Raw genomic sequence first — 72,089 nt, 5'->3', positions numbered from 1 at the left:
GATTCTAATGAAACTAGACTACTAAAATATGTTGCTACTGCTCAACTCCCACAACTTTCCTTAGAAACCGCAAACTCCCTGGGTTTTGAAATACAACACAAGAGGTATGTGCCGCTTTAAGAAGCATGGCTAGGGTTAGAGATCAAAACTCCACTAGAGTGTCCAGTGGAGTTTTGGTCTCTGACACTGAGTGAATCCGAGAGGTTATTTGTGAGTACTATGAGGGGTTTCATATAGAAGAAAGACAAGAGGATAATGCCAAAAGGAACCAAGCTCTCGTTCTAGAGTCAATTTCTTTCAAGCCATTATGTAGGGATGATCTGGACTTTTTGGATGTACCATTTTCTTGGGAATAGGTCAAACCGCTGTTAAGAACTTGCCCTCGGAAAAAGCAGTTGGAGTGGACAAGATCCCAATAAAGTTCTATAAAGTTTTCTCTTTGCAAATAGAGCAGGATTTGCTGTTCACATTTTTGCAAATCCAGAAGGGACTGCCAGCTCCAAACTCTTGGTCTATGGTTAATGTAGCTGCATTTGTTTAAAAAAAAAGGCAAACCAAAAAAAAGCCACGGTCATATATGCTAATAACTGGCATCAATAGTGACACAACGATATTTTCTAAAGTGCTTGCTTCATGTTTGAGCCTAGTTACAGGATAGATTGTCTCTCCAAAACAACATGGATTTATAGGCGGGAAGGAAACCATGGACCACATTGGTCGTGTCATAATTCCTTTTGATGCTTCGGCTGTATCCGAGAGTCAATTTTAATTAATTTTATTTCACAATTTGGAACTCCAAAGAGGTCCACATGTACACTCATCATCTACACAAAATAATAAGAATAGAAATGAAATCCATCAACAGATATAGTATACTAACTCTCTTGAATGCTATACATAAAATCAGAAAAAAATGTAAACAAGGTTATCTTTAAAATACAATATAATCAAGTCTCTACCCATCACTAAGATACCATACAATTTTTACATGAAGGAAATGACAATCACAGAGAAAACTACAGTTTGATCACTTTAGTTCTCAACCCCCTCTAACAAATTACACATATGGAATCCAGTGTGTAACATTGTGATATGAAAACCCACAACAAAAGAGCAATTTAATACCAAAAGCAAATAGCTTCGGGGGGGGGGGGGGGGGCAGAACAGGTCGCCCCAGCCTGTGAGATGTAATAGTGCATTAAGAATGTGGCATCTGTTACGTCCACCAAAAAAGTGATAAGATCAATAAAGATTTAAAAAAGACTTGAAAAATGTAAAATCCTAAAACAAAATATTTCATTCGGAGGTTTAAACATAAATTTCAAGACCTCACCTGGTGAATGTATATTAACATTCTCAAAATGTGGTTTCAGCCACTTTTTCCTTAACTCAACTAAGGTGGGACAAACAAATAGCACATACTTAAAATTCTGTATCCCCAGCTGACAAAGATCACAAATATTCAAGGATCCATCCCACATAGAAGTTAAATCTTTAAGGGGCAATTCATTAGATCTCAACAAAATGAGGTCTATGTGGTAAGTTCCATGATAAATAAGGTTGAGGGTAATTGAAAATCAGTGAATTAGTTAACGGCCTGAGCCTCCTCTTTTTGCGACAGAACTCCATATCCAATAAAAAAGCTTTTACCCCTTATACCCTGTTTTAGGCTCTTTTTAAAAGATAAAGGGGGTGAGAATAAAAACGGGTGAACATCTAACTGAAGCAATTGCAAAGCAAGGTTCAAATTTCTAAAAAACTGAGATTTTATCTCTTAACGTACCAAATATTTATTTTTATGCTAAGAATCTTAAGGTAGAATCTGCACTCTGAGCTAAGCAGAAGGCCCTTCGAATTACCGCAGCTAGGCCCTGTGTATAAATACTCTTAATGCCAAATTCAAGCCCAAAGGCTGACACAGATACCGAATTATTACAGTAGACCAAGCTTCTTAAAATTCACCCTTCTATCTTGTTTAGAAATTCCCATTTTGAGATTTCAGTTCCATCTATGGCATACAGGAGGGTGGGCAGGATTTTTGCTTAATAAACAAATAGTAAATGAGAAAAGTGCCGCCAGCCCACTGGATTATAAAAGGCTAATATATCATGTGCCTGAGACAGAGCCTTGCTGATATTATTACATATATTGTCTTGATCACTAAGAGAACAGGATAAGGTTTTTCCCAAAAAACAGTAGGATTTCACCCGCTCCAATCTCTGCTGACCCACTGACCATGCAAACTTAATTTTTTTACGATTTATTCCCTAAGAAGCATACCAATTGACACTTTAACACATTGATTTTTAAGTGATGCTGCTTAGAGTAGTAATTTAAGGCAGCCGGCTGCCTGCTGCGACCTTTCTGGGTAAGATCAAGCACTACTATGCCATCAGCATAGAGAAGGCAAGAAATCGAATTGCCTCCAATTTTAGGCGCAAAGCCTTGGATATTCCCTAATACAGAGGGTAGATCATGAATATATATGGAAAAGAGAAGGGGTGCCAACAGACAGCCCTGTTTTAGAACATTTTTTGTAACAAATTCTGCGGACTGACCCTGCTCTCCACCTAGAAGTACTTTACACCATGTAGAAGAGTGCAGGGCTATAATTAAGTGTAACAAATTTGTAGGAACACCCAAGTTAGATAATGTCTTCCATAAACTCTTACGGTCCCCCCTGTCAAAAGCTGTTGAGAAGTCTATAAAAGGGACATATACCACACCACCTCTAACCTAAACATACTTTTCATTTATGGTTTGCATTAAAAGGATATTGTCTAAGATATTGTGATCCTTCCTAAAACCTGCCTGTTCGAAAGGGAGGATCTAATTTTCTTCAACCCAAGATGTTAAATGCACAACTATGCTTTTAGCAAAGATCTTACCAACAGCATCCAGCAGGGCTATTTGCCGATAATTTATGGTTAAAGATTTATCACCATTTAAAAAAAAAAAAGGGACTATGATACTCCCTATCTAGGACGCCGGGATTATACCATTTGAGTAACAGGAGTGGAATACCGGGTTAAGATTCCTTGTCCAGAGTGAGGGCTCTTTTTTAATTACTGCCATTGGAACCTCGTCTGGGCCCATTGCTCCCAAGGCCCTCATCGACCTTATAAACCCCTTAATCTCGGTAACTGAAGGGGCACCAAAGGCAGCAGGCTCCAACTAACTACCAATCGTAAGGTCCAATTCACCTGACTCAACTTCCTCATTTTCCGCATACAGGGAGAGAATATAGGGCCACATGCAGCAACCCGTTTGCGAGTCGCAAACAGCGAAATTCGCTGTTTGCGAGTCGCAAACGTGGGTTTGGCATGCAGAAATGCATATTGTGAGTCGTTACCGACTCGCAATATGCATTTGCGACTCGCAAATAGGAAGGGGTGTTCCCTTCCTATTTGCGAGTCGCTGTGGGATGCAATACCATTTGCGACCGCGTACGCGGTCGCAAATGGCATCGCAGTTACCATCCACTTCAAGTGGATGGTAACCCACTCGCAAATTGGAAGGGGTCCCATGGGACCCCTTCCAGTTTGTGACTGGACCCCAAAATATTTTTTCAGGGCAGGGAGTGGTCCAAGGGACCACTCCCTGCCCTGAAAAAATACCGAAACAAAAGGTTTCGTTTTTTTTGCAGTGCAGCTCATTTTCCTGTCAGGAAAACGGGCTACACTTCAAAAAAAAAAAACTGCTTTATTTAAAAGCAGGTCGCGAACATGGAGGTCTGCTGACGTCAGCAGGCCTCCATGTTAGCGAGTGCCTATACTCGCAATGGGGCCGCAATTTGCGACCCACCTCATGAATATTCATGAGGTGGGTCATTGCGACCCCATTGCGAGTCGCAGTCGGTGTCTGAGACACCGTACTGCATAGCAAATTGCGACTTGCAATTTGCGAGTCGGATGGACTCGCAAATTGCAAGTCGCAATTTTGCTTTTTGCTACATCTGGCCCATAGTCCCTCCATTCTGCCTCAGCTATCGGGTGGCTTAGGGAGTTTTACGTGACCCGCAGCCTTCAGAAATGAGTGACCAAAATTTACGAGTATTTTTAACCCTGGCCACTTCCCTCAAGGCTATCCATCGCTGGTCTACCTCTTCCTTCCTTCTTCCCAACTTCATCCGTACTCTTCTTCTCTTAAGTAGGGAAATTCTTCTACTCATCTCCTCAGATTCCCACTCATGCTGCAACCTAACCAGTCTATTGATTTCCCTATTCAACATGAGAAGGGGAATCCTTAATTTCTTTTGTGGAGGTTTAATGTGTTTGAACTGGTCTCTCTGAGTTCTGTTTCCCATGAAGTCAGAAAAGCATTTTAGTGCTTCTTCATTCCAATCATCAATCTTTCTCATGGCCATTTCAAGAGTTTCTTTCACAAATAAGGTTTTCAAAGGTGACCAATGGATTCTACATGTTTTCCCATTGAAATTAATGTTATTGCCCTTACAATTCCATATCTCTATTGAGGACATTTGGAGTTTTAGCATAAGGCTCAAGATCTTATGGTCAATAAATGGGGTATCGATGATTTTCATGTCCTCTCCTACTTGTGCTAGGGAGTAGGAGGCCAAAAAATAATCAATGATGGAATTACTCAGGTGAGAATATTGGGTAAAAGCTGCTGGGGAGTCCGAGTGAAATCGACCATTCAAAATTATACAACTGAGTTCCCTCAAACCTTTTAATAAAATATACCCCCTTTTATCCATCTTAATTCTTGGAGGAAATAAAATAGGAGGAATGTTGAGCACAGGTTCCCTCTCTTTATCACAGAAATTGGGAAGAGACAACTTAGAGATTTTGCAATTTAAGTCCCCCGATATCAATACTTCATACACTATTTCGTGTGAGCTTAAACAAAAAGAGGAAATACAATTCAGCATATGCAGTAACATCGCATTATGCTCCTTGTCGGGGGGGGTGTAAGCATTTACCACTAAGATAGGCATTTTCCTACCATCCTCCAAAATTGGATTAACTCTAATTATCTGATAAGAATTTTGTGAGACGGAAATATTTTCTAACTCCCATTTGTACATATCACTTAAAAGCATAGCTGTACCCCCCCCCCCTTTTTGCATGCTCCTTCCTGGACGGATGTGCCTTGTGACAAAGGACCGTGTACCCCCCGCAAGAGAAATTAGTTACACTCCAGGTCTCTTGGATACACATTAGATCCACTTGAAGAGAGCAGATGTGATCTAATTTGCCTGTGTGATTCTCTAATCCCGCAGCATTCCAAGAGACCACATGAAGTTTATGGTTAAAAACCATGTTGTAGTGATTTTCCCTTTGTCCGAGTACTGTTTAAAGCCCCCACGAACCAACTCCAGTTATCCTGTTTAGGACTCCAAGGAGAAGACGGGACATTTTCAATGAGCTTCACCACTCTTCCTCCTTGGAAGAGAGAGACCGTAACATTTTTCCGGGAGGAAGCGGAAGCTCTTGCCAAAGAAAGAGATCACTTCCGTTCACACGAGGAGCAGTGGGGGACTACGTTCTAAACAAATGAGAATCCTTTCTCCTAACTGGAACCACGTCTGTGCCTCTACGTTGCAATTGTTCACAATTGACTAAAATCAAGTTTACAATTGTTTTAGAATAAAACCAGACTTTTGTCTTTACAGAATCGAGGCCCTGCATCAGGAATACATGAGAGATATCACTACTTTCAGTTAGTTTTAACTCAGGTATCTCTATAAAGCAAGATATTAAAAGAGAGCAGTTTAGAAGTTAATTCAATTCAAATAAAACACAAAACTCAAGACATAGGCCCTCATTACAACCCTGGCAGTTGGCGCAGAAGTGGCAGTCTTACCACCAACAGGCTGGCGGTAAAAAAATCGGAATTATGGCCATGGCGGTAGGTCATCCGCCACTTCTTCGATCCGACCGCTAGGGCGGAGACGACCGCTTGGCTGGAGACTTGGGTCTCCAGCCCTGGCGGCCGTCACAAGACCGCCGGCGGTATCACGACCCGGCTGACCGCCATGGATTTCATGGGGTTGGGAACCGCCATGAATTCCATGGTGGTAAGCACTATCAGTGCCAGGGAATTCCTTTCCTGGAACTGATAGGGGTCTCCCGCGCCCCCAACCCTACCCCAGCTTCCTCCCCCCACCCCCCCGCCCCCCTGCCACCCCCCAAAGGTGGCAGGAACCCCCTCCCCCTACCCCCAACATCGCAACCCAGACACACACCGAACACGCATGCATACACCACCAACACACATACCCACACACATATCACCAAACATGCCAACAGCCACACACACAGTCATACACTCACACCCACATACAGACATACACGCACACATCCATTCAGACATACAGACAGACAGACAAGCACACATTTCCAAACACAACCCACCCTCGCATGCATACACACACTGACACACCCCCTCCCATACTCACACGCACACTCCCATGCAAGCCCACAACATACAACAACCGCCCACCCCCTCTCCTAACGGACGATTAACTTACCTGGTCCGTTGATCCTCCGGGAGGGGACGGGATCCATGGGGGCTGCTCCGCAGCCAGCACCCCGTCAACAGAACACCGCCACGCTGAATCACGGAACGTGATTCTGTGGGCAGTGTTCTGTTGAAAGGGCGGTGGAGGTGGAGCATCCTCTGCTTTCCAGTCGACCGCCAGTATGGCTGCTGGCAGCTCTCTATCCGGAAAAAGACGGAGGGCTGCCAGCAGTCATAATTCGACGAGCGAAAAAACGCCTGCACTGGCGGTCTTCAGCACGGCGGTCCCTCGGCGGTCTTGCAAAAAGACCGCTGAGGTTGTAATGACCACCATAATGTCGTCTCACATTGGCAGGAAGGGTTCTCCATCTCACAAGTAACATCTCCACCACCCAAGGTGTCAGAAATTAAGTGCAAGGTCACAGAGTTTGTTTTCGTATTACAACACAAATCGGCATGTGTATTTAGGGAAGATAAAACCCTCTTTACAATAGGTAGAGCACCTGGATTGTCCAAAGGAGGGTCCCAAAAGGATACTAAATCAAGTTCTTCCCTAGACTGGGAAGATCCTACGTCTTCCGAATCTTCCAAGTCTTTAGACCTATCCTTACTTTGGGACTTTATTTTTGTCTTCCTTAGGAGAGGGGATTACTGTAGGTGTCTGGACGTCGAACTTTACCTTCCTTGGTTTTCTTTTGGAACTTCGACATTTAGCTTTTCTTCCCAGCTTTTTCCCTTTTAAAGACTTTCCCATATTCCTTTTGTTGTCTACTTGCTTAATATATTCATTCCCCTTGTTCTCAGCAATCTAGCAGATGGGAGGTGTCTTAGACTACGGTAAAAAGATGGGGAACGGGACCACTGGGGAAGTTAACTTTAACTCCTGGTTTACTGGCACCAAGATATTCGACTCAGGAGGTGAGGATGAAAATACATTTTCCAAAGAATAGTCAAAACTTTCTGAGTTAGAAGTTTCCTCGCATATCACAGGTTTAAGAGACACGCCTGGGTTATTAGACTGATCAGAATATTTAGTTGAGTTCACATTCAAACTTGCATCCAAGGAACACAACGGTATACTGGGACCGCTACACCCCGGTTTATGGAAGACTTCGTTTGTAAGCGTCGGGACTTTCTCTATCAGGGTTGGACCATCCTTCTTTTGACCGGTCAGAGCTTTCAATATAGCCAAGAGAGTATCTTGAGAATGATCAAAGCTGTTTATTGATTTTTCTGAAAGCGCTAAGGTAGAAGATAGTATTCTCTCTAGGCTTTAATAGACTTCGAAATTACTGTATGTTGATCCAAAGGTACACTTGGGGAATTTCTAGGAAACAAAAAATCAGAGGTCAGTGAGGAAAATACTGGGAACAAAGTAGGATCCGAAGGTGTACTGCTAATAAGCCTTAGACCTAGAGAATCCTCTCTTCCATCAAAGGTGTCACACACCACTCCTTTCACCTCAATGTCCAGCAAGGTAAAATACCCTACATCGGGGGGGGTCCCATATTAAAAGGAGGAAGGTTAATGTTCTCCAAATCCCCCCCAACGATAGGTGAATTACTGATAGAGGGAGTTAGAGCCACACCCTTTCCAGGGTTATCAAGAGCATTAGAGTTTGCATAAACTTCCTCTTTGGGTGGTAGCTCATCAAGTAGCTCCTTTTGAAAAAAGGGAAGAATAGTGTAACAGTTTTCTGTATTCAAGTGAGAAATGCTCTTGTTTCTTAGGGGATTCGATTTAGTCTTTTTACATGCCCAGTTGAGGAAAGCTCTACCCATTCGGAGACATTTAGACGTCATATCCAGGGGAAAAATCACCTTGGAGAACTGGCCAACAGCTCTTTTCGCTCTCAAACCCTATTTTCAGGTCTCTGAGGCTCTTTGTCTACTTTATTAACTCTTGTTCAGCGTCTTAATTTCCCAACTTGCCCCTTAATTTCCCCACTTGGGTGGTTTTATGTACCTGAGAAGACCCGAGTAATCCAGACTGGACCAAATAGACTAGAGTAGGAGCACTAAATTAAAGTAATATGAGCTAAAGGTCATTTGAACAGGCGGAACTACAAACAAAAGGCACTCCCAATAATTTTTGTTGTCAGACCGGGCACTCCCAATAAGTTAGTTTGTCTTTGTAGTCTTTTAGCAACAATATTAACCTTTTTTATTCTCTACTTTTCAACGTTTTACCTTAACTGTCTCTCCTGGTGGGAGCTCCTAGTGGGATCACAGCATCGCCCAAAAGTTCTCACCAGTCCACATCAGTGTTTCTGCTAGCCGTGTGTCTGATATGAGCAAAAGGTGAAGTGTGGCTGTGCTGCGCTTGGCTGAGCTATGAAGGGGGGGTTCTCTGTGCCCAAGGCCTAGGAACCCATTTCCCAGCGGCCACAACTCAACTAGCTGCCACCAGACTCCAGCCAGGTCACCAGTCACCAGCCGTCCTGGGCGGCATCGCTCCTTAGCCCACAGCACCTCACTGCACCTCCAGGCCTGCCCCTAGCCGCTATGACTATCGCCATCAGTACCGGCAGACTCTGCTGCTCTGCAGCTCTTCCACGGCTCTTCCGCGGCTCCGGCTCCAGTTATCTCCCGAATGGCGGAGCCCCAGACTCGAACACCCATTTGGGTAGAGAGCTAGGGGGGAAAACGTGGGATCGTAGGATCATACGGGAGTTCAAAAATACCACGGCCACACGCAGCCACTGAGACTGCTGATACGATCTGCTGAGAGATCCCGCAAGAGCTTCCATCGCTTCCACGTCACTGTGTGACTTACTGCCTCACTGACTCCCCTGACTACCGAGAGTCCTATGTCCTTGATTTTATGAGAGACGGAAAAAGTGTTTGATAGGGTTTCTTGAAAATATCTATGGACACTTATGGGTCATTTTGGAATTGGCTCTGGATTTCTTAAAGCAGTAAGATCACTACATCACAATCCCACTGCCAGACTCCAGTATATGGGTGCTCAGTCAAGGGAAATTCAGATATAAAGAGGGAATAGACAGGGTTGTCCATGTTCTCCCCTGCTTTTTGCACTATATATAAACCCCCTAATATGGAGATTAAGTTTGAAGACCCCTATATTACTGATGAATTGCCATGGCTGGGAAATTAAAAGTCTCACCTATGCAGATGACGTGGCCATTGTTATACCTAACCCCAGGATGGCTATAACTGAGATCAAAAAGGAGGCTCAGTCCTTTGGGAGCCTTTCTGGGTATCTGCTAAATCAAAGTAAAACCCAGGTAGTTCTTAATAGATTTGTGCAGTATGAGGATGAAATAGTATTCGAGAAAGCTGTGTATCTAGGGGTCACTAGAGGAGAAGAGCTGGTTTGTTGGTTGAAACCAACCTAGCCCCCATGATGGGTAAAGCAAATAAAGACCTGTACAGAATAGATAAGTTACATTTATCTATAGTAGGATGCTATAACGTCATCAAGATGATCTTTTTGCCAAAAGTATCATATTTGTTTCGGGAATTCAATAACCATTGGCTCATGGCATTAGATCACAAGGTCACATGGTTTATCTAGGCATATTCAAAGATGAGAAGGGCTTTTAAATATTTACTCTCCCTAGAGATAGAGGGGGCTAGGCACTGCTAGACTTCACACTCTATTGTTGGGCGGCAGCCTGCCAATATATGTGTATACTATTCAGTGAGCAAATGAGGGATGAAGGGGTGGGCAGGATTTCTTCCATCTTTGAATTAATATTGAGGAAAGCTAGTGTTTTTTTTCTTCTGTGTCAGATAGAATCTAGCTATTTCAAGAAAGTACAGTTCAAGACTTCACAGAGCTTTTAATGTATGGACATCACTTCAGAAAATGTTAGGGTTAGGGCGGGTTAACTACTATACATTATGATATAAAAAGCTACTACAATTGTCAATTGGACCTGTTTACTATATACAGACCCCAATGAAAGACAGGCCCTCTGTTGGAAATGGCCCTCTCTTCATGGTCACTTCTAAACTTTATGCCTTCTGACTCCTACTTTTTGCTGGAATTTTACTTGTTGGCCTTAGGACTCTGTGCACTTTACCACTACTAACTGGTGCTAAAGTGTTTGTGATCCCTCCCTAAAACATGATTTGATTGTTATATATCTGATTGGCAAATTTAATTTACATGTAAGTTCCTTGTAAAGTGGTATTCCATATACCTAGGGACTGAAATTAAATGCTACCAGTGGCCCTGGTGCACTCATCGTTGCACCCTCTTAAGTAGCACTTTAAAACATGTTCCAGGCATGCCATTGCAGCCTGAATAAAGTATTCCACTGCCATGTCGACTTTGCATTTAAAACCTATTGCTAACCCTTAAACTCCCCTTTTATTACATATGTCACCAATAAAGTAGGCCCTAGGTAGCTGATAGGGCAGGGTGCTGTGTAATTCAAAGACAGATTTTTCACTACTGTGACGCCAAACCATCCCATAGGATAACACCGGTGATTCCTTATTATATTTAATAAGCTGTATTTCCTAGACCAGAGATGGTAGATATGTTATTTTTGGTGTCTATGCATGTGTAATGATAAAACCTCTTTAAATGTAAAGTAAGATTTATCATTACAAGTTTAAAATGTCACTTTTATAAAGTTGTCATTTTCCTGCCCTTAGCCCTCTGCTGTAGCCTGCCTTAGGTCACATGACCTGGTATAACTGACCATTGAGACTTTGTGAATTCACCCCAGACAATCACAAAATAGTGGGATCAGCAGAGCCTAAATGGGGCATTAACTGGCTTGTTGAAGGGAGGGTGGAACTAAACACTTGCACCTGAAAAGTCTGGCTCTGACACCATAATAGCCTTAATGATCCTGTATTGTCAGTGAAGCCAGCTACGAGCCAGGGCAGGGGAGGAAGGAAACACCTCAAACTTCAAAGACCTCTTCTGGAACCTTCTCCCAACTAATAGGAGCGGGGCAGCAGGGTATAAAAATAGGGCTCCCAGACCCACTCTTCAGTTCACTGCTGGACCTGCAGAAGGACTCTCAGAGGACCTTCTGCTACTGTTACCTGCTGTGCACTCTGTCAGACTGCTGCTGTACCTGGAAGATCTGATTTCCTTCAGACGCAAGCCCTGATGTGCAGCCCTGCATCTTCCCCTTCACCCAGGACTTCCAGAAGTGATGGCAAGGGCTAGTATGGATGGCCCCCTGTTCAGAGCCAAAGGGACATAACAGGCTCCCACCATCTTGAACCCACACCTGGACCCAGCCTGAGTGAGTTTCGAACCTCCATCCACTTCTGTACCCTTGGCTGTGGTGCTAAAGGTACGCAGGTGGCCATTTATAAAGCTGAGTACTGTCTATTTTGAACCTTAGACTTCAAAAAAACCCTGACTCTGGTTTTACTAATTGGATTTTGGTGGTTTTGGTGTCAAATAATTTCTTAACAGTTACTCTATTTTCCTAAATTGGTTTGGGATTTTAATTGTGATGTGCTTTCACTGTATTTCTGGTTGTGTATTACTTAAATATTTAATACATTGCCTCTAAGTTTAGCCTCACAGCTTTTTGTGCCAAGATACCCAAGGTTAAGTACAGGTTAAATGAGTGACTTTTTGTGGTTCACTGTGCAATGGACTTTGGCTGTTGCTTGACCAGGATTTATACCCAGTCAACCAACCACCCAATTTCTCACAATAGTGTTCATCAGTGTGGATCATGACTTGTGTTTGTGCAGTACGATACAGTGATTTGTGTTACACAGAAATCCCAGATAACTAATTTTTCATCAAAACTGACCTCTTTTTAAATTCTACTGTCAGAAATTGTGTCTTTAGTTGGCAGAGGTTTGCACTCTGTCCAAGTAGGGACCACAGTCCTAATCAGGGCAAGTAAGATACACACTAAGGCCGTCATTACAACCTTGTGGTCTTTTAAAAAGACCGCCGAGGATGCGGGAGCCAGAATACCGCCAGTGCCGGTGGTATTCCTGGCTCCTTATTATGACTTTTCCGAGGGGCCAGCGGACGGTAACAGTGTTACCGTCCGCTGGCCCAGCGGAAACGTCACATCAACATTGCTGCTGGCTCGTAATAGAGCCGGCGGCAATGCTGATGTGCAGCGGGTGGTGAAATGCGCGACGGGGCTATGCCTGGGGGCCCCTGCACTGACCATGCCTAGTGCATGGGCAGTGCAGGGGCCCCCAGGGGCACCCCAAGTCCCCCTTACTGCCAGCCTTTCCATGGCAGTGTTTACCACCGTGGCCAGGCTGGCGGTTGGGGATTATGACCGCCAGGTGGAAGCCTGGCGCTATGTTGGAGGGGCCGGCGGTATGGCCGTGGCTATTCTGCCACGGTCATAATAGTTGCCGAAACAATGCCAGCCTGTTGACGGTGTTACCGCCAGCTTACCGCCAGCCCCGGGGTCGTAATGAGGCCCTAAATGTTTACCTGTGCTCACCCTCTGGTAGCAAATTATTTGCTTACACACAGTAACACAGTGAAAACACCACAAAAGGAATTCACACCAGTTTAGCTCAATAACTAATATTTATCTGAATCAAACAACACCAAAAATGACAAAAATCCAACATACACAAGTCAAGTAATGAATTTTAAAAAATTTAATCAAAATGTAGTGCTCAGAAGACAATAGCTCCATCTGGTGCTATCTTGTCACCCCTGGATCGGGGCAGATCTAAAACTGCAGTCCGACCGTGATGAAGCATGTTCCGGGTACCGGAGTCATGCAGACCCACTAACAGTACCTTTGTTGTGTCGATGCTCATTGACAGTGTGTTGATCCAGAGGAGGGGATGCACATGCTTCCATGTGATGAGCTGTTTCCCAATAGGGCAGAGTTGTTGAGGCATGGATGTCCAGAAGCGATGAGTACTGGTTCCAATGCATTGGTGTTGCTTCTGCCATGCTGGGACTGCATTGTAAGACAAGGTCATTGCATCATATAGTCGGCAAGCAGTGTCCATGGCTTCAGTACAGGCAGCAACAAAGTGGCATTTCTGCAGTGGGATGCATTGGTTCCAGGTGATAAACCAGTGTTGTTGTATCGGTTATTGTGCTGCAGAACCACACTCACCTCCAAGGGCCCATGGCTTGAATAGGCACCACTTGGCAGAGCAGGACTCACAGCAGAGGAGCCCAGATGCTGGTAGAAAGATGTAGGTGAAGACTTTGATATCCCTGAGACTTCAGAAACAGGAGGCAAGCTCACTCAGCCCTTTAGAGAAACTTTATATTGTAAGATTTATCAAGTTAGATTCAATCCTCTCACTCCCAGGTAAGACTTAGCAGGCAGCAGGCCAACAGAGCAGAGCAAACAGCAAAGTGGCAGTCCCTTCTGACAGCGCTGCGCTCTTTCTTCCTTGTAGAATGTCCTCAGTCCAGAAGTATTCTGAGTATATGATGTCAGAGGCCCATTACTTATATGCAAAATGGCCTTTGATGTAGGGGTAACTCCCCAAACATTTTGTGAAGTACACAGGGTTCCCTTTCAGCCAACTTTACCAAAAGGTGTATTCTTAAATTGTGAGTCCAGAGACACCAAACCCCATATTTCTATAGTTTCCCAAATATACATTACACTTAAAAGATGTTTCAAGATAATGTTAGCCTTAGGGAGAGATAGTCCTTGCAATAGTGAAAATCAAATTTAAGAGTTTTTCACTGACTGGACATTTTAAACTTAAAAGTACATGTCGAACGTTTTAAATATAGTGCCTCCTGCCCTTGGGGCTCACTAGGGTCTACCTTAGGTGTGCCTTACATGCAATATAAAAGGGGAACTTTAGGCCTGCCAAGTAGGTACACTTGCTAGGTCGATGTGGCAGTTAAAACTGCAACACAGGCTCTGCAATAACAGGCCTCAGACATGTTTGAAAGCCTACTGTAATGGGTGGCACAACCAGTGCTGCAGGATCATTTATAGCATTTGACTTACAGGCCATGGGCACACATAGTGAATTTCACTAGGGACATACCAGTAAATCAAATATGCTAGTCATAGAGATTCCAGTGTTACCATGTTTTAGACACAGAGCACATGCACTTTAACAGTTGATAGCAGTGGTAAAGTGCTGAGAGTACCACTGCTAACAAAAACAGGGTCAGAAAAAGAGTGGGAAAGCAAAAAGTCCGGGGATAGCCCTGTAAAAAGGGTAATTTCTAACATCTCATTTTTTTCTCTCAATTGGTCATTTTTTTGAATTTTACTCCTGCTTCATCTTCATCACTTTGGGAGATTTGTGTTTGTTGTTGTACATGAAAGACCTTGTCAGAATGGAACTAGATCTTAACCGCCTGGCGTCCTACACTAGGAAGGAGTTGAAGAGGTTCTGCAAGAGGAGGAGGCTGCCTGTAAAGAGAGGATCTACTAATATGGACCTAAGGCTAGCCCTACAAGCATTTGAGTTCAAACAGGTGGAGCAACAACAGAGGGCCCTGGAGAGGACTCTGAGGAGGAGGAGAACCCCTTTGGAATTCTTAAGAATGCAAAGCCCTGGTACCTCTTAAATAAACCCAAACTAGAGACCGAAAATGTCAGTGGCTCCGTGAAGGAGGCAGAGGAAAGAAAAAATAATTTGGTAGAGGCTCCAGAGAAGAGAAGGAGTCCAGAGAGAGGGAGTCCCCTGCTGTATCCCTCTCTCTGGACTCCTTCTCTTCTCTAGAGCCTGAAGGATGCATTGTCTGCTCACACACCTTGTCTCCTGGGGATTTAAAGGACAGAGTGAGAGGGACCTGAGGATGCAGCTGGCCCTACTGGCTGCAGAGGAGTGAAGAGCTAAGACTGCTAAAGCCTTAGCAGAGGAGAGAAAGGCAGAGGCTCGGAGAAAGATAGGATGGCCATGGAGGAGAAGAGAATTGCCCATGAGCTCAGTCTCAAGGATCTGGACTTGAAGGTCAAACAGCTGTCAGAGTCCAGCAGAAATTGTGGCAGTGAATCAGCAGTATCCAATGGAGAATTGAGAGTCTACATACCCAAGGATCTGGGGCCAGATTTTAAGGTGGGGGATGACATAGGCAGGTGGTTTGAGGCATATGAGGTAGCTCTAGAAGTACAGAGAATTTCTGAGGAGAATTGGGGATCTAAACTTTGAAGGAATATTCCTGGTAAAGGGAAGGATACTTTACTGGCCCTAGAGAAGGTGGGGTAGGCTAAGGTATTTAACAGTGAAAGAGACCCTTGTCAAGAAATATTGATTCCACCCTGAAGAGTCCAAGTTGAGGTTCAGGGACAGGTGGAAGCTGTATCACCAGTCCTTGGGGGATTTTGTAGAATATTTTTCTAAGGCACTGGCTGGTTGGGTAAAGAGTAGCAAGGTAAACACTTTTGAAGAGCTGTACAATTTGATTGCCAGGTTGCACTTCTTCAGTCACTGTTTTCCAGCCAACACCAAGATGACTACAAGCTCTGACCTCATGGAGTTTGCAAAGGAGCTGACTTCTGAGTAAGCACCAGAGTGTCTTGGAAGGCATTGGGTAGTGATCCAAAGGAGGGCGGCTCAGGTTCCCCATATTCAGAGTGAGGGGGAGGTAGCAGTGATGCAGACATTTCCCAGTATAGGGCCCGATTCACAAAGGTTAACTTAGACTTGTTATCTAAGTTTAGACCAAAAGTGTAAGTTTATGGTTTTCAGGTATTCACAAAGGTAAATTATGAGTAGTATCTTTACATCCTTACTTGGGGTGGGTCATCAGCACTCGGGCCGGATCATTCGACCATGGGCCAGAATCAGTGTAATTCCATGTGCCTGCACATTATCAATCCTACCTGAGACCCAGATCCAAGAACAAGATAAAAGCAGCACACAAGCAAGGTACTGGTTTTCTGTAACCACAGTGTGCCTGCCTATGCTGAATGTCCAGAAGTCATGCTGCCCACTACTGTATACAGACGTGGTGACCATCATGATCCTGAAATTTGTTGTGATGAACTACAAGAGACTGCATGGTCTCCCATCATACAGCTGAAGTACCTCACAGAATGCAGGCTTATGGCAGCAGCTGGGCAAGGCAGTCACTGCATTGGGGGAGGACATCCGGACCATGAATGACATCAAAAAGTGACAGGATGAGAAGAGGAGGGTGAAAGAGAAGTGTACCAGGATAGAGTTGGCCAGAACTCTCCTCGATGTAGAAACACCACCGGCTCGCCCCACTTGAGAGCAATGTCCTCTCTACCATAGACCCCCGCCTGCTGCACAGGCTGCCTGTGAATGATGGCTTCATTGTAGTGGCAGGTAATATGCAATGATACTAACAGTGACACCAAATGAGTAATGTTTGTGATACTCACAAATGTGACCATGAATGTTGTCCCAAGTGAGTGCAATATGCATGATGACTCAGACCCTCATGTGTCTCAGCTAGTCCATTACACTACAAGTACCAGAAACCTTTGTGATGGCAATTGCAAGTCACAAACCCTCAGTCCCAAATATTGACCCATCACTGCTGCCTCATCCACTTAACACTGGTACATGGTAATAGGTAATGTCATTCATTAATTTACCAGTGCTGTTGGCATGTAGATGTAAATGTGTAGTTATGTTACAGGTTGCACATTATCAAATACCTTGGTCATGTTTGATTATGTTTCCCTTCTGTTGCCACACACAGCCAGAGAACAGTCACACATTGGAGCTCAGGTCTCTGCACCATCAGGGAGGCAATGTCACAAAGCACAACAACCCATACTAGTAGCACAAACTAGCAAGTAAATATGGCCAGAGAAGGGCATTATCTACTACATTATTAACAGTTTACTCATAGTTAAAGTACATGGAATTCATAAATGTGGAAAACCTGTGAAATGAACTAGGTAATGTTGTGCTTCACATGTCATTTAGGCCCGTATTTATACTCCGTTTGCGCCGAATTAGCGTTGTTTTTTTCGACGCAAATTCGGCGCAAAACTAACGCCATATTTATACTTTGGCGTTAGACGCGTCTAGCGCCAAAGTATGAAGAAAGAGCGTCATTTTTTAGCGTGAACGCCTTCCTTGCGTTAATGAGATGCAAGGAAGGCGTTCCCGTCTAAAAAAATGACGGCGACGCAAATGCGTCGTATTTATACTCCCGGGCAAAAATCACGCCCGGGAGGTGGCGGGTCAAAAAAACCCGCATTTGCGCCTGAATTTAACGCCTGGGTCAGGGTAGGCGTTAAGGGACCTGTGGGCTCAGAATGAGCCCACAGGTGCCCTCCCCTGCCCCCAGGGACCCCCCCTGCCACCCCTGCCCACCCCAGGAGGACACCCAAGGATGGAGGGACCCATCCCAGTGAAGTACAGATAAGTTCAGGTAAGTATAATTTTTTTTAATTTTTTGATTTTTTTTGTGGCATAGGGGGGCCTGATTTGTGCCCCCCTACATGCCACTATGCCCAATGACCATGCCCAGGGGACAGAAGTCCCCTGGGCATGGCCATTGGGCAAGGGGGCATGACTCCTGTCTTTACTAAGACAGGAGTCATGAAATGGCGTCTGGGCGTCGAAAAAATGGCGCAAATCGGGTTAAGACGATTTTTTAGCGTCAACCTGACTTGCGCCATTTTAAGACGCCCTAACGTCATTTTTTCCCAACGCCGGCGCTGCCTGGTCTACGTGGTTTTTTTCCACGCACACCAGGCAGCGCCGGTCTGATTGCGCCGTCTAACGCCATTCCATAAATACGGCGCCCGCATGGCGCTTCAGAATGGCGTTAGACGGCGCAACATTTTTTGACGCTAAACTGCGTTAGCCCAGTTTAGCGTCAAAAAGTATAAATATGGGCCCTAGTATGTTAACTTAAAACACATATCACTGTAGGCCCTGTGACGTTGTCCAGAAAGGAACAACCTGCAGTGACCTCTGCAACATGTATGGGTGTGACATCTGGTCATGCACCAGACAGTGAGCAGATGTCAGACACTTGTAAGGATACATGAAAATGACTTTAACAAATGCTTATGCTCCTAAACTGAGATGTAAATGTCACCAGTATGTTTTTACTCATCTCCATATGTGCATATATAGCTCATAACAGTATACCACATCCTAGCATGTTGTCCATTGATAGCTCAACCAAAAATGTATGTGTACAGTACATACCTAAGAGTTCATATTGGCCCTCATGTAGGTTGATTTTGCATAGGTCAGTGCAGCAAGTCTATAGGTTACAAATCAGTATGTCAAACCTCACGAGGTGTAAGGTGTTTGTGCCTTACCAGGTATACATGCTTATGTCATTGTGGGGAACTGTCACAAGTGTCCCCATTGTTAATGGAATGTCACTTAAGTAGAGAGTGAGGCAACACATTGATTTGTTCAGCCTTGACACAGTCAAGGAGGCCACTTCAAACCATGAAATGTGGCTTGCTGTGACCTCATAGACATGATTTACTGTTGTGTGCAGCTGAAGATGCACAAAGAGTAATTGTGAGAAAGTAGCCTCCTTCTAGCATGGTTACCCCCACTTTTGGCCTGTTTGTGAGTGTGTTTCAGTGTATTTTTACTGTTTTACTGGGATTCTGCTAGCCAGGACCCCAGTGCTCATAGATAAAGACCTATATGTCAGTGTGTTTTGCCTGTCTCACTGAGATCCTGCTAGCCAGGACCTCAGTGCTCATAGTTTGTGGCCTATTGTGTGTGTTGTCAGTAGTGCTTAACTGTGTCACTGAGGCTCTGCTAACCAGAACCTCAGTGTTTATGTTCTCTCTGCTTTTAAATTTGTCACTTTAGGCTAGTGACTTAATTTACCAATTCCAATTGGCGCATTGGACCCCCCTTGTTAGTCCCTAGTATATGGTCCTTAAGTACCCAGGGCACTGAGGTTCCAGGAGATCCTTATGGGCTGCAGCATTGCTTTTGCCACCAATAAGAAGCTCAGACAAACCCTTTTACAGGACTGCAACTGCAGCCTGTGTGAAATAGTGCACACATTACTTCACAGCTATTTTCACTGCACTTAAGTAACTTATAAGTCGCCTATATGTCTAACCTTCATCTAATCAAAGCTAGGTGCAAAGTTACTAAGTGTGAGGGCACTCTTGCACTAGCAAAGGTGCCCCTACTCAGTTCAGGGCCAATTCACGGGACATTGTGAGTGCGGGGACGCCATTACACGCTTGCACTACATATAGGTCAATACCTAAATGTAGCTTCACAATGGTAACTCCCAAGATGTCCATGTAAGGTGTCTAAGATCATGGAATTGTTCCCCCTTCCAAATCTGGTATTGGGGAGCCAATTCCATGCATCCTAGGGGCTCCACCATAGACACCCAGTACTGCCAAACCAGCTCTCTGAGGCTTGCAGTGCAGCTACAGCTGCTGCTACCTCACAGACAGGGTTCTGCCCTCCTGGGGTCTGAGCAGCTCAGTCCCAGGAAGGCAGAACAAAGCATTTCCTTTGGGAGGAGGGTGTTACACCCTCTCCCTTTGGAAATAGATGTTAAAAGCTGGGGAGGTGTAGCCTCCCCCAGCCTCTGGAAATGCTTTGAAGGGCACAGATGGTGCCCTCCTTGCATAAGCCAGTCTACACCGGTTCAGGGACCCCCAGCCCCTGCTCTGGCATGAAACTGGACAAAGGAAAGGGGAGTGACCACTCCCCTGTCCATCACCACCCTAGGGGTGGTACCCAGAGCTCCTCCAGTGTGTCCCAGACTTCAGCCATCTTGTTTCCCAAGGTGTTGGGACACTCTGGAGGCCTCAGTGTGGCCAGTGCCAGCAGGTGATGTCAGAGACCCCTCCTGATAGGTCCATACCTGATAAGGTAGCCAATCCCCCTCTCATGGCTATTTAGGGTCTCTCCTGTGGGTTCTCTTCAGAGTCTGCTTGCAAGTTTCCATCAGGAATCCTCTACAACTACTACTTCATCATCTGACCTCGGATCAACCGCAGACTGCTCCTGGAACTGCTGTAATAGCAAAAAAGTATCCAGAAGGGCTACTTTTCCTCTGCAACTTCAGCTCCAGCCAGCAACAGTTTCTACGGTGTGTGTGCTCTGGAGGCTCCCTGTCTTCACCCTGCACCAGAAGGACCAAAGAAATCTCCAGTGAAGTGACTGAGTCACTTCCCTGCTCGAGCAGGCACCTTCTAAGTTGATGACTGGTTCTCTTGGACTCCTCTCCTGGTGATAAGCGTGCTCCTTGAAACACAGAGGGTGGATCCCATTGACACAGACTGTCCTGAGGTTCTTCTGTCCCAATTTGGAGAAGGCAAGACTTTGCCTTCCCCGAGAATGACAGTACCCCTGTGCACCGCATCTTCTTCACCCCCTGTGGCCTCTCTTCACTCTTTGCAAAATTGCTTCATGCACAGCCTGGCCCATCTCTACAGAACTCTATTCTGCAACGCTGAACTCGCTGAGTTGGTCTCCGGCAGCGTGGGACCTCCCTTTGTAGTGCTGCACCAACTGGATTTTGCACCATTTTTGTCCCTGTGTCCTGGGACTCCTGTGGTGCTATCTGGTGTCCTGAGGGCTCCCTAAAGTGCTGAGAGCCCCCTCTTCCTCCTCACACAGAGTTCAGGCCCCCAGGTCCCTCCTGGGTCCAAGTAGCGCCACTTTGATGCAAAACGCAACTTTGATGGAACCAAGGCTTGCTGGAGGAATCCAGCACCAAAACTCTCCTGCATCCAACTTCTCTTCGTGGGACATCCAGTGCATCATGCAGGAACCTGCTGACATCTTCCTTGAGTGCATTTCTGCAGTCTTCGTCCAACTGGGGACTCATCTTTTGCACCCTCTTCTGGATTGGCTGGGGCTCCTGACCTTCCTGGAACTTCTTTTGACTTCTGGACTTGGTCTCCTTCCTTTTCAGGTCTTCACGTCCAGGAATCCACCATTTGTTGTTTGCAGACTTGCTTGGTTCTTGCAGTAACTCTAATCACGACTTGTAGTGTGTCCTACGGAAACTTGCAGTATTTTACTCCTGCTTTTCTGGGCTCTGAGGTGGAGTATTTTACTAACCTTTACTGTATTCTTACTCTCCCAGTGAGTCTCTACACACTACACTTGTCTAAGGGGCAATTCATGATTTGCATTCCACTTTCTTAGTATATGGTTTGTGTTGCCACTAGACCTATTTTCTCCCATTGCATTCTATAGCATTACCTATTGTTTGCACTATCCTATGTCTAATTACGTACCTTATTTTGGTGTCTGGTGCATATATTGTGTATAATACTTACCTCCAGAAGGAGTATTGCCTCTAAGATATTTTTGGTACTGTATCACCCAAATAAACTACCTTTGTTTTTGGTAACACTAAGATGCTCATTACAATCCTGGCGGATGGTGTTAAAGCTGCGGTAATACCGCAAACAGGCCGGCGAAAAAAAAAAGTGAATTATGACCGTGGCGGAAACCGCCAACATAGACAGCCACTTTAACACTCCAACCGCCACGGCGGTACAGACAAGCAGCGCGGCGGTCACCGCCATGTGGGATGCAGCTCCCTCGTGCTCCGGTGCCACTGTACCTCCGCCTGATGATGCTGATGTACACAAGAACAGGGAGAGCACTAAAAGTGGGGGGAACAACAGAAGAAAGACAGGTTGAGTGCATGGCTTACTGCTACCGTTGGCGGACAATACAGACACAGCAGCCCCCTGCACTACGCTGTGCTCTTGGCCTCTACAGATGCAATTCCTGGGATCTGGCCTACATGGCTATGGTGGTCATCTGCACACATAGATGACACAGGGGCATGTATACCTGTACTTGCCACTCTACAGAGGTGGGGTGGAGTGCCACATGGCCTGCATTACGGAGGGGTCTAGCCTACGGAACTCGCCCTGGCCTAGGGAAACCCACAGCCCTCCTCCCCCACCCAGACCCCGCCACAGCGCGCAAAGTCATCAGAATGTGAGTGTACTCACCCCCGTGTGTATGCCCTCACGCCCCCATCCAACTCAGGGTAGGCCACCGCCAGGATCCGGAACATCAGGGGGGTCATGGTGCGACAGGCACCCCTCCTATGTTGGGAGGTCATCCCCTGCTGAGCCTCCGCCTTCTTCTTGCTCCAGCGGCGAATGTCCTCCCATCTTTTCCGGCAGTGGGTGCCCCGTCTCTGGTGGACCCCCAGGGTCCAGACGTCCTTGGCGATGGCACGCCAAATGTCCTTCTTCTGGTGGGCGCTGACCTACATGACATGTACAGGGGAAGAAGAGAAGTCATTGACAACAGCACCGTCTAAGTGGGTGGCCCCCATCCCTACCCTTGCCATGTGGCACATGCATTCACAGTCATTCATGTTCCCTGACCTCTGCCCCCTTCCTACTGACATCCAGCCCTCTCCACCCAGGCTTAGCCCATACAACGTGCTCCCTGTGTACTTACCTGTTGGTCTGGAGGACCGTAGAGTAGCATGTACTGGGGGAGGACCCCGTCCACGAGCTTCTCCAACTCCTGAGCAGTGAAGGCAGGGGCCCTTTCCCCAGACGCAGCAGCCATTGTCTCTTCCAGACCGAGGTCACAGCAGCACTTGCAGTGTAGGTCCTCTCCTGTCGAAGATAAGGTATTGAGTGATTGAACAGATAGAAAATGGCGGTCACGTCCACGGGGATGATGTCCGCGGCGGTGCGTATCATCACCGCCGGCGCACTTCATCATTGGCTACTGGGACCCATAGGGTCCAATGTTAACCAATGCAGCATTGCGCCGCGGTCTACGACCGCCTACCGCGACGGTGTACAACGCCAGCGCATATACCTCACATCCCATTGTCCCAGTTTAGAGGTCAGGCATCCGCCATTTCAGGGGCCCACATGGCTTCATTTACTACTGCGTCACACATACCTAGGCCTACACTCAACACATATACAGGAAGAGTTTTGTATTTGGTGTTGTGTTCTGTGTAGCTGTGGGTACATACCTGGGAATTTGTTGACTCTGTGGTCGCTGTTGTCCTTCCTAGGCACCATCAGCTGGGACATGTGAGGAGATGGCGGAATCCTCTGGTGTACCGACCGCTGTTGGACCTGTTGATAATGGAGGAACGACATTTAATCATCACCTACAGGTTTGACTGTGCCACAATCCAGGAACTGTGTACCCAGTTGGAGCCAGACCTGATCTCACCAATCCGCCATCCCACAGGAATCCCCCCTGACGTGCAGGTGCTATCAGTGCTCCATTTCCTTGCAAGTGGGTCTTTTCAGACAACAGTGGCCATGGCATCAGGGATGTCCCAGCCTATGTTTTCCAATGTGTTGTCCAGAGTGTTGTCTGCCCTGCTGAAACACGTAAGGAGCTACATTGTTTTCCCTCAGGTGGAGGATTTGGCTACAGTGAAAGGAGACTTCTATGCCCTTGGACATATCCCCAACATCATAGGTGCTATTGATTGGACCCATGTAGCTCTGGTCCCCCCGCAGGAGTGAACAGGTGTACAGGAACCGGAAGAGTTATCATTCCATGAATGTACAGATGGTATGTTTGGCAGACCAGTACATCTCCCAGGTAAATGCTATGTTCCCTGGCTCTGTGCATGAGGCCTACATCCTGCGGAATAGCAGTATCCCGTATGAGATGGGTCAACTTCAGAGGCACTGGGTGTGGCTATTAGGGGACTCTGGTTACCCCAACCTGTCATGGCTATTAAACCCAGTGAGGAATCCCAGGACCAGGGCAGGGGAATGCTACAATGAGGCCCATGGGTGGACTAGGAGGGTGATCAAACGCACCTTCGGCCTCCTGAAGGCCAGGTTCAGGTGTCTCCATATGACAGGTGGTTCCCTATTCTACTCACCAAAGAAGGTGTGCCAGATCATCATCGCCTGCTCGATGCTTTACAATCTTGCTTTGCGACGCCAGGTGCCTTTTCTGCAGGAGGATGGTCCAGATGGCGGTGTTGTGGCAGCTGTGGAGCCTGTGGACAGTGATGAGGAGGAAGCTGAGGAAGAAGACATAGACAACAGGGAGTCAGTCATACAGCAATATTTCCAGTGACACACAGATGAGAACATTTTTTTTAACTAATACATTCACCTTCACACTTCTACCTCTATCCTGTCTGTCAATTAGTAACAGTATTTGGTAACTGAGTTGTACCTTTCCGTTACGGTTTCAAAGGTGTGGTTACCAACGTGCGACATCTGCTTGCATCCTTCATGGACTTAAGATGTGTGACATAGGTATGTTGGCATTACAATTGGAAACAAATTTTGACACTGTCATTGATAATACAAATTTACCAAATATACAGACTGACTCCAGAATGTTTTGTGCTTCAAGGGTGTTTATTTAAGTGCTCAAAAAAGGAGGGGGGTTGTAAAATGGTGATGGGGGATGGTGGAGGAATGTCCATGGCAGAGTCCAGTGTATCCGTCTCACAGGTGCTTTGCCCATATGGGCATAGGAAGTGGAGCTGGGGCAGTTCCAATCTGGACAGGGTAACAAAGTGGGACAGTGGGAGAACAATCAGGGTGGTCTCATTTCCTGGCGGGGGTCTTGCCATCTTGCTCTGTCCTGATCCTGGATCTCAGGGACCGCTTGCGGGGTGGTTCTCCGTCTGCAGGGGGTGGGGTGCTGGTGTGGTGGTCCTGTGGCAGGGCATCCTGTCCACTAGCGCCAGCGGAGGTGGTGGGCAGTTCATCATCCAGGCTAGTGTCAGGGGCCCCTTGGAGTGCCACGGTGTTCATCATGGACTTTTGTATGTCCTTCAGCACCCCTACGATGGTGCCCAAGGCGGAGCTGATGGTTCTGAGCTCCTCCCTGAACCCCAAAAACTGCTACTCCTGCATGCTCTGGGTCTCCTGAAACTTGGCCAGGACCGTAGCCATCGTCTCCTGGAAGTGGTGGTATGCTCCCATGATGGAGGAGAGGGCCTCGTGGGGAGTGGGTTGCCTTGGCATGTCCGCCCCCTGTCGCACAGCAGCCCTCCCAGTTCCCCTGTGTTCCTGTGCCTCCGTCCCCTGGACCTTGTGCCCACTACCACTGCCCCCAGGTCCCTGTTGTTGTTGTGGTGGTGGGTTATCCTGGGTTCCCTGTAGTGGTGGACACACCGCTGATTGACGTGTCCTGGGTAAGGAGGTATGGGCCCGCTGGGTGGGTGCTGTGCTGGTGTTACCAGAGGGTGGAAGGTTAGTGTTGGGCTGTGCCTGTGCGAGGGGAACCAACTGTCCCGAGGCCCACGATGGTCCGGGCTGGTCATCTGGATCGAGTTGGCCAGAGCTGCTGTCGTCACTGTGGGCCTCTTCTGTGGGTGGAGTGGAGATGTCTGGACCCTCCTGTGTGGTGACGTTCCGTAGTGGTCCTGCAGGGGTATAAGAGCATGATTATTGCATGTGTGTGTGTCATGGTGTGCAATGCGTGGGTCTGCGTGTACCCCAGTGCAAGCATTCTTGTGTGGGGGTTTGTGTGATGATGGTTAGGGGGTTGTGATGGGTATGTGCAGTGAGCATGCTTTAGTGAGGGGTGACCATGCATAGTTGTGTCATGCAGGGCTTGGTGTTGAGATGGGTGGTTTGTGTTATTAGTACATTAGGGAGGAGTTGGAGTAATAGGGGAGGGGGTGAGGGTGGGGGCGTGTGATAGCATGCAGGTAGGGTGGGGGATATGATAGTTAAGATTTGACTTACCAGTGTCCATTTCTCCACCGACTCCTCCAAGGCCCTCTGGATGCATGATGGTCAAGACTTGCTCCTCCCATGTTGTTAGTTGTGAGGGAGGAGGTGGGGGTCCGCCGCCAGTCCGCTGTACCGCAATGTTGTGCCTGGAGACCACAGAACGCACCTTCCCCCGTAGGTCGTTCCACCTCTTCCTGATGTCCTCCTGATTTCTTGGATGCTGTCCCACAGCATTGACCCTGTCCACGATTTTGCACCATAGCTCCATCTTCCTGGCTATGGAGGTGTGCTGCACCTGTGAGCCAAATAGCTGTGGCTCTACCTGGAGGATTTCCTCCACCATGACCCTGAGCTCCTCCTTGGAAAAGCTGGGGTGTCTTTGGTGTGACATGGGGTGGTATGGGTGATGTGTGGGGTGGTGTATGTGTTGATGTGTAGTGGTGTGTAGTGTTTTGTGCGTGGAATGTTGTATGGGTAATGGTGTTGTGTGCCTCTGTGTGGTGGGATTCTCAATTGCTGTGCTCTCTGTCTCTCGGCTTCCTAAACATTTCTGGTTGTAGGGGTTTGTGGGTGATGTGGGTGTGTGTTTTACTTTGTATTGGGTGTTTGTATGTGTATCAGGTGTGTATATTTCGAATTGTCCAATGTGGCGGTGTTTTGGAGATGTGTGTGTATTTTGAGCGCGGCGGTGTGTACCGCCAATGGAATACCGTGGTTGAAAGACCGCCGCGTGGATTCATGGGTCGTGATAGCATGGGCGTGTTTCTGTTGCCGTGGCGGTGGAGGAATTGTTTTCACCAGTTTAACACTGACCTTTGGTGTGGCGGACTTGTGTGGGTGTCTGAATTTCGGCGGATTCTGAGATGTGTGTCATAATAACTGTGGCGGAATTCCACGGCCGCCGCAGTGTATTGGCGGTCTTCTGCACGGCGGTAAGCGGCTTTTACCGCCAATGTTGTAATGACCCCCTAAGTATTGTCTTCACTTGTGTATAATTATAAGTGGTATTGCAGGAGCTTTGCATGCCTCCCAGTTCAGCCTAAGTTGCTCTGCTATAGCTACCTCTACCAGCCTCAGGTGCTAGAACACTACGATATTTCACTAATAAAGGATAACTGGACGAGGTGTAAGGTGTAAGTACCCAAGGTACCCAATACAAACCAGGCCAGCTCCTACAGTGACCATCCAGTGTCTTGAGGGGATCATAAATTTGTCATCAAGTCCATCATGTAGAGGTGGAGTCACAACCTGTTCATGACATGGAAACTTGCTGGCAAAATGCATGGTTACAACAGCTAAAGTAATAATGTTGGTGAGGGGTGTACTGAAGCCAGCAGGCTTGCATTTTGGGAGTGTGGTAGTGGCTGGCACGTTGGGTGTAGAGGAGAGGAAGGCTAGATATCTAGTGGTTGAACATCACAATGTGAAAACAGAAAAGGTGGGAATAAGCCACTCTTTTCCACTTGACTAAATTGTGGAATACTAAGACAATGTTTACTTCACTTTGCCACCATGATCACAATTGAGTGAACGTCTGAATAGAGGACTACAGCATGTGTGATGTACATGGCAGTATTCAGTGTCAGGTTAAATAGACCATGATGTTGTACATGTACATTTAAAACACAGGCCAAAGGAAAAATGCATAGCTGAAATAACAGACTTTGCAATCCAAAATTAGCAATGTTGTCTTGTTGGGGGATGGGGGAGGGTTGAATAAATGTTACTCATTATGTATATTAAATATGTTCTTGTCAATGTACTGACAAAATATGATGCGCAAATATTAACCAGCTGTGCATGTTTTGGAAGACTACTTTACAAATTAGCAGATGCCACATCATACATAGGACGCATGATGCCAATAAATATGTAGATGTGTTCAAAGGCAGCTAGTTCAGGACATCATAGTTATTTCCATAACATAGCTCTAAGTATCCTTCAAACACATTTTGGGAGTGTGGTAATGGCTGGCACGTTGGGTGTAGAGGAGAGGAAGGCTAGATATCTAGTGGTTGAACATCACAATGTGAAAACAGTAAAGGTGGGAATAAGCCACTCTTTTCCACTTGACTAAATTGTGGAATCCTAAGACAATGTTTATTTCACTTTGCCACCATGATCACAATTGAGTGAACGTCTGAATAGAGGACTACAGCATGTGTGATGTACATGGCAGTATTCAGTGTCAGGTTAAATAGACCATGATGTTGTACATGTACATTTAAAACACAGTCCAAAGGAAAAATGCATAGCTGAAATAACAGACTTTGCAATCCAAAATTAGCAATGTTGTCTTGTTGGGGGATGGGGGAGGGTTGAATAAATGTTACTCATTATGTATATCAAATATGTACTTGTCAATGTACTGACAAAATATGATGCGCAAATATTAACCAGCTGTGCATGTTCTGGAAGACTACTTTACAAATTAGCAGATGCCACATCATACATAGGACGCATGATGCCAATAAATATGTAGATGTGTTCAAAGGCAGCTAGTTCAGGACATCATAGTTATTTCCATAACATAGCTCTAAGTATCCTTCAAACACATGTTTGCCTGTAATTGTGAAACCTAGTTCATGTGAGAGCCGCCTGTAACTTGTAGACCACTGGTCCAGACCTCTGACATGCACATGCAGAATCTTAACCATCATCATTTGCACTCAGTAACTGATGTAGTACTGGCAGCAGCTGTAATATAAAATACGTATAGAGATGCACATGTTACATTACAGCTGCTGCCTGAACTATTTCAGTGATAATGATGACACTACGCAGGCGTTTAGGAGACATCTTGGCTGCAGCATTTAAACCCTCTGCCGTATGTCCATCAGATAAGTGTGCCATAGAGTGTTGCATTCTATTCATGCCCTAGCCATGAACAAGAACCAAATCCTTGTGGAAGGGGATGAGTGAATTATCATGTGTAGGGGTATACAAACCAGGTCACATGTGTAACATCCCTGTGTTGCACCACATCATGTTCTACGTGAAATACTTAGCCCGTTGAAACCTCTGTGTTGGAAAGTGTATTATTGGTAAGGGCAGGTAAGTACCTACACTTAGCAATAGGCAACAAACACCCACTAGGTCCAGTAAAGGTCTCAATAAATGAATCCTGGATCAACCCTTGGTAGCATGGCAACAAGCAGTTAGACTTAACTTAGGAGACAGGTGAGTAAAGCATTTAATATCAACAAAACAGTAAATAAGTACAACACAAAACACAATAAAAATCCAACACCAGTTTATAAGAGTAGATTATATTTTTATCTTTAAAATGATACCAAAACAACAAAAATCCAATAAAGGGAACCAGCGATTTGAATTTTTAAAGAGTAAATTATTTCTAGCGCTTAGAAATCAAAAGTGCTAATCTGGACATCTGGTAGCGCTCGACCAGGGCAAAGGAAAAAGTTGAGGCCCACTGAAATGGAACCCTGCTCGGCTACACTGAGCAGAAGGCCTCATTTAAAGTTTTACCTTCACACTTAGTCGGTTTCTTGAAGATTTGTCCTCGACCGGGGCAAAGTCACAAGTTGAGACCCACCTCCATGGAGCCATTTTCAGATACACATTGCTAGGGGCCTTGCTCCTGGTTCCTACATTCGGACTTAGAAAGGTTTTCGGGATGGAGACCTTTGACTGCGACCAGATCGAAAGTTGAAGCCGACCTCGAAAGAACGCTTCTCAGATACACAGCGGATAAAGGCTTGGTCAAAATCTTTCCCTTCGGATTTAGAATGTTTTTGGGAGCTTTTTTACCCGATGTAGTATGACCCTCTTCAGCAAGCCGATTTTGATGTGATGTCATCGGATTGCCTTTCCACAAGCCCCCGGTCAAATCCTGGAATTCTGACGTTCCGTGGCTTTTCAGCGGGGTGAACCTGGAAGTCAGGCTGGGTCCCTGTGGACTTTGGCCTGCTTGACTCATGACGTCAGGTCTGTCCACTTATGGAGCTTTTTTCCAAAGTTGCAGGGCTTGATGCAGGGTACTCTGGTCAGCTCTTTTCTACCTGTTGCCTACAGGGAGTCCCTTCTTGGAGTAGGAGAAGCCAGGCAAAGTTATTTTCTTGATAAAGCCCAAAATGTGAAGCTGGTGCAGTCCTTCTGAATGTGGTGTCTAGGTGAAGGCCCGGGGTCCAGCCGGACAGTCTATCATCTACTTGTCTTGTTCCAGTAGGGATCTGAAGTGGGATGCAGCACTGCCATATTTTTCCTTGCTCCTGGGGTGGAAAACAGGGCTGTGCTCCAGCCTAAACATGTGCAGGCCACCATTCTCCTGAGTGACCACTTCTTTGGAAGTGTGGCAAAAAACAATCCCAGGAAGCAACATTCCTCCAAAACTCAAGATGGAAAAAACTCAGTCTTAGAGTTTAGATCTGGCTGAGTCAACCCACTGGTGTGGCTAAGGGTGGCTTCTGCAATCAGCTCAGTTTCTCCACACTCTGTCTTACAGGTGGTGAGGACAAAGACTTGAGACTGGAGGAAGAACCATCTACCACTGATGGGTGCCAGGAAATCCGAAGGGAGAAGCCACTCCTCTTCCAAGTTGCCTGGTCAGCTTCCAGAACAGCACAGGAGGAGGGACTAGACTAGGAGGAAGGTCAGTGGCTTATTTCAAGTTAAGTGGAGGCCAATTCCCTGACCACTCTTGGTGGCCCATGCAGCTCACCAACAAAATACACATCTGCTGTGGTTGGCATGGTGCCTCATCCTACAGCCCAAAGGGTTGTATATTCCCCATAACCCCAATCCAAGCCTCACATCTTCACAGTTTTCACATCCAGGACAGGTATGTTGGTTCCCTTACATACTCCTACTGTGACAGTGTCTCCCAGGCCTTCTCTCCAACATCTGAGGGACATGTCAGCCCCGGTGAGAAGCAGGTAGTTCCTAGGCACAAATCTACTCCTCACAACCTCCCACATGCCACCACCCTCCTGGTGGACCTGCTGGTCACATCTGAGGCCGTCCCAGGCAGAGAAGGTTGGCAGATATCCATGTTGGAGGGTGGGAGGTACCTTTTTTCCAGTAGCAGTCAGATGCGACACTTGTGACATAGGGGCTACACTGTCTAACATGTCTGCCTCACTAGAGGACATGCACCGACTCCCACAGTTGGTGCAAAGAATGACCCAGGTGTTAGAGAGGATGGATAGATCCTGACAAGACATGGGGGAAAAGCTGAATGACATCATGGCCATACAGGCGGGAAAAAGTGCAGGATACATGCACTGGCTATGAAGAATATGGAGGGTATACTCAAAATGATACGATATCCTTCACAGTTAAAGCATGGAAGGGAGCCAACACATTTCTCTGCACCATCACATCCCCAACCACTGATTAGGCAACCTGAACAGGGCCTCTAATATTCCACAACAGGAACATTCCTCTTGCACATGCTTCCCACTGCACATTCACATCCTCTCCCTGTACAGGGTCCGACAGCCCCTGTCCAATCAGACCCCCACCTTGTAAAGGGTCCGACACTCCCTGTAAAAGCAGTCTCCCACCCTGTACAGGGTCCAAAACCCCCTGTCCCGGCATAACCCCACCCTGTACAGTGTCCAAGACCCCATGTAAAGGCAGTCCACCACCCTCTACAGTGTTTGACAACCCTGACTAGGAAGACTCACACACTTTACAGGGAACACCACCCCCTGTCCAGACATACCTGGCATTGTACACAGAAACCACCCCTGTCCAGGCAGACCCTCACACTGTACAGGGCTGTCCAGGCAGACCCCCACCCAGTATAGGATCCACACCCACCTGCAACTAAGAACCCCAGGAAATGCATCACATTGCAACAATCCTCAGCACCAAAACTGAGAAGACACAAGCGAGATCCTCCATGAGCACTGTAACACGTGATTGCACAGCACTGTGTAAACAAAAGACAGATTGCACATTTAAATTGAGTTGGGTATTAGTTGATAATAGTCAAATGCTTAATGTGACTTTAGGCTATTTTTAGGTCAACAGCGTGGGTAAGACATGTTCATCACTAGAACCATAGCTAACCAACTCCAGACATATATTTCCATACTGTGGTTCCAGCACAGACAATGAACTACACAATACATTTTTTGTTTTCTTTTTTTATATAAATATCATGATAAAGCAAACAAAAACTATCAGTTGAGAAGGGAGAAACAAAATCGAATAATACTCTTCACGGAGTAGAGGCAGGGGACATGGAGTAGGGTGGACAAAAAAAACACATCAGGAAACATCAGGGAAATCAGTCTATGTACAAAGGAAAAGTCCAATTAAAGCGTAATTTCCTGTCAAATGTCATCCTCCTTTTCAATGACAATCACATCCTCTGCAGTGGTGGTCTCTTCCTGACTGGCCATTGGAGGACCTGAAACCCCACAGAACTGAGACAAACAGGAATTACGAAGGGTATGGGGAAACAGAGCGGGAGAACGAACAGAGAGAGACATGGAGGGTACTATTGGAGGGACACTGAGACAGGTCAGCCATCATGGCTGCACCCAAGGAAGTGAGGGTGGCATTGTTGGCAGAAAAGACATTAGCATTTACCTCTCTGGACCTATGCAGTTCCTCGAGGATCTGCAGTAGGAGTCAAGAAGAGATGCCCTGCTACCCTCAAATGTCACCATCCCTTCCTGGGGTGCAGCCACAGAGGTGACAACACAGGGAGGGATTTGGATGCCGTATCGGGGTCATGATAGCTTCTCATGGGACTGAGGCAGGTACTTGGAGTGGGACTGGTGGCAGGGGTGGCAGCTGGGTGCCCCGATTGGCATGGGAATTCATGTGGCAGAGTGAGGTCAGAGGCAGGCTCAAGTGTAGAAGTTCTCAGCTCTGGGACACCTCCAGCAGGTCATGTTCTCCAGTTTCCAGGGGAGAGGTACATCCTTCCCCTCCCTCTCCCCCCGGTAAAGATATCCAGTTCAAGATGTTCCTGGTCCCGCCTCCTTTTCTTCCATAAACGAAAGAGGTTGTGCCCACTTATGTCACTTATGTCCTCAGGAAGCTCTTCTTGGTCCCCGTCCTTCTCCCTGTTCTTCCTGTCGAGCCAGTTCCACAAAAATAGAAGTGAGAACATTATATAGTTGGTGTCCAGATCAAGACAAGGTGCATGAGTACAAGAAGCAAATGCTGACTTTGCTTTCCTTTGATCTCACTGATCAATTCGAGGTGACTAACATCCTAAATGTATTTGTACTATCACTGATATGTCGAGATATAACTCACACATTGACATTTGTCACAGTTGTGGGTGGTATACTCCTCTGTAGTGACACAGCCTAATCTTAAGTAAAATTGCAATATCTAGGCTAGATTCTCAGGGGCAATAAAAGCTGAATGTGTGAAAGATTGGACAGAAGTTCAAATTTACCTAAGTAACTTGGACCAAGAGCTTGCTGTCCTCGCTACCTAGTCATCTTCACAAGTCAGACTACAAGTGTAAATGGGACACAGTCTGGATGGAGCTGTTCACCCAAAGCATATGTCTATGATCACCCTATCAAATGTAGACTTGATAGCCTCAAACTATTTCATGTCATATGTTGTGTAGAGTGGTCTGATTCCACAGACATGTTTGAATGGGTGTACATGTAAAAACAGCCCTTGGTTCTGACCTTTGCTAAGCTGTGAGTACATGTATTGGAGGATCTCTTAAACTATCAGCCAAATTACATGGCATGTGCCACATTTGACAGACAAAGACTGCCTGTTGATGCTGTACACCAGTTAGCACGTGTGCATAGTTGGCTCAGCTAACTAGTTGTTAAATAAGACATACAAGCCACTCTTGTGAAGATGTGTATTTGTTTAACCTTGGACATTTTGGAACCATTTTATCTGAGACAATATTCCGAAGTCAGCCATTACTCCAAGATACATGAAATAATACCTTGCACTGATGAAACATACAATAAGCATGCATGTTGCAGTATCCAACATAAAAAATAACCTCTTGATCCCACACTGGACAGTGTCTGAACCATCCCTTTGCCATTGACCCAGCAGTGATAAGGCCCTTGCTTTACCATCATGTTTTTGGCATTGCATTTCTTAACATTAATGCAAGAGTGATGGCTATTTCCCCTGCAGTGTAGACACTACAAGTCCCAGGATACATTTTGGTCAGTGCTTCCAATGTGATCCCATGTGGCATTGGCCTTATAACTGCTTTAGCAATTGCCAAGAATGTGTACATGATGACATGTGATACATGTTGGTACAGCTCAGTCATCACTCACGCCATGCTATCAAACACAGTATGCAGACCATGCACTTACCAGGTCTCTGCTGTCCAACTCCTCCAGCTGGGAATGGAGGATTGGCCAAGCTGTCCTCAGGACCCTCCTGTACAGTGGTGTGAGGCAGGGCTAGTGCACATGGGGCTGGGAGAACTGTCCAAATAGCTCTTGGGCCCTCAGTTGAACATTTCAGGTCCTCCCAGAGCTTGCAGCATGTCCTGGCCTGCCAGTGGTAGACTCCTACTGCACTGCAACGCTGCACAATCTCCTCCCAGAGTTGGGCACATGCTGCATTGCTCAGCTGGGCCTCTGGGCTCCCATAAAGCTGAGGGTAATTGTCTACCAGCCCCCCAGCTAAAATGTCCAATTCAGCCTCACCCTCACTGAAGGGGGACATCCTCTCATCAACTTCCTCAGCCATGTTGTGGGCAGTTAGGGTGAAAAGAGCAGTAGGATGGCTGTAGGTGAGGATGTTCCAGCCTGTCTCCAGACTGTGTGCCCGAGGGTAGATTATCCACACCCAGAGCGTATGCTCTGCAAGCGGAGTGTAGGATCTGTATGAGGGTCACAGCCTCTGCATTTGGGGCATAGAATCTGCAATCAGAGCAGAATGACAAAAAAGGGAAGTGTGACATGCAAACGCGTAGGAAGGGTATAAATATTAAGGGAGGAAGGGAAGTTTTTGTAGGTACACTCTACACTCCAGCACTTCCTGGCACAGTTTGGCTCTTTGCATTGCATTATAGTACATGTGGTCTACAAATCTTGCTTACATCTAAGAAGACTGTACTTTATCATCGAAGTAGGAGCAGGTAGTGATGTCAATCCCTGGACACATAATACCAAGTACACCAAGGGCCCGAGGTACAGAGCAAGACTGGGAAGCTATAGCAGCACTGCCAAGTTTGTTACACTAGCCCCAACACAGAAACAGTAAACACAATTGTGTTTGCCATGCAGGATTGCTGCTTTGACAGTGGGGGCATATATTGCTGTGCCAGTTCCGAACCAAAACACAGGAATGAGACCTGCCCCCTCCCCTCCAGTCCCCTTGACAAAAGCCCAATATCCCCCCTGGCCAGTCTGTTTTGTACAATGGTCTGGTTGTTCAGATTCAAACCTAGACGAGGGTCCAGAGGTATGTTTAAGCCACAATTGAATGCTATTTTGTGCAAAACACAACAGGCTACCGTAATCCTGCACACAACTTGAGGGAAGTACAGCAGCACCCCCATCTACTGTAAAGACATCTGAATCTTGACTTCAGGAGCCCAGAACTGTGCTCAATGATGGCTCGTGTATGTCTGTGTGCCCTCTTGTACCTCTACTGAAGTACAGTGGTTGCATGTCTGTGTGGTGTGGGGGATTGAGGGTAAAGTGCATATGCAGCATCACCTGAGGAAGGAAATAGAGTGATATTTGTAAATATCCCTAATGCATTTATACAGGATGCTGTACGAAATGGTGCATACTTTGTTTGTTGGAGTCATGTATGTGGCATGAGAATAAGTGTTCTCTAATGTTTGTGCACATGCAAAAACACAATTATCAATATCATACTTGTGTGGTGTTTGGTACTTACCTAGTAGCCACATGTTGCCAAATTCTCCCACTGCCATCCGCTGGGCAAGAGGTGGCCTAGGGATTACATAGCTGTTGTTGGAAAACGGCCCTCTCTTAAGGGTCACCCCAAACATTTTGCCTTCCTCCTCCTCCTCTTTTTCCGACCTCATTTTTGTTGGTTTTAGGACTTGGTGCACTTTATCACTCCTGACCAGTCCTAAAGTGCATGTGTTCTTTCCCATAAACATGGCAACATTGATTCCTACCCAATTAACATATTTAATTTACCTGTAAGTCCCTAGTAGAGTGCACTATGTGTGCCAAGGGCCTATAAATGAAATACTACTAGTGGGAGTGCAGCACTGATTGTGTCTCCCACACAAGTAACCCCTAAACCATGTCTCAGGCCTGCCATTACGAGGCCTGTCTATGCAGCTTCACTGCCACTTCATCTTGGCATTAAAACTACTTATCAGGCCATAAACCCCCCTTTTTGTACATATAAGTCACCCCTAAGGTAGGCCCTAAGTAACCCATAGGGAAGGGTGCTATTTAAGTAAAAGGCAGGACATGTACTTATGTGTTTTACATGTCCTGGTAATGAAAAACTAACAAATTTGTTTTCCGCTACTGTGAGGCTTGCTCTTCTCATAGACTAACATTAGAACTGCCCTCATGTACTTTTAAGTGGTAGATTCTGATCCAGAAGGGATATCCCTGTAAGGTTTAGTATGGCAAGAATGGTAATAGAAAATCCTGCTTACTGTTGTAGTTGGATTTAATATTACTGTTTTAGAAATGCCACTTTGAGAAAGTAGGTATTTCTCTACACGTACTGCCATCTGTGCCTTACAGCCTGCCTCCAATCCATGGCCCTAAACACAGGATACTCAGTCATATCTGCATTCATCTGGATACTGAATGGGTCTCCCTGGGCAGGAAGGGTTCAGGCGCTCTCTCTTATAATTCAAAGGCCAGTGGCCTGCCCTCACACAAAGGACTGATAACCCCCACAGGGACCCTGGCAGAAAGGACTGGGCTGAAAGGGGAACTTGTGCACTTCAAAACCACTCTTTGCAGTCTCTCCACTTCAAAGACATTTTTGGTTATATATACTTGGTCTCTGCCCCCCCAAATCAGACACTTCTGAATCTACATCTGAACTCTGTTCGAGGAACTGCCTGGCTGCCCAAATGAGTCATCTGGACTGCTTTGCTGAGAAGGACAGCTGCCCTGCTCATTGCCTTGCTGTCTGCTGGCCTCTGACCTTGCTGGAAGGATTCTGCCTTCCCCAAAGTGCTCTCCAATGGCTTGGATTGATCTTGCATCCTTTTCTGAAGTTTCAGGGCCAACAAAGACTTCACCTAAAAGTTTCTAGCCAGTTCACCGACTTCAGTGACTCCAGGACTGATTTCAGTGACACCAGCACTGACGTCGCTGCCAGGCGCCACACCACTGCCTGCTCCAGCTCCATGGTCCTCGCTCCACGCAATGACCGTGGCCTGCAGCGCAAGTCTGATGTCGCCACAATGCTGCCTATGTCCCACAGTGTGATCGCAACACTGTGAAAGAAATACCTTGCATCTTGACTGACTGGATCCATCGACCCCAGTGGTTCACAAGCAACCAACACCTCCCCACTGATGCTGCACCATCTCCCCCTGCAATTGACCATAACCAAAGCCCCGCCCCCACCTCCCCCTGCCTCATAGTATGGAACCGACGCCTCACCTCCCCAGACGCCGTAAGGGACTGATGCCACACAAGCTCCAGTGACCCATCACCCCTGCGACTCCATGCAATGATTTTGTTTCTTTGTTTTCAAAGGTACTGTGCCTGGGGGGTCCAGGCAACTCCGTGGCTGGCACCTGTGGCATCTGACTATTGGGAACGACTTTGTCAATGACACTGTGAAATCCCCAGTTGGAGCAATTGTGTTTCTAAATGCTTTAGTAGGATTTAATCTTTGAAAATTCATAACTTCACTTGTGTACATACAATGGTCATCCTTTTAACCTTATTTTATTCAGATAAATATTATCTATTTGTCGAAAGTTGTGTGGTGTAGTGTTGTGGTGTTTTCACTGTGCTACTGTATGAGTTATTGCACAAATACCTTACACATTTCCTTCTAAGTTAAGCCTGCCTACTCTGTGCCAAACTACCAGAGGCTGAGCACAGAATAATTTGGGTTGTATTGTGACTTACCCTGACTAGGATTGTGGTCCCTATTTGGACAAGGGTGTATACCTCTGCCAACTAGTGACCCAATTTCTACCAGCTGTCATGGGTACTGACTGGGGACACTGCATACACATCAATGAAGCTACCACTAGCATCATAGACACCCTGTATGTTGATGGAGTGCCAGTGATGTCTGTTGTAGAAGATATGTGCATTGTGGCGAGGTGACGGAAGAGTCACATAAGTACAATCAATTGCACCCAGCTCATGTAGGAAGCAGGAATAAGGTTGAAATCCCTAGCTACTGTTTGCTTTCCTGGCCAGTGTATAGGCCATTCGTATGTGGTAATGGTCTCTCCTATTGATGCAGCTCAGTACCTGATATAGGCATTGGGACTGGGTTTCCTGGAAGATGCACATAAGGTCCTGGGAGACTGTAGAGGCTGTGGGATAGCGTTACCAGAGGAGAGATGTAAATAACTTTGTAGGAGTCACAATACTTTGCAGTAATGTTCTTTTATTAGGGTGTGGGATTGTCTTACTTTCTTAGATGTCCTTATCAGTCCTTATCCTCTTCCCTTTATGTTTCCTTCTCCTTGTTCTCTCTGTTACTTCTCTTCTCTCTGCTGTTCTTTGTTAGTCCTTCCCTGTCTCACTCTTTTCTTTTTTCTTTTAGTGTGTCTTCTTCCCCATGTGAAACGTTGTCAGGTTGTGTCAGCGGAAACCCGTCAGCCAGCAGGAAAATAAAGATGAAGAAAACAGTAAGTGGCTTGTTCTGGCTCCTATGTGGATAGGTTAGGGAGTAAAGGTGCGGAGTCGTGGGTGACAACAAAAGAAAAAAAAAAATTTGTGCCCACATTCTCACCACTGTGTTTTTGTGCTCATGGGGAAAACAGAAAAGTCTTTATACTGTATCTTTCACGAGCCTGTTATCTCCACTGCACCCGTCTTCCTAAATACCTGTTTTGTGAGGGTTAGCAACATGGGGAAAAACAATTTTTTATATAAAATAGAATGTGACTAGAACTGGCCAAATCATTGAAAAAAATATAACACTTTTATGGTGATGACTTTACTTACGTCTTTCCTCCCAGTGTTCATCCCAAGCCACCTGCCTTCCCCTCCTGCCACAAAAATATTCTGCCGGATTCAGTAAGCAGGCACGTGCCTGCGATAGGCACGTCCCTCTTGGGATTTGGCGGGAGCTCTCATCCACAATCCGGCCAGCTGAAGGTATGTCTGCGCCCCGTGTGGTTGTCAACTCTCCATTTTTCTTTGTCTTTGGCTCAGGTAGTGCGTCTGGTTCTCTTCTCTGTCGTTTCTCTCCCGGCTTGGCTTCCGTGTCTTCTCTCTCCTCTGACCGCGGCAGCAGCTCCTCCAGTCCTCCTTCGGTTTCAGATTTTCCCAGGTTTTCCCAGATATCCGGATTCGATGGAGCCGTTTCCGATCTTTGGCTTTCACCGATCCCCCTGGGGTATCGGTCCGACGGTCTGGGCCCGGTATCTTGAAACAGGGTCCCCCCGACCCTGTTACAGAGACTCTCTGGAATGACACCGCAGCAAAGAAATGAAGAACTGCTAGGGTCTTTACTTAGGCTGGGATGGTGTGGGAGCAGCAGGTCACAGAGTCAAGATTCTTCTCCCACTCGCAAACCATCTCCAAGATGACATTAGGGGAAAACAGTATCTGGCCATGACATCTTGGATGGACATCCCAAAGAGTTTTATCCTTTGTCTGAAGGTCCTCTCTGACCTCCTCCTTCTTCTCAAATAATTCTGACACATAGGAAGGGTCAAACCAACAAACACATTCATCGACAGGTTGAAAGGCCTGAAAGAGTTTGTTTGTTGCAGTTTTGTTTTTATGTGTGCAGAAAAGCTGGGACTGGGTGTTGGCTGAGGAGTTTCAGCTGTAGCTGGGTGGGGATGGTAGGCACTTACACATGTGTGTCGGTGTGCATGTTTGCCTCATCCGGCCCAAGTGTGGATGATCATCCCAGAGTGTGCTTGATCTGCCGAAGTGCACATGATCAAGCCAGAGTGCAGATGATCCGGATGTAAAGATACTACTCTTAAATTACCATTGTGATTTCTTGAAAATTGTAAACTTAAACTTTTGGTCTAAACTCAGACCAAAAGTCTAAGTTTACCTTTGTGACTAAGGCCTGTAGTGTGGGAGGAAATGGTCCCATGTCCCTTCCAAGGATAGGAGGGGAGGTTTTGGTGGGCAGGCATACCTCATTTCCAACCACAGTGCTTGGATTTCTCCCCTATGGAGGGCAAGCTAGGGGACCAGGTATGTACCAAGGGACCATATATTGATGAGAACTCCATAGTGTCAGGAGGACTGGGTGAGGAGGCCACCAGAGGGTCCCTACCAGTTAAGTTTTCTGGGGATACCACTCTACAGCAGATGGTACAGAGACCCAGATGGAGGGTTGGGGAGGGAAGGACTCACTCCTGACTCCTGTTCAGCCTCAGGGTACAGATCCTCGGCTGAGTGACCAGTCTCAGGTGACCACCCCTGAACTGGTGGAAGGGAGAGTGGCAAAAGGGCTCTTACCACCTGGGGCTGTTGCCCCCCACTCTGAGAAACCTCAGTGGCCAGAGACTCCAGGGATGACTGAGGCCTGGCTCTTCCCACTGGCAGCTGTCAGTGACCTCTGTTGGTTGTTGTCCTTGTGGACAGAGTATACCTTGGGTTGGGGACAGAACTTTGATCCAAGGGGTTGAATGGGCCACATCATTGGTCATGGTGGTATTGTTTGCGTACTGGGATGCATCTGTGAGTAAGTTAATGTTAGGTGCTGTTCAGATGGGTTAGGTTCCACAGATGAGGAGAAGAGTCCCAATGGGTCATTTCAGTGACTCAGGAGAGTGTAGACAGTGGGATCCAAATTAATTCAGATAACCGTAGAACTGACAAGTGCCCCTATAATAGAGGGCCATTGTACATATTCTGTCAGCTAAGCAGGGAAGCCCATTAAGGTATTGATTAGTATACCCTGGTTTTAAGCTAGAAGGGGGTTGTTATAGAAATGGCCCCCTCTTGAGGGTTACCCCTACACTTTTCCCTTCCTCCTTCTACTCTTTGCAGGATTTTTGCTTATTGGAATTAGGACTCTGTGCACTTTACCACTGCTAACCAGTGCTAAAGTGCTCCTGCTTTCTCCCTAAAACATGATTTGATTGGTATGTACCTGATTGGCGTATTTACATTACATGTAAGTCCCTTGTAGAGTGTTATAGCATATAACCAGGGCCTCTAAATTAGATGCTACCAGTAGGCCTGTAGCACTTTTTGTGCCACGTCCTTAAGTTGCACTTTAAAAAATGCCCAGGCATGCCATTGCATCCTGAATGCGGTATTCCACTGCCATGTTGACCGGGCATTTAAAACTGCTTGCTAAGCTTTAAGCGCCCCTTTTATTACATATACTTCACCCTTAAGGTAGGCCCTAGGTAGCCTGTAGGGTAGGTGTTTTGTAATTAAAAGGTATCCCATGTATGTTTGAATTTTACATGTCCTAGTAGTGAAAAACTCCCAAATTTGTTTTTTTCACTACTGTGAGGCCTATCCCCTCGTAGGATAACATAGAGGATTCCTTACATTTAATAAGCTGTAATTCCTAAACCAGAGGTGGTAGTTATATCATATTTGATATCTATGAACTTGAAAAGATATGCCCTCTTTATTTGTAACGTCATATTTATCATTAAAAGTTTGAAAGTTTGCCAACTGGATGGAGAACAGTTGCTTGAAACTGAACTTGGACAAGACGGAGGTCCTCATCCTGGGCTCCACTCCCTCCACCTGGGACGACTCTTGGTGGCTGGCCACAATGGGAGCCGCACCGACGCCCACCGACCACGCATGCAACCTGGGGTTCATCCTGGACTCATCGCTCTCCATGACCCAACAAGTCAATGCTGTCTCGTCCTCCTGCTTCAATACCCTCAGCATGCCCTGCAATATCTACAGGTGGATCCCCACCGAAACCAGAAGGACGGTCACCCAGGCCCTCGTCACCAGCAGACTGGACTACGGCAACACTCTCGATGTGGGAAGCACCACCAATCTCCAGAAAGACTGCAGCGCATACAGAACGCTTCTGCACGCCTCTTCCTCAAGATCCCCCGCCGGAGCCACATCGCAGTCCACCTAAGAGACATGCACTGGCTCCTCGTCAACAAGAGGATCACCTTCAAGCTCCTCACCCACGCTCACAAAGCACTCCACAACGCCGGACCAGCATACCTCAACCAACGACTCACTTTCCACACCCCTAACCGACAGCTCTGCTCCACCAACCTCGCCCTCGCCACCGTTCCACGCATCCACAGGTCAACAGCCGGTGGCAGATCTTTCTCCCACCTTGCAACCAAGACCTGGAACACCCTCCCTATTCACCTGCGGCAGACCAAGGACCTGCTGACCTTCAGGAGACACCTCAAGACCTGGCTGTGCAGTAGCAGTTCTCCTACCCCCCACCCCCCTCAGTGCCTTCAGACTCTCACGGGTGAGTAGCGCGCTCTACAAATGTACTGATTGACTGATTGAAAATGTAACTTTTGGAAAGGTGGCATTTTCTTGCCCTTATGCCTCTGCTGAAGCCTACCTTAGGTTAGATGACTGGCTGTAACTGAAAATGGAGACTTTGTGAATTCACAGTCACACAACAGTGGGATTATCAGAGCCTGGAGAGCCTGCATGGGCCATTAACTGACTTGAAGGGGACGGAGCTAAACACTTGCACCTGAATAGGCAAGGTTGTGCCACCACATAATAGGCTTATGACCCTCTATTGTCAATGCAGCCAGCTAGGAGCCAGGGCAGGGGAGGCAGAAAACCCTTGGAACCTAAAAGAACCCTTCTGGAAACTTCTCCCAACTTCTAGGTGCAGGGCTGCAGGATATAAATATAGGGCTCTCAGACACATTCTTCAGTTTACCACTGGACCTGCAGAAAGACTCTCAGTGGGCTGCCTGCTACTGTGCCCTGCTGTGCAGTCTTCCAGACTGCTGCTGTACCTGGAATGACTGTTTTGCTGCCTGGAGCCTGCCTTTAACATTCAGAAGCCAGTCCTGCCATGGAGCCCTGCATCTTCACCTGAACACTGGACTTCCACACGTGACTCCAAGGGCTAGTTTTGCTGGCCTCCTGTTCAGAGCCAGAGGAACATAGAAGGCTCCCACCATCTTACATCCACACATGGTCCTAGCCTGAGTGAGTCTTGAACCACCAAGAGGTCTCCACCTATCCCTGGACCATTGCTTGTGGTGCTAAATGTGTCCTGGTGGCTATTTTACAAAACTGAGGACTTGGTATTTCGAACCTTAAATTTTAAAATTCAGAACTCCAGTTCTACAAATTGGATTGTGATGAGTTTGGTGTCAAGTACTTTAATAAAATGTGTTCTATTATTTCTATATTGGTTTAGTATTTTTACTGTATTTTCGCTGTCTTGCTGTCTGTGTACTGCATAAATACGTAACATGTTGCCTCTAAGTTCATCCTGACTGCTTTGTGTGCCAAGCTACCCAGAGTTAAGCAAAGGTAAAATGAGTGACTTTTTGTAGTTCACCATGCAAGGTACTGTGACTGTTGCTTGACCAGGGTTCATAACCCAGTTAACCCATCACTCAATTTCTCACAGGCTACACAGCTGCAATAACACCGCCATCTGGACCATCCTCCTGCAGAAAAGGCACCTGTCATCGCAAAGCGAAGTTGTGAAGCATACAGCAGGCCACGATGATCTGGCACACCTTCTTTGATGAGTAGAATAGGGATCCACCTGTCATGTGGAGGCACCTGAACCAGGCCTTCAGGAGGCCGAAGGTCCGCTCTATTATCCGCCGAGTTCGACCATGGGCCTCATTGTAGCGTTCCTCTGCCCTTGTCATGGGATTCCTTACTGGGGTCAGTAGCCATGGCAGGTTGGGGTAACCAGAGTCACCTGCAAATGGCGAGGGACAACTGTTAGACACACACTAACCTGTAGAGATATCCCCAGACCCAGACAACCATTCCCACTGACTTGCTTGCAGGTGCTCACCTAATAGCCACACACAGTGCCTCTGGAGTTGACCCATCACATAAGGGAAGCTGCTATTCCGCAGGATGTAAGCGTCATGCACTGAGCCAGGGAACTTGGCATTAACATGAGAGATGTACTGGTCTGCCAAACACACCATCTTCACATTCATGGAATGATAACTCTTCTGGTTTCTGTACAACTGTTCACTCCTGCGGGTGGTACCAAAGCCACATGGGTCCCATAATTGGCACCTATGATGTTGGGGATATGTCCCAGGGCATAGAAGTCTCCTTTCACTGTAGGCAAATCCTCCACCTGAGGGAAAACGATGTAGCTCCACATGTGTTTCAGCAGGGCAGACAACACTCTGGACAACATGTTGGAAAACATAGGCTGGGACATCCCTGATGCTATGGCCACTGTTGTTTGAAATGACCCACTTGCAAGGAAATGGAGTACCGACAGCACCTGCACTTGAGGGGGGATTCCTGTGGGATGGCGGATAGCTGACATCAGGTCTGGCTCCAGTTGGGCACACAGTTCCAGGATTGTGGCACGGTCAAGCCTGTAGGTGATGATCACATGTCTTTCCTCCATTGTAGACAGGTCCACCAGCGGTCTGTACACCGGAGGATGCCACCATCTCCTCACATGTCCCAGTGGACGGTACCTATGAAGGACAACAGCGAGCACAGAGTCAACCAACTCAGAGGTACGTACCCACAGCTTACACAGAACACGAATCATAATCCAAAATTTGGCCTGTTTGAGTGTTGAGGCAAGGCCTAGGTATTTGTGATGCAGTTAAAAGGTAAGCCATTTGGGCCCCTGAATTGGTGGCTGCCTGACCTGTAAAGTGGGACAATGGGATGTGAGGTAACTGCGCTGGCCTTATACACCGTAGCATTAGGCGGTCGAAGACCGCAGCGCAATGCTGCATTGGTTAACATTGGACCCTATGGGTCCCAGGAGCCAATGATGATGTACGCCAGCGGTGAAGGTACCCACCGCTGCGGACATGACTGCCATTTTCTCTCTGTTCAATCACTCGATACCTGATCTTCGACAGGAGAGGACCTACACTGCAAGTGCTGCTGTGACCTCAGTCTGGAAGAGACAATGGCTCATGCGTCTGGGGAAAGGGCCCCAGCCTTCACATTGGAGGAGATGGAGAAACTCGTGGATGGGGTCCTCCCCCAGTACACGCTACTCTACGGTCCTCCAGACAAACAGGTAAATACACTGGGAGCATACTGTATGGGCTATGCCTGTGTGGAGTGGGGTGGATAAAAGATGGCGTGGGGGAGATTGAGGCGTGCATGAAACGACGGTGAGTGCATGTGCATCATGGCAAGGGTAGGGATGGGGGCCAATGACTGTGACAGTGTATTTGGTAATAACTTTTCTTTTCCCCCTGTACAATTCATGTAGGTCAGCGCTCACCAGAAAAAAGATATTTGGCGTGACATCGCCAAGGACGTCCGGACCCTGGGGGTCTACCACAGACGGAGCACCCACTGCCGTAAGAGATGGGAGGACATTCGCCGCTGGAGCAAGAATACGGCGGAGGCCCAGCTGGGGATGGCCTCCCAATGTGGGAGGGGTGCCTGTCGCACCATGACCCCCCCTGATGTTCAGGATCCTGGCGATGGCGTACCCGGAGTTGGATGTGCGCTTGAGGGCATCACAGCAGCCACACGTGGGTGAGTACATTCTCCTTCTGCTGATTTTGCGTGCAGTGGAGGTGTCTGGGTGGGGGAGTTGGGCAGTGGGTTTCCCTAGGCCAGGGCGAGTGCACTAGTTAGGTCCCCTTGTTCAGGCAGACCCTGTGGCACCCCACCCCACCTGTGTACAGTGCCAAGTACACCTAGTCAGGCTCCTGTGTCATCCATGTGTGCTGATGTCGTCCATAGCCTTGTAGGCCATGTCCCAGGGATTGAACAGTGGAGCCCAAGTGCGCGTAGTAGTGCAGGGGGCTTCTGTGTCTGTCGTGAATGCCAACGGTAGCGGTAATGCATGCACTCACCATGTCTTTCTTCTGTTGTTCCGCCCCCTTTTTGTGGTCTCCCTGTTCTTGTGTGCATTAGCATCCTCAGGCGGAGGAGCAGTGGCACCGGAGCAGGAGGGAGCTGCATCCCACATGACCCTGGAGGGCGACACTATGGACTCGGAGTTCACCAGTGGGACAGAGGGCCAGGGGAGCTCCATGGCGGGGACAGGAGCTGACACCAGTGACACGGACTCGTCCTCTGATGGGAGCTCCCTTGTGGTGGTGGCAACATCTGTGCCCCCGCATCTACAGGTACAGCTGCCACCCCCCCTACCAGCACTGCCCTCCCAGCAGCCCCTCAGCCTTTGCCCCGTGCCCACTCACCCAGGAGGGTGTGCATCACCTTCGCCCCAGGCACCTCAGCCCCTGCCCCTGTCACCCCTGCTGCCCTCAGTGAGGAGGCCATTGACCTCCTCAGGTCCCTCACTGTTGGGCAGTCTACCATTTTGAATGCCATCCAGGGTGTAGAAAGGCAGTTGCAACAAACAAATGCATTCCTGGAGGGCATTCATTCTGGTCAGGCGGCCCTTCAGCGAGCTTTTCAGACTCTGGCCACAGCACTGATGGCAGCCATTGTCCCTGTCTCTAGCCTCCCCCCTCCAACTTCCTCCACTCATACCCAGTCCCCTGTACCTCAGCCTATCCCAAGCACACCTTCAGACCAGCATGCACACACGTCAACACACAAGGGAAGCTCTGGCAAACATAAGCACCACACATCCCACAGGCACTCACGCAAGCATCACACACATGCAGACACATCAACATCCACTGCATCCACTGTGTCCACCTCCTCCTCATCTCCCTACTCCCTCCGAGTCTCATCTACAGTCACACCTGAATGCACTACATCTACAGCCACTACTTCCATCACCAGCACACCCACCACCACACCCCGCTCACGTGCAGTCACCACCCCCACTGCCATTCACACGTCCCCTGTGTCCTCTCCCAGTGTGTCAGTGACGCCACCTCCCAAGATACACAAACGCAGGCACAAACCCACCCAACAGCCATCCACCACCACACAACAGCCTCCAGCGCATGCACCTTCACCCAAAGTCACCAAACGAACACCTCCTACAACCACAACCTCTTCCTCCACTCCCAAACCCCCTCCAGCTACCTGTCCCAGTGTTCCCATAAAACTTTTCCTGTCCAACCTTGACCACTTTCCCACACCTCCCCCACCACGTCCGTCTCCTAGGGCCCGACTTTCCAGGTCCCAACCTAGCACCTCAGCCACAACATCTTTGGGACCAGTGGTGCCTGTAGTCACCGGAATCTGGAGTGCACCGGCCACCAGGGCAGCCAGTGTGGCACGGAGCCACAGCACAGACGGTCCCCCACCTGTCAAGCATCAAAAGTGGGCCAGTGCCCGGCAGGAGAGGGGGAAGACTCCAGCCACCAAAGCCGCTCCCAGGGGTACAGGTGGGAGTGTGGAGTCAGCTGTGACACCTTCCAAGGTGGGGAAGGGCCACAAGAAAGTCTGCAAGTTTGGGAAGAGCAGCAAGGCGGAGAAGACCGCCATCATCCCCACTGCCCAGGAGGCCACCGCCACCAGCCCTGCTGCCCAGGAGGAGACCGCCATCATCCCCGCTGCCCAGGAGGCCACCAGCCCTGCTGCCCAGGAGGCGACCGCCACCAGCCCTACTGCCCAGGAGGCGACCGCCATCATCCCCGCTGCCCAGGAGGCCACCGCCACCAGCCCTGCTGCCCAGGAGGCGACCGCCATCATCCCCGCTGCCCAGGAGGCCACCAGCCCTGCTGCCCAGGAGGTGACAGCCACCAGCCCTGCTGCGCAGGAGGCGACCGCCATAATCCCCGCTGCCCAGGAGGCCACTGCCATCATCACGCTGCCCAGGAGGCCACCGCCTGAACCAGGCCAGCTGCCCAGGAGGCCACCGCCACCAGCCCTGCTGCCCAGGAGGCCTGCCAGCACCAGCCCAGCTGCCCAGGAGGCGACCGCCATCATCCCCACTGCCCAGGAGGCCACCACCAGCCCAGCTGCCCAGGAGGGCACCGCCATCATCCCAGCTGCCCAGGAGGCGACCGCCAGCACCAGCCCTGCTGCCCAGGAGGCGACTGCCATCATCCCCGCTGACCAGGAGGCCACCAGCCCTGCTGCCTATGAGGCCAACGCCACCAGCCCAGCTGCCCAGGAGGCCTCTGCCAGCACCAGCCCCGCTGGGCCAGACAGGACAGCCAGCACACAACCCCGCTGGGCCATGAAGGACCACCAGCACCAGCCCCGCTGGGCCAGACAGGACCGCCAGCACCATCCCCGCTGTGCCAGACAGGACCGCCAGCACCAGCCCCGCAGGGCCAGACAGGACCGCCAGCAGCTAAGTCACTGCAAAGGACCCCGCCGCAGCAAGCACCACTGAACAGGGCATCGCCGCCACAAGCACCGCTGAACAGGGCACCGCCGCCACAAGCAACGCTGAACAGGGCACCGCCGCCACAAGCACCTCTGAACAGGGCACCGCCCCAACAAGCACCGCTGAACGTGGCACCGCAGCCACAAGCACCGCTGGCCCCTGAGCGCCAAGGGCACTGACGCTACTGAGTCTGTCACGAGCAGGATGAAGCACTCTGGGCACAAAGCCCCCTCCAGAACCAGTGGAGTACCACATCCACTACCTCTGTCCTTGGCAGGATGAAGCACTGTGGGCACAAAGCCCCCTCCAGAACCAGTGGAGAAATGCATCCACTACCTCTGTCCTTGGCAGGATGAAGCACTCTGGGCACAAAGCCCCCTCCAAAACCAGTGGAGTATTACATCCACTACCTCTGTCCTTGGCAGGATGAAGCACTCTGGGCACAAAGCCCCCTTCAGAACCAGTGGAGACTGCTATCCACTACCTCAGTCCTTGGCAGGATGAAGCACTCTGGGCACAAAGCCCCCTCCAGAACCAGTGGAGACTGTTATCTACTACCTCAGTCCTTGGCAGCATGAAACACTCTGGGCCCAAATCCTCCTCCAGAACCAGTGGAGAAAAGCATCCACTACCTCAGTCCCTGGCAGGATGAAGCAGTCTGAGCACAAAGCCCCCTCCATAACCAGTGGAGATTCACATCCACTATCTCAGTCCTTGGCAGGATGAAGCACTCTGGGCACAAAGTCCCCTCCAGAACCAGTGGAGTATCACATCCACTACCTCTGTCCTTGGCAGGATGAAGTACTCTGTGTACAAAGCCCCCTCCAGAATCAGTAGAGAAAGGCATCCACTTGAGAGATTGTGGCTTTGCACTCCCCAGGATGGAACAGTGGGCAAACCACCCACTGTAGAGACTTGATAGACTGTGGCTTTGCACTTCCCAGGATGGAACAGTGGGCAAACCACCCACTGTAGAGACTTGAGAGACTGTGGCTTTGCACTCCCCAGGATGGAACAGTGGGCAACCCACCCACTGTAGAGACTTGAGAGACTGTGGCTTTGCACTCCCCAGGATGGAACACTGGGCATGTGGCCCCCTCGTGGATTTGGTGTCATGCACTCAACCAGCTGAGGTGCCCCCCCTTTCCCTTCCCCAAGAGGTGCCTGTTTTATTGCTATCTGATGCCCCTGCAGTGTTCGCTCCGTCATGTTCGGGGATTGAGTATGGGCCTCGCCCATACCGTGCGGGCCCAGTGTTCCACGGACTTCAATGGAGCACTACCTGGACTACTATTCTTGGTGTAAATTTTGTTTATAGTGTATATATATATTTTTGCGTACTGGATTCTAATATATTACAATGGTTACACTCATTTTCTTTGGTCTTTGCATTCTTCCGTGGGGGTTGCGGAGTGTAACTGTAATGTATCATGCTGTTTTAGAGTGTGTGTTGTAGTGGGTGAGGGTGGGGGTGTTGCGTGTGTGTGTCCCTGTTTTTTCCCTCCTCCCTCCCCTGTGTTGTAGGTACAGTACTCACTGTGGTCTTCGCCGTCGGCGTTCGTGCTCCTTGTAGAGGAGCGAGAAAATAAGGGCTGGCAGGATCTGGAGCTCGGGTTCCATGGAATCCTGATTCCTCGTGGGGTGTGTAGAGGTGAGTGTTTTCCCTTCGAAGTCCTGTTTCTGCCGTGTTTTTGTTCGCGGTAAATCCACCCCGGAAAAGGTGGCGGATTCGTAGGTTGTGATACTGTGGGCGGTACATTGTCCTCCGCCTGTCTGTTGGTGGTGACCGCCAAGCTGTTTGTTTATACCGCCGTGGCGGTTGGAGTGTTAAAGTTGCTGTCTTTGTTGGCGGTTTCCGCCACGGTCGTGATTCCATTTTTTTTTCCGCTGGCCTGTTTGAGGTTCTACCACTGATTTAACACCGACCACCAGGGTTGTAATGACCATCTATATGTCTTGCTTGTTGGGTCTTGATGAGACGATATGAAAATCAATTCTTAAGTATTTTGATTTCTCAAATATTCAGTGATTAATCAGCGCAGCATAGGGTTAAAATACTAAAGCTCACTTTCGTATGTAATTGGTGTCATCACCGTTACATCACAGTGAACATGGAAATAATAGATCTTTGATTTACATTTTGAAACTAGCGTGTGCAAGCATTGAGTGTTCTTTATCATAGACAATGATTGGTATCACAAAAATGCTACATATAACTAAACTATAACAAACATGTTCATATTACATTGTTAAAATAACAAGTGTCCAACACACCCTCAAATCTGTACTGTCATCATCAGCTAACAACAATGAGCATTATTATTTGACAGACAGCAAGTATTCAAGTAACCATAGACCATGAAAACAAGCCTGTCTGGTGCGTGCTGCCCGTCTGAACATTGGGCAATCAACTATCAAAGGTAACCAGTAAGAAGCCTTTCAAGCGCATACAGCACGTCACAACCTTTTATGATGCAAATCTTCTTGATCTCTTCATTTCTAGGATCAGCATCCATGACACTGGGCTCAGTAATGAGCACAGAGGAGCAGAGAAGTCCACTCTGCATCTGAAGAAATCTGACAGCAAGCAATCACCTTAAGACTGCTGTTGCTTTAAATATCGGCTGCACCTGGCCACACCCAGTCTGAGGTCACCTGGCCACACCCTGTCTGAGTCATGAGGATGCCACAAGCTCAGGCAACAAGTTGACACATGCCCCACATTCCTACACAAATTCTGAAACAAGCATTGGCTCAAGTAAATATTTCTCAAAGGCAATAACCATTATTGGCCCATGCAAAGGCAGGTGATGGGCTTAGTGTAGAAAAGTAGCCGCACTTTTGGCCTGTTTATCAGTGTGTTTGACTGTGTCTACTGGGATCCTTCTAACTAGGACCCCAGTAGTTACACTCACTCCCTTAAATGCGGTTGTTAGTTACTGTTATCCCAGTATTTCACCTACAATTGGCACACTGGTGTCCCATTATAAGCCCATAGTATATGGTACCTAGGTACCCAGGGAATTGGGGTTCGAGGGGATCCCTATGGACTGCAGCATATATTTTGCCACACATAGGGAGCCCATGCAAAGGCTTCTGCAGGACTGCCATTGCAGCCTGTGTGAAAAGGTGCAAGCACCCTTTCACTGCCGTTTTTCACTACACCAGGTTACTGGTAGGCCTTCGAGCCCAGAGTGCTGGGTGCAAAGTACCTGCTTGTGAGGGCAAATCCGCACTAGCAGAGGTGCCCCCATGAACTCCAGGACCATTTTCCCAGACTTTGTGATTGCGGGGATGCCATTTTACATGTGTACTTGACATAGGTCACTGCCTATGTCCAGCTATATAATAGTAACTCCGAACATAGGCATGTTTGGTATCAAACACATTGGAATCATACCCTAAGGCTTTTGCAAGCATTGGTTGTATGATTCCATGCACTCTATGGGCTCCTTAAAGGATCCCAAGTATTGCCATTACAGCTTTCTGAGGTTTTCCAGGCAGCCCAAGCTGCTACTACCTCCCAGACAGGTTTCTGCTCTCCTGTTGCTTGAAAAGCTCAAGCCCAGGGGGGCAGAACAAAGACTTTCTGTTGGAAGAGGGGTATTACACCCTCTCCTTTTGGAAATAGGTGTTACAGGCTTGGGAGGAGTAGCCTCCCCAAGCCACTGGAAATGCTTTGAAGGGCACATTTGGTGCCTTGCTTGCATAAACCAGTTGACACAGGTTCAGGGACCCCCAGTCTCTGCTCTGGTGTGAAACTGGACAAAGTAAAGGGGACTGACCCTGTAGTTCTACCTGGTCCTCCAATTCAGCACTGTGCTGCACTTCCATTCCAGCAACCAACACTGTTGGAATGAGGAATGCAAACTGCTCCTTCAATGGATCCAAGTTCTTCTGGACGTCAGATCCTCCTCAGTTCCTCACGGCTTCCTTAAGGTTCTGTGCAGTTTTTCTTTTTTTCTGCACTTACAATCGTGCAACCTCTTCTTGCCTCCAAGATGGTTCTCTTTGTTTGTGCTATCCAGTTGATTTTATCTACAATGGATTGCCAAATGCCATGCTTCCGTGCTGATGGCAATTTTTCAGGTTGATAAACACAAGATTTTCATTTTTTGTCACCTCACTTATTAAAACACAGTTCTCCTCACTGAAGTTGAACTTTCTCTTCCTCTTCCCTTGGGTTGGTGGCTAATCTTCAGTGTTGGGGTTGTTACCCTCCTGGCTCCTTGAGGTTCCTTCCATGGTTCTCAGTAGTTTTGGAATATTGCTGTGTTAATTCTGCCATTTTTTTAAAATGTCCCTGCAATGCAAAGCATTCCTGCATGATGCAACACTGATTTGAGGCACATATATGTCCTTTACGGCACGTAAATCAGATTTGCATGAGGTAGGGAGTACTTGCATTGTGGCACCTTGAGCCATTCCAAATCTGTTATGCCTGAATTCATGACGCATCTTTGTCCCTTGCCCAATGATGAGCAGTCCCATAAATACGGCACATCCATGGGCAAGGAAGTGCTGCAACACAGCCCAGATATTTTGGACGGAACTCAGCTGCAATGCAGTGTTGCATCAGAAATCATAACTATGGCATGTATGGCATGAAAAACCTATTTTTTTACTGTGAAAAGGCTGGCTCCCCCATAGGAAAACACTGGTCTACACAATAACAATGTACAGTGCTTAATTTGAGTTTTTGAGCAGCTGTCAAAATGATGCAAAGACTCCTTTTAACAGTCAAGTTAGATTTTTTATATTACTATTTTGAAAATAACACTTTTAGAAAGTTTTCAGTTTTCTACCTTAAGCCAAAAGGCTGCTGGGGTCTAATGACACGTGATGGCCAATGTCTTCTATGTGGTGAAACATGGATTGCTCCCAGACAGTGGACTTTGTTGTTGGGAGGAGTTCTTCTTTTTTGAGAATGTGACCTGGGGCTTTGCCCAGCCCCTTCCTGAGCTTCAAAGGATGCCTTATTTGTCACTGGCAGAAGTAACTCACACTTAGTCCTACCTCAATTTTGCCTTTCTAGAGAACTTCTCCCCAAACCCAGTGGGAAGAGGAGCTGCCCCAGAACTGGTTCAGAGTGACCTCAAGAGCATGTTTCCCCAATATCATAGTCAGACCTCTGAGTGAGCACAATGCGCATAAGTTATCATTCTTCAACATGAAGCACAAAGCAACAAAAACATTAACCAACATGGTAAAACATAGTTTGGCTAGGACTTGCTTTTTTAGCTGAACAGGTTGCATGTAATTGGTTATGGCGTAGTAAGGTTCACCTGCTGATAGGTGTGATTTAGTCTTGAAGTGGAATTTCTCTTCCCATTTGTATTAGGGAAGGAATGGGAAGGAATCCCTGTTGCTGTGTGTGTTTTCTACTAATTCCACCTATCTATAATGACAATTGCTTGTGATTTTCCTTAAATCGAATATACCATATCAAATATTTGTTATGTTTTAAAAAATACTATACTTAACATTTTTCAACACATCACATTTTTTCAGTCTATCCCTATTAGTCTTTGTGTGATGTGAGTGTTCCCTCTTCCTCCTATCATTTCTATATGATAGACTTGATGTATACCTGTAAAGGGGCTATGCATGATCGGTGACTTACTCCAGGGCTTGGGGGCAGGACACATGAGCCTGTTTATGCTTTAGTACTCCTGAGGTAGATGTGGGTGCAACCTGGATTAATTACACCTACCTTACTCTTTTATAGGTATGTTTTCGCACTGGCATATACCTCTATGTGCTGCTCTCTATATTTTCCTTTACTTCTCCTATTTTGAAGTAAATGTTCACCATTTTCCAACTACTTCCCCTTGCCCATTCCACATTTACACATAAACAGTATACGACCACATGTACAGCCCTGTGCACACCAGATTGTGAAGTCCCGACATTGGAGATAAGAGAAGTATAGGATGAGATCTCCACCTAGACTTTAGTAAATAGCATTTGTGACTAGGTAAAGTAGTACTTTTGGATTACTATTTTATGTATTTTAAGATACTCCGTTGAATAGACTCCACGGTACACAAATGTATCTTATTTGTGTGTCAGGAAAATATGCATGAATCTTTGCCCTTTGGGACGTATGTGGACATCTGCATCATGACCTGCTTTTAGCTGGATATGTTACACCACTTATTGCCATCTCTAAAGTAAAGAAATTAACTTGCACAAGTATCAAAACAACAAAATCAAAACATAATAGGGCACATCACAAGAAAACAGTCAAAAAAGAAAACAACACAATAACGGCAGTACAACCCAAGCATAACATTGCAATAATGCAGCACAAAAAATACAACAGTACACGTCACCACGAAAGCACACAACAAACATTTTTGTCTCACATGACCACTTCCAGAGTTGAGTTTTAATAATACAGTATTAAATGGGGTTTCGAGCTTACACTACCTTAACTTACCACCAAGAAGATAGCGCTCTTAAAAAAAGCTTTATGATCAGGTCCCCACTTTACATGATAGTGGTTCGCTCTTTGAGCCGCTTCGTAAAATATTGATGTGTGGTTTCCTTTAACTTATAAGCGATGTCACTTAAAGTACAAAGTCAGTTTTGATTTGGTGGGAAGATAAGTTTGATTTGGCCTTTGCTACCCAGAGGTATCTGCCCAGACTTATTTTATATTTCCCTCAATACACTGAGTCATAGAGCAAGGGTGCCCCTTGCTCCAAAAAATACAAAGGCAAGAGTCTCCTACCACTATTTGGGCACTCAAAGAAAGCCACAATTCCATAATTGGGATGCAAATAGCCTTTAGGAGCCCAGGGACCCAGTGTTATTGCAACTCAAGCCCTATTGAAAGCCACGCCCCAGAGTACCGGTTGAATATTGCCTAAAGACAAATATTTTTTTTTACCAACTATATAAAATTGTGTTTAATCAAACAATTAGGTGTGTTGTCGTTTGGTGTAAGCACCATCACAGAATTTTATCTCAGAGGTGGGGAAAGCATTGAAGTGTTCTCCTACAGCCTTATCCCAGCCTCCCTTTAGTCAATGCGTAACTTCAGGCAGCCTCAGGGAACAAAAAACAAGAAATGCGATACCATTTCCGCACTTCCAAACCAGGTAGTGTTACCTGCAACATTTTTTGGCTTGGTCTAATTCTGTTTCCAATGTTGCAAAACATCATCTCACATGCATTATTGTCAATCGAAATCACAGTGGCGATACCTTCTGGCGAGCGTCACCCCCCCCCCCCCCCCCACACACACTCGTTGCAAGCCACCCAGGAAGAAATAAAATGGCAATAAAAAGATTTCATTGCCATTTTAGTTTTTTCCCTGTAGTGTGCACCAGCCCGGAGACATGCTTGGCGTGTCCTATGCTGCCGGCAGCAGAGCACTGGAGCAGTACCTGGAATGGAGGCTCCAAAGTGTGCTTGCGCTGGATAAAGTGACAGGCGCACTTTGAATCACTCTGGTCAGCTGTCTAAGACAGCTAGGTGGAGACCAGGCACAGGCCTCCAGGGCCTGAAGGAGTGGCCAGCCAGGGTGCTCCATCCAATCCAGGCACTTACCTCATTCTAGTAAGATTGGTTAGGGTAGCTCGTCCTCTATCGGACAGCAGAAGCACACTGAGGAGGATGCGCAATCCGTAGGTAAGTGGCTTTTATTTTTAAATGTGTAATGCATGTGTATAATGCATGTGTGTAATGTATGTGTGTAGTGCATGTAAGTATAGTGTTTGTATTATTTTAGTGTTATTTGGGATTTTGGAGGAAGGTGGGATTACTTTGGGGTTTTACAGGGAGTGGGTGTTTTTTCTTTTTGCAAAGTGGGGGGGCACTTCACTTGGCCCATCACTTTAAAAGGGTACAGGCCACTGCTGGGTGCTGGCTACCAATGCACCAAGATGCAACTTTAGTCATATCAGCCAACCTTTGAGACTTAGAAGTAAATAATGTATTTACCTGACTTATTATCATCCCTGTAACTTGCCCAGTAAAAGAACATTAAATTAGCATTTATAATTAAAATTTTGTACTTCATTGTTTTCTGATTTCAACAAAGCCAACCTTTTAATTACAAATAAGTAACTTTTAATTTTGAAGATGAGATATTTAAATGTTCTGCACATAATGTAGACTTCTTTTGCATAGGCCTCTTTAGTACTTACAACAAAATGATGGAAAAAAACATCTCTGCTAAATCACTTTTCCAATATCAGATGATTTATAGTTGATTAGGTAATTAAATCAACTGGAAGTGGGGGAAAGTAAATCTATTTTTATCAGCCCTGTAAATTAAAAGTTCTGCATCATAAAAAATCATGACCATCTTGAAAATGACTAGTCAAGTGCTTTATACAGGCAAGCAGGATTTATTGTCAATTAACGTATTGAACTGTATAGTCAGCATAACCATGCGCACAAGATTTTTTAAAATAATGGGCTTCCGCACTCATGACTTTCCATATCACATTAGTTAAACAGAAATGGATATTTACAGATGGTGCAATTCTTTGTGATGGTTGTACATTATGTTAACATAACCAACAAGAATGTACTCCTGCTTCATCTACTATGTCTTATCAGTTGTAATCTGGGTGTTTGTAACTCCTAATGTGCAGTGGAGGAATAGGGGGTTCATATAAATTAGCACATCGTTTACTTCCAAATTTGAACTATTGATTTTCAGTGAAGAATAACTACTTTGTCTAAAGTAAACTTGGGATTTCCAAAACAATGCAAGTTAGTATTTTTGTTTTAATTAATTGAATTGATTTTTGCCTGCTTCCCCTTTCCACTGCCACAGGGGACGCATGGGCCATGAAGGACAACCAGGTATTTCTATATTATTTAGTTTATTTTTGATAGAGCCAGACCCATAGAGGGGCCCCTTGGGCCCTTGTGGACAGACATCAGGTATTTTTTTTAGCTGTTTCTGAATTCAAGTAGTGCTTTGATGATGACTTGTAATGTACTGAATGGAATAGCCACCTCTTGGTATCTTTTATTGCCTGCAGGTGGATGAGGAAATACTGAAGCAGAGTGAAGTCTGTGAATTTGCTGATACCATAGAGAGCTCTCTGCTAAATGCTACGGCTCCTGTTGCTGAAAAACAATGAAAGCAGTAAACAAGATGGACTCAAAGAAGAAGGTTCCTTGGAAGAAACTGGAGAGTGCAGAGAAGAAGTCAGTGGCTATCTTCTTCAAGACCCCCATCACATGATTGTGACACAAATTTGACCCTAGATCCCCACCATTGGAGATGAGGGAAATTAATGTTACAGAAGGCCTAGTTGGAAATGAGGAAGATGAATCCGTGATTGTTCATGTTGAGAGTGCTCAGATGAAGTGCTGATTCCTTCCATTCTACCAGCTCTTAGTCAGCTAATACCACCAATATCAACTGCTTCCATTTTCCAAGAACCCACAAGACTTCACCAGCCACCATCCTTAACACAATCATAGTCCACCCTAGAGAAAAGCAAACATAACCATCTAGCTTTACTACAAGTTCTTCTGGCTCTTTTTCTATAAGGAAGATCTTCTCCTAGTCTGGGATTTCTGCACGCTTAGGTCCCAAGAGGTCTACATTACAGATTGCTTTATTTTCTGCAAACCAGTGCATTGTGGTGCACCAGTTGCACATGATGGTATTAGGGTACAACTGACCTATCTGAAAAGCCAACATCCAATCCTATAAGAAGAACAACCCAAAAAGTTGTAGCTTTTTACAAGAGAAAAGTTGAATTGAAAGAAAGATAGTGATGAGGAATAAGGAGTTGGTGCCATGTGAAGTGGACCTGTGACTGTTGCTCTTAGTGTGCAGTCGTCACCTGTGGCAACCTAGGCATGGAACAAAAAAGAGTGATATAGTAACATCAGAACATCCATGCAGCCTACCTGCTGCTTGTTAGTCACATGAGGTAGAGTCCTCACTAAGCAAACTACAAACACAATAACCTACTATGCTGGACAAGGGGTTGCTTTGCCACTGAGCATATGAGTGAGTCCATTTATACAATGAAAGCTAAACAAAATGTTAGATATTGACCTCCCTTCATCTTCGGTGGAAGGAGAGGGGTATCTGGATTTTGTAGAGACCCTCTGTAACAATGGAAAGTTCTAAGTCAGACCACTTTTTCAAGAGCAGCTGTACCAATGCTCCACCAGTCAAGTGCTTAAATTGGTTGGTGAAGTAATGAAGGGGGAGCTCTTTTGAATCCATTTACCTCACAACAGACATGTGGGCCAGTTCTCAAGCAACAGAAAGCATGTGCATCACCACACAACTGGTCTATTTCAGGGGGATTAGGCAAAGACTAGCCAATAGTCTCAATGTTGCTGATGGTATTAAATGAGTTCATAGCCATGAAACAGTTTCACTGTACTCCATTGAGAAAACACATACATCTGCCATTAATGTAAATGAATTCAATAGAAAGGTGTTCAAAAGGGTTCAAGCCAAAATTAGCAGCACTAGATTCTCTGTCACTGACAATGGAAGTAATATTGTCAAAGGCATATGTCATGATACGCCTATGTTTAGCTCATTGCATCCACCTACGTGTTCACGATGTCCACAAAAAATAAGAAGTGCTCAACAAAACAGTAGTTGCTTGTCACATGATGTACACTTATTTCAGCCATACTTTCAAAACCCAGAAGTAGTTGAGGACCTTACAGTGGTCTAATAGAGTACCTTTAAGAGCCCTCATACACAAGACCCCAACCTGTTGGAACTCCAACTTTTACAGGCTGCAATACCTGTTTGAGCCATACAGGTATATGAATGATTATGTGCTACAAAGGTGATGTGATGCAACTGTCAAAACCATGATGATGGAAATTTCAAAGGGGCTAGTAGAGTACCTGATCCATTAATTAGTGTATTTTGAGATATTGACACTCGAAGTAAGCAAGGGAGATAATACCACAAGCCAAGCCATCACATTCTTGCCCATAGTGCAGGACCATTTGCAAAAGGCGGAACAAATAGGGACGATTATCGATGAAGAAAGTAGCTGCTTTGGTTAACAGCTTACTCCTTCATGTGAATGCAAAATCAAGGCTGCAAAGGTGGTTGCGTCCTCCGAATAATACATTTGTGCCATGATGCTAAATTCATGTTCTACAAAAGCACTACTCCTTTTAACTCACTTTTGCTCACAGAATGGCTCCCTTTAAAAACATTGGATCATCAGGAAAGTGACTGTGCTAGAAGAAGAACGACTGTAACTTTGAGCTTGTAGAAGAACTGAAGTGTTGTCTTCAACCTCTGGGGAGCAAGTTGTTTCCAAGTCCAGAAACATGTGACAACTAGGTGTAGCAGTCACCAGTGGTAACACAAAAAATACAATTCTAAGTTACACCTGCTACTAACTAATTTGAGAACACCAACAGCACACGTTCAAATCCAACTTGTGTATAGGGTTCATTTACAATGAATGTTACAGGGATTAAATCAAGGGCACTGTTGTAAGAAACTAGGATACAGTAATTGTCAACTATGACAATTTAGGAGACAGTACAAGATTACTTAGATGACAAATAGAAGTCTACTTGAGTCAAGAGCCATTGAAATATAGGCATGGACAAAAAGGATCAGTGGCTAGAACTCAGCAAGCTGGAAACAAAGGCCTATGTTTATGAAAAATTGCGCACAGCTGCTCTTGCGCAGTTGTGTGCCATTTTTTTTTAGCGCAAGCTAGTGCCATTCCCTAACGCCATCCGCACACCATATTTAAGAAATGACTCATGATGGCGCTAAGTAATGGTTAACGTCTCAAAAAAAGATGCTAGCCTGTGAGGGGTGCTGTTAGAGGAATAAGCGCTAGTGGGTAAAAAATTACGGTAGGCTGATTAGCGGCAAAAAATCTGCCACTACTTAGCCTATCATAAATTTTTGATGCACAAGCAGCCAAAGAATTACTCCTTTCTAAGGATAGATAGGAGCCATTACCATCATCCCAATGCCCACCAGGGGACCAGTGTCCCCAAGGCAAGCCCAAAATACCCAGTGCCAGCCAGGGTGCCCCATGTAAGGGGCTCCTAGTGGCACACCACACCCATACACATACGCATACACTTACCTGCAAGTTACCTAGGATGGGCACGCTACTCCTGTAGTATCCCTGTTGTGTGGGTAGTGGTGATGCTGGGAGTTGAGGAGGGCATGTTTGTACCCACTCCATGGTGTTTCCCATGGAAAAGGTCCTACCTGCACATTAACGCTGGTCTGACCAGATGTTAAATAATGGCACTAAGTGGGCTTAGCACCAATATTTAGGTCCGCCTCCCACTTACGTGTTGTTTTTGCGTCGGGTGTTGAATATGGCGCTAAGGAGCTAGCGTCATTTTTAGGAAGGGAATGCCTACTCTGCAACTCATTGACGCAAGGTGGGTTGGCGCTTCCTAGAAATGGAGCTAACTCCAATATTTGATGCTAGACAGGTCTAGGGTAAAGATATAAATATGGAATTAAGTTAGCGTTGCTTTAGCATCAAAATTCATGACGCTAAGTTGATGCTAACCTTCCAAAAAAAACAGGCCAAAGTATCTTGTATGTCTCATAACCCTTTGAGCAGGTATTCTGTGCAGCTGGTGCATTTGTCACTGTTAGAAGGAATAGTATCTCTTCTTTAAATATAGACAGAACAACAAAGATTACATTTAATAAAATTCCTTCCAAAAATGATAGTGCTTCAAAACTAGATGGGGTAATTTCTGAGACATTACAATTGTGGTGAGTGATTATCCTTCAGATGACCTCTCTCATTCTGAAGATAAACTCTAATTTCTGGATTAAAAAGGTAGGACACAAATGTCTGCTGTAAAACAGTGACAACAAATTAGTAGTATTATTACATTTGGCCTGTAGCCAATGTAAGTAAGCCTAAAATAAACAGTGAACATAACACAGATAGACAGTAAAGGAGGATACAGCTTTTTTGGCCTGATCACTGAGTGAAGAAAGACACTAAGTCAACCATAGAGCAATGGCATCTAAATATGCTACGGACACCTCAGCTTCCTGAATAAAACAGATTCCTTCCTTCCGTTCCCATTCTTTCTTTGCAGTGGTCAGCTGTCAGTGAATATTCATATCACTGCATTGCTTATATATGTTTCTTTCACCGGAAAAGAGTTCCATAGGTACAAATATGGCACCACACTTGAAACTGGTAAATTGCATTAATGAATGCCAAATGATTATTCATGTGATAGGAGGTAGTGTCTTAGGGACACATGGTATTTATTGTCGGCCTGGCAAAACGTAGGTGGCACTGGTGTATTCCTGCATAATTTTGATAATTTCACATTCATTGCTGCAGGGAGAGAGATATACCTGTTAAAATTTCACATTCATTGCTGCAGTGAGAGAGATATACCTGTTATAGACGGTGAATCCAATATAGCTGCCTCAGGAGAGCCCTGTTCAATTTTGAGGGAGGCAGACTATATAGCACAAAAAGAGGCTCAAAGGGGGGATAGTTCTGAGGGAGACCCTGAAGAGACCCATGAGATTAGTGAGGACTCTGAGGAGGAGGGACCCCAGTCCACGCCCCAGGGGCACATTGACCCTGAAGAGTTAGACAGTGAGGGAGAAGATGACTGGCCAGGGACACCAGTAGAAAGAGAGGACCCCATAGAAAGGGAGTCCCTTACTGGGTCCTTGCTTAGCAGCAGCGAAACCTCCCATTCCCTGTCATCTGAGCTCAGAGATAGGAGGGAAGAGAGGGACCTGAGGCTGCAGCTTGCCGGGCTGGCTGTAGAAGAGAGACAGGCTGAGGTGGAAAAAGCCTTAGTCCAGGAAAGGATGGCAGAGGCTGAAAGGGACTTTGCCAGGGCAAGACTCGCTCTGGAGCCCAGTCTGGCAAATCTGGACTCACTATACTGCAAGTGGAGTCCAGTGGTGGCAGCATAGATTACAGTGTTGGGCACAATCCCTACCTACCCACAGACTTATTTCCTGGGTTCAAGGAGGGGGGCAACATACATCAGTGGTTGAGGGAGTATGAGGAAGCTCTAGTTGCATGCAGGATTCCTGAGAAAGATTAGGGAACTGTCCTAGAGAGCTATATTCCTGAGGTGGAAAAGGATGCCCTACTGGCCCAAGAAGGGAATGACAGGCATGGGTATCCCCACATCAGAAAGGCCCTGATAGAAAAGTATGGTCTCACCCCTGAAGACTACAGGTTGAAGTTCAGAGGCAGCAAGAAGCGGTCTCACAAGTCTTGGGATGATTTCATGGGGACTTGTTGCAAAGCACTAAAAGGATGGGTGAAGGGTAGCAGAGCAACCACTTATGAAGGGCTGTTTAGTCTTTTTCTAAGGGAGCACATGTTCCGTTGCTGTTTTTCAGAGCTACACAAACACCTGTCGCACTGTGAGTTTTCTGACCCCAGGGAGCTTGCAAAGGAGTCTGACCTCTGGCTTAGTGCCAGAGTAAATGGTCAAACATCAAGGGCCATCTTAGGTTCACCCCAGGAAGGGGTGGGGAAGGTTCTGAGCAGTCCGGGCCAAGTTCTCAGCGGGGAGGGAGTAGGCTCGCAAAGGACCTATCCTCTTACGTATGTCTTAGAGGGCTCCTTATTGGTGCACCAAGGCAAGAATTTAACCGACCCCGACAACGTTCTGAGTGGGGAGGGTGCAGGATCCACAGGGACCTGTCCTCCTCTGCAGGTCTTGGAAGGCACCCAGGAGGGGCCCCAATGTGGGAGGGTCGTCGTTACCAAAGGCTGATCCTCTAAAAGGGATCCCCTAGAGTCTGAAGGAGAAGGGGGGACACCTGGAAACAGGGTTGCTCCAACTCTGGAGATCAGCAGCACCACCCCGCAAAGGGGGTGCTAACGCTTCCTTTTAAGGGCTTGAGGGAGGGCACTCCCCTAACTCCTGTCCAGCCCAAGGGTACCGTCCCTAGGTTGGAAGACCCGGTCCTGGGCAACCCCCTAGATCTGGGAGTTGAGACTGCTGTAACCAGCATCCCTACTGATGCGATCCCCAGGGATTCAGTTCCTGAGGGGAAGGGTTTGTGTGAGGGCTCTTCCCAACTCCTGTCCAGCCCAAGGGTACTGTCCCTAGGTTGGAAGACCAGGTCCTGGGCAACCCCCTAGATCTGGGAGTAGAGACAGCTGTAACCATCATCCTTACTGATGCAGTCCCCAGGGATTCAATTCCTGAAAGGGAGGGTTTGAGGGAGGACGCTCCCCTAATTCATGACCAGCCCCAGGGTACCGTCCCTACGTTGGAGAACCAGGCGGGGGTAGCTCACTTGACCTGGAGGTGGAGAAGGCTGTCCCCAGTCTCTCTACCATTACTTCTCGGGGTATCACTCCTGATGGGAGGGTGTGGAACTCTAGAAGGAGGGGCAGGAGGAGGAAAGGCTCTTTCCTGACCCAGGCTCAGCCAGAGGGGAAGGACCCTGGGTTGGGAGCCCCTTTACATGGGGAGCTCCTCTGAACTGGTGAGTGGGCTGACCAGGATGACTGTAACCAGCGTCCTGGCAGCTCTGGACTCTGGGGGTACCCCTCGTCTTCGGAGGAGGCGGAACCCTAGAAGGAAGGGAAGGAGGAGAGAATCTCCCCTGGACCCTATTCAGGCTAGGGGACCATTCCCTAGGCTAGAAGACCAGTGTCCGGGGGTAACTCCTTAACCGGTGGGAAGGAGAGTGGAGAGAGGATGCTATGCACCTGGGGCCCCCGCCCCCCACTCAGAGAGGTTTCAGAGACCAGAGGACCCGGGCTGGCCTGGAACCTGGCTCTGGCCACAGACAACGAGGAAGCCTCCATGGGTTATCTTAGAGTGTCTTGGGAGCATAAACTGAGGAATTCAACTGGGTTCAGATTGGCATAGAAATGGATCATGCCCCTACAGTTGCGGGCCAGGGTCCTGGTTCTATCACCCTAAGCAGGGAAGTACATCAAGGTATTGATTGTTCTCCCCTGGCTTTAGGCTGTTAGGTGGTCATGTTGTACCTGGCCCTTTTACAGGGTCATTCCCCAGACTTTTTGCCTCCTTTTTTTTCTGATCTTTGTTGGCTGACGTTTTGACTCTGAGGACTTTTTCACTGCTAACCAGTGCCAAAGTGCATGTGCTCTCCCTTGTAAAATTGGTATGATTGGCTTATACCTAATTGGCATATTTAATTTACCTATAAGTCCCTTGTAAAGTGGTATCCCTATATCCAGGGCCTGTAAATTAAATGCTACTAGTAGGCCTGCAGCGCTGCTTGCGCCAAGAATTGAAGTAGCCTGTCAAACCTATCTCAGGTCTGCTAGCACAGGACCTGTGTGCGCAGTTTTCTGCCACAAAGACCTGGCATCTAAATTTACTTGCCAGGGCCAGAACTCCTCTTATAGTACATGTAAGTCACCCCTAAGGTACACCCTAGCTAGCCCTTTGGGCAGGGTGCCATGGATGTAGAAGGCAGGACATGTGCCATGTTGTGTGACCTGTCCTGGTAGTGACAAACAGCTTAACTTGGTGTCTCACTGATGTGAGTGTGTCTTCTCATAGGATTTCATTGGAAATGCCCTGCCTTATGTGTAAGGGGTGTTGTCCGATTTATGAGGGGTAGCGTAGGCATGTTTGGTATGGTTGTGATAGTGATGAGAAATGCTGCTTACTGGTGTAGGTGTATTTTTTATTACTATCACAGAAATGCCACTTCTAGAAAGTGGGCATTTATCTGTGGCTTATGACTTTGGTGTTTTGCAGCTTGTCTACAACCCACGTCTGGACAGACTGGCTTTGTGCATACTTTTCAGACAGCCTGAACACAGGGAGGGTGGAGGTGTCACAGAGGTGCATCTACATATTGTAAAGCCTTCCTGAGCTGAGAGAAGGGAGAGGCGGGGCACACCTGCATTTGTAAAGGCTGTGTCCTGGCATCGCACAATAGGGTTGTTACCCCCCACTGATGTTTGGAGCCTGTGCTAGAGGAAAGAAATGGCACTCCCAGAACGAGTTGTAACTGCTTGGAACCCCCTCTCCTCCCCATTATAAAACACTCCGAAAACTTAGTATAAGTACAGGGGAATTTTCTCCACAATTTAGACATCACTTTGGACATTCTGGGAACTAAAGAAACCTTACCTGGAGCTGGACAGGACGCTGTTGATAGGACTCACCAGGACCACCTTGGACTGCTGCTGCTGTGCTGACCTGTGGAATGCCTGGTCACAAAGGGGAACTGCCACTGCTTGCATCCCCTTGTTGTGCTGACCTGCTGCTGGGTTCTCCAGCCTGGCGCCCCCTTCTTCACATGTTGTCTCCAGAGGCAGGGTGCTGTGGCCCCTGACCTCTGTAAAGCGCCTTGAGAGCACTGTTTTGTGGCCGTAAAGCACTTTTCCAAAAGCACGTTTTGCTGCCTGAAGAAAATCACCACCGCAGCCCGGGCTGCAGATTTGGCCGTGGCGCTTTGAAAAGCGCTCTCTTAACTGCCCCAATTCACCGCAGCAACCCAGACGTCTAATTAATATTTAGCATGAGGACCGCTTTATTTCAAGTGCCCCTGGGGTACAAGAAGAAGCCAAGTGGAGCAAGAGTGCTCCTGTCGGTGCCCCGGGGCACGGACCACTCTTGGGAGCGCCCACGGGGCACCAGCTGCCTCCGACTTCTACAAAACCTCCACTGCGTGGCCCGGGAACCTTTCTCCACACACTTGCGCACTGTATCGGGTGCGGGCGCGTGTCTCCTTGGGTCCGATCGTTGAGCCGCACCAACAGGACTTAGGGGAAGGCGCGGGGAGTGCCCCTTTCCCCCAGTATCTGCATTATGAGCAGGACGCTCCTTTCCCTTCAAAATGGGCATTTTGTTTTCTTTACAAAATGGGGAAGGGAGACCTCAATGGAGGCCCCCTTCCTCTCACCCCTAATAATTGTTGTTGGGCCTCACCTGGCCCCCACCCAGAGGACAGGGTGTGAGGAGGCTGTGGCAGACCCCCATCAAAATCGCGGGCCCCCGAAGGGACCCGTTTACTAAGAGGAGAAGGTGCCGAACACCCCTCTCCCCCACGAGCACCATGTGGCCCCCGTTGTCCGCACAGGAGCGCCGGGCCCCCCATGCTCTTCCTTTATTCACAGGGAGTGCCTCTTCTGCAGAAACCAGATACTTTTGAGAAAATATTGGCTCAATGAGCCTAGTATGAATCTTGGGGGGGAGGAGGTATATGTTTTTACCTGCTTTCCTGCCCTTACATATATGTGCTGATGTTCCTTTTATGGGCATGAAATGTTGATATGTATTTTTCATGACTTGTGATATATTCTCTAAAGTTCCGTTTAAGGGTATTTACGAGTTATTCATGACAAGTGTATAGAATTCTTACTGTAATTCCTGACTACTGCTTATGTTGCAGAATCCTGAGTACTTACGTGTTCTAATGTGACAACTGCTTATTCTTGCAGGGTATTAGTAACTTCTGTAACGTTCTGACAACTGCTAAGATAGCAGGGTATTACTTATGTGTAATGTTGGTCTAATTATGTTTTGTGCAATACAGTTTATTTTTCAGTGTTGTGTTTACTTTATGGTGTACATTCTGCATCACGTGTGTTGTGCAAACTCTTTACACATTGCCTCCAGGTTAGGCCTGACTGCTGGTGCTAAGCTATCAAGGGGGTGAGCAGGGGTTATCTTGGACGTGTAACTCCCTTGCCCTGACTAGAGTGGGTGGGTTCTGCCTGCCTTAGGTGCATACCCTAGCCAACCAAAAACCCAATTTCTAACAGTAGGTTTCATTTTGAAAACATTTTTAAAAAAACAAGGACCAATGCCTGTCGAATTTTATGGGAAACAAAACTCAAAGAGGCTTTCACCTGTGGAATAGAATAAGCCAGACTAGTGTTTTCAAGTGGCAAATTTTAAATGGTTGTGTCATGCTGGGATAGCTAAACTCTGTAATTGTCATCAATCCCTTAGGGTGTGCTTAGCTAGTTTGCCGCTTCTCTGGGATCGGTACTACTTGGTCCTTGGTTAATTTGACTACCAAATGTTGTAAACATTTTTTCTTATTCCACAGGCCTTCTCTTATACAAGGAACTTCTATGGTGCGCATGCTTTTTGGCTCATCCTTGATCCCATACTGTATAATGGCAGAAGAATGCAGTTGCACCGTTTATATTCTGTGTTATCTTATATACATTGGCCCATATTTATGGAAGTATAGCATCACCTTAGTGCCATTTATTTTGGCGCTAAAGTGGTGCTCATTGAACTCCACATTTATATTTTGACTCTAGACCCGTCTAGCATCAAAATATTGGAGTTAGCGCCATTTTTAGGAAGTGCCAACCCACCTTGCGTCAATGAGATGCAAGGTAAGCATTCCCTTCCTAAAAATGATGCTAGCCCCCTATTGCTATATTTAACTCCCTATGCAGAAACAACGCACAGCGAGGAGGAGGGCTTCAATAATGGTGCTAAGCCCATTTAGCGCCAGACAGACCAGACATTAAAGTGCAGGTAGGCCCATTTCCATGGAAGAACACCATGGAATGGGCACAAAGATGCCCTCCTCAATCGCCCACAACCACCCACACAACAGGGACACCACAGGAGGAGGGAGCCCATCCCAGGTAAGTTGCAAGTAAGTGTATGTGTATGGTTGTGGTGTGCCATCAGGGGCCCATTACATGGGGCCCCCTGCCTGGCACTGCGTATGTAGGGTTTGCCCAGGGGGCACTGGCCCCCTGTGATGGGCATTTGGCTAAGGGTAATGACTCCTGCCTTTACTTAGATTGTAGTAATTTTTTGGCAGCTTGTGCGTAAAAAATGAAGCTAGGCTGACTAGCAGCAAATATTTTGCTGCTAACCAGCCTAACTTCATTTCTGGCCCACTAGCGCCATTTCCCCTAACACCATCCCTCACAGGCTAGCGTCTTTTTTTGTGACACCATTTTATAAATATGGTGAATGGATGGCGCGAGGGAATGGCGTTTGAAAAAATGACGCACCACTGCGTTAGCACAGTGGTTAGCCATTTTTCAAGTATAGGCCTTTGTTTATAAGCATGTTTGAAATGTATGTGTCCTCATTATTTTGCTTTCCAGCCAGGTATTGACTTTGAAGACTGTGGGCTGTTAAAGGCTGTTTAAATAGGTTAACCTACCTGTCATTTTCCTTTTATGACAGATGTGCTGTTCTCATTGAGTTGCTGAATACTATGTTCATCTCTTAGCATTTCCATAAGCTACTCCTACCCATCTATACATGATTTTCCTAATTATGTTCCCACAATTTGAGTTATTATTTATTTATTACCTGTGATCTGTTATCCATTTTCTCTGTCAAAATATTTCACACTTAGTGGGGTGATGTGAGATCAGCGAACACTCAAGCAGTACAGGAGGAGTTTACAAAAAGACCTTAGCCTGGAATGAGACAACGTGGAAGAGAAAGTGAATAATAGCAATTGTAGGCCAATGTAAGGTATTGCGCACGTTTTTCCATTATCTACATCACAGTATCAATGTACCTGTCAATTGTATTGAAGAGACTCAAATGTTTATTATTCTTATTTAGTTAATTACTATGTACACTTTGTTGATTAATGCTGATTTCCATCTTCAATTAGCCATTCATTATGAATTTTTTTCATGTTGCAAAATAGAAATCCTTGTTTGCTGGTTCACCTGCTCCATTCAAAATGAGATGAAGGCACCCCTGAGCGAGAAAGAGAGAGAGAGAGAGAGAGAAAAACAGAGACAGATACTAAAGAGTGGACAATTTCTTTGTTGTGGGGCAGGTTCGCTGCCTAGCCTCTGTCAGTAGCATCACCACCCGTAGCAGTCTCACTCGCTCCCCAATAAAATGCCTCTCTTAAAAGCCCAGTCTCTACCATAGGTAGCGTAGCGATAGCAATAGCGGTACCTGTCCCTTGCTTTCACCAGCAGTGCATTGGTTGAAGTGGCCACCGTTGCCTCTTTCTCCTGCCCCTGCAGAAAGACCAGCTGACAGAAAGTCAGAACAATGGCCTTCGTCTTCTAGTGGTAAAGCTGAGAAGCATTTCTCTTTCTTACCTCAAATCTTGCGGGTTGGTCCTCCAGATGGAGGAATAGGCTGAGGAAAGAAGAAACGAAAATGTATGTATTAACTTGTGCAATCACATATTTTGTACAGTGAGACAGTTACTAATCCATAACCAACTGCATATTTTTTTAAAGAAATGTTTGCTCATAAGAATGATAAGTTTGCGGAATGACACATCACTGAACACATAACGTGTGCTTACAAAAAGTATTTAACTGAAAGTTCTATAAATAGTGCCAAATAAGTGCGTAGCATTAAAATAATGCTGTAAAATTTAGTTGACTCTATTTCATATCACATTGAGTTAACTAGCAAAGCGACATGATTTTTCGATATCAACCGTCACACATGGCACTGGTCTTTCCCTACTTCTGAGTCTCACCCCGAGTCCTGCACTTCCATACCCGATGCACCCATGTAATTTGCAATCAGTACAACAAATATCATTAGTGGGTTAGAGACCAATGCCCATATTTATACTCTTTTTGCACCGGATTTGCTTAACTGTTTTTACGCAAATCCGGCGCAAACTTAACTCCATATTTATATTTTGACGCAAGACATGCCTAGCGCCAAAATATTGGAGTTAAAGTCATTTGTTGCCTGCGGAAAACTACCATGCGACAATGGGATGCAAAGTAAGCTTTCCCGGGCAAAAAATGACTCTAAGGCCCTAGACCCTTATTTATCCTCCCCTGAAAAGATCACGCACAGGAGAGAGGCGGGTTTAAATAATGACGCTAAACTTGCTTAGCACCATTATTTAACGCCTGGGACAGGGGAGGCCTTAGGGGACCCGTGGGTCTGTTTCCATGGTGGCAACACCATGGAATAAGCCCACAGGTGCCCTCCCCAGGCCCCAGGGACACCCCCACCCACCTGCACCCACACCTGGAGGACACCTAAGGATGGGGGGACCCATCCCAGGTAAGTCCAGGTAAGTATTTTAATTTGTTTTTAAAAGTGACAAAAGGGAAGCCTAACTTGGGCCCCCCTACATGGCACTGTACCCAATGGCCATGCCCAGGGGACATTAGTCCCCTGGGCATGGCCATTGGGCTGTGACGGCATGACTCCTATCTTTACTAGGCACAGGAATATTGTCCATGGGGGTTGTGCGTCATAAAAATGACGGTAGTCAGGTTAGAGTCATTTTTTGACTATGAATGCAAGAATCCTGAAATGCTCTAATGGTGAATCTCTTTACAGGGTGTAAATTAAATCACGAGGCAGCGTTACAGCATGGACTGCCCCACTGGTTTTCCATCTCAGGTCTGAACAAATGCAAGAGATTTTTTCACCAGATTTCCATTTTAGGTCCACTGACCTGAAGCTCTCTTATTGATGAGGCACAACTTGGAGACAAATGTTGCAGCTGCCATTACATTCTAGCTGAACCTTTTCCCCAAGTCCTGAAAAAGAACTGAAAAAAAATCCATTAGGGGCAAGGGGGGGCATCTAATATTTATACCTAACATTTACTGTATATGTTTGACTGCAAAACTCTATAATGGTGCAATGAATAGGATGAGAGGTATTATTAAATCACAAGCTCAACTGAATAATGAAAAATGTCTTGCTAACCATTTAAAAAATGTTCATCTTCAAGTGGTGAATGCCCAGTCCAATCACATGGCAAGATATGGATTTCTGGAAACTGAGAATTCCTGCTGCTTTAGAAAAAGGATATTCTGCAATATAAGTGTTTCATTGTGATAGTAACCTTTTAAATATCATCAATACAATATTAAACAACGTCACAAGGACAGAAGTTGGATGGGTTTTCGACAATCCTCCATTTCCAGAATATGTCGACTAAATATTCTGAGCTGCATATCCTACATACATTGAAGAAACTTGAAGCAAAAAGTGTACACTTGCAGGAAAACCTTGCACCAACAACAAAGACAGTCCAACAGCAGTGACAAAGTCCTCCGAATTCATTCTTTACACCTTAACCTGAAAGCAGAATCAGGTGGATTTAGAGGATCGTTTTTCAGACAGAAAAGGAGATCCATGCATATGGGATCGGAATTGCTTTTTCACTCTCATACATACCTGGACTAGGTAAAATGCTGAATCTGCTGGCACTAATGTCCTGCAGACTATAAATCACACATAATCTGCTGAAAATTATACTCCATAGGCGACATTAATCCGTAGAATCCACTAGGTCCAGAGGGCTGCTGCAAAGGTTTTTTTTTTTTAAGTGCCATGGGGGTCTAACTTGGGCATGACACCTGTCTTTACTTAGGCAGGAGTCATGTCCATGGGGGTTGTGCATCTAACAATGGCACCAGTCAGGTTAGAGTCATTATTTTGGCTCTAACCTGACTAGCACCATTTTTTCACGCACAACCTCCAGTTTTCCCTACACCTCCCCTACCCGGCTAGTGTCATGTATTTTGATGCTAACAGGGCCTTAGCGCCGGCTTGCGCCATTCCTTAAATATGGCGCCCACCTGGTGTCCTGGAATGGCGCTAGCTGGCACTATACTTTTTGACACAAACCTGCCCTATCGCAGGTTTGCTTCAAAAAGTATAAATATGGGCCCAAGTGAGTGTTGGGTAAAGTTGTTGTTTTAGGCAGGATCTT

This window comes from Pleurodeles waltl, chromosome 10 (genome assembly GCF_031143425.1).
Source record: "Pleurodeles waltl isolate 20211129_DDA chromosome 10, aPleWal1.hap1.20221129, whole genome shotgun sequence".
Classification (NCBI taxonomy): domain Eukaryota; kingdom Metazoa; phylum Chordata; class Amphibia; order Caudata; family Salamandridae; genus Pleurodeles; species Pleurodeles waltl.
This window is presented reverse-complemented; position numbering follows the sequence as displayed.